The sequence below is a fragment of the Solanum lycopersicum genome, chromosome 12 (assembly GCF_036512215.1).
Source record: "Solanum lycopersicum chromosome 12, SLM_r2.1".
Classification (NCBI taxonomy): domain Eukaryota; kingdom Viridiplantae; phylum Streptophyta; class Magnoliopsida; order Solanales; family Solanaceae; genus Solanum; species Solanum lycopersicum.
This window is the reverse complement of record NC_090811.1, coordinates 57,333,688-57,405,776: the sequence shown is the minus strand read 5'-3', so window position 1 is coordinate 57,405,776 and position 72,089 is coordinate 57,333,688. Positions and strand designations below refer to the sequence as shown.

Genomic DNA, 72,089 nt, shown 5'->3' with positions numbered 1-72,089 from the left:
TGATGATGAAAAATTATGTCTCATTCGAGACAAAGTATTGAGAGGGGAAGCTAAGGAGGCTGTCCTTGATTCTGATGGTGTCTTGAGGATCGGAGGTAGGATTTGTGTGCCCAAGACAGGCGATTTGATTAGATTGATCCTTGAGGAGGCCCATTGTTCTCGATATTCTATCCATCCGGGAGCGGCGAAAATGTATCATGATCTGAGTCAGCATTACTGGTGGTGTGGGATGAAGAGAGATATTACAGACTTTGTTTTGAGGTGTTTGATTTGCCAGCAGGTCAAGTGTGAGCACCAGCGGCCTGGGGGTGTATCTCAAAGGATGCTTATTCCTACTTGGAAGTGGGAGCGAATTACTATGGACTTTGTTGTGGGTTTGCCTACCACATTGGGTGGTTATGACTCTATTTGGGTTGTTGTTGATAGGCTGACCAAGTCTGCCCACTTCATCTCGGTTCGGGTGAAGTATACGGCAGAAAAGTTAGCCGAGCTATATATCAGTCAGATTGTGCGACTACATGGAGTTCCGATTTCTATCATATCAGATCGGGGTTCATTATTTACTTCTCATTTCTGGAAGGCATTACAACATGGTCTGGGTACTCAGTTAGATATGAGTACGGCATTTCACCCTCAAACAGATGGTCAATCTGAGCGGACCATTCAGGTATTGGAAGATATGCTTCGAGCGTGTGTGATCGATTTTGGTGCTAGATGGGATCACCATTTACCATTAGCGGAGTTTGCCTATAATAATAGTTATCACTCTAGTATCCAGATGGCCACATTTGAGGCGTATGTAAGACGGTGTAGGACTCCGATTGGTTGGTTTGATTCGGCAGAGATGGACTCTTTGGATACACACTTGCTTAGAGATGCTATGGAGCAAGTCCGTATGATTCAGTATATATTATTGACAGCTCAGAGTCGACAAAAGAGTTATGCAGACCGGAGAGTTAGAGCCTTGGTGTTTATGGAGGGTGATCATGTTTGGCTCCGAGTATCACCCATGAAGGGTGTGATGAGGTTCGGAAAGAAGGGCAAGCTTAGCCCTAGATTCATTGAACCTTTTGAGATTTTGAGCCGAGTGGGAGAGGTGGCCTATAAGTTGGCCTTGCCACCTAGTTTGTCGGCAGTTCATCCTGTTTTTCATGTCTCTATGCTTCGGAAGTACATTCCGAATGAATCTCATGTGCTTTCACTTGATTCCATGGAGTTGGGTCCAGACTTGACATTTGAGGAGGAGCCTATAACTATTTTGGATAGGCAGGTTCGAAAGATTAGGACCAAAGAAATTGCTTCAGTGAAGGTGCAATGGAAGCACCGATCAGTGGGAGAGGCAACTTGGGAGACAGAGTCTGACATGCGCGCTAGATATCTACAACTTTTTGAAGTTCCAGGTATTTTCTTTCTTCATATGTTCGGGGACGAACATGGTTTTAGTGGTGAATAATGTAATGACCCGAAAAGTCTTTTTTTTGAAATTTTAAATATTAATTTAATTAGAGTGAATCAATTGATAATTAATTATTAAATAACTAATTTTAATTAATGCTGAATGGGTTATGTTTATTATTAGTTTCATACAACTTGACCCATATAGGGAAATAAATTATTAGGGTTTGAAATTCATAATTTTTTTTTTTAAAAAAAAAAGAGAAGGCAAGAAACTCACCTTTGCGGACGAAAGCGAAAGACAAATTGTGGAAAACTTGTGCGGCGGAACCCAGAAACAATTAGGTAAGCAAACAAATATGTATATATAAAGCTAATTTTCCATTCTTGTACAGATCGATGCATATATTTTATACATATATTAATGGACTTGAGTGTATTATTTTAATTAATTTGGTTGGCAGATGAAGTACTACTAGAATATAAATATTTTTGTTATGTTGGAAATATGTTATTCATTATGTACTTTGGGGAAAATTTGAGTGAATCGATAAAGTATTAAATCTTTTTCCTTTCATTGAATTTAAAGTGTATTGTTGGTACATGAAAGAAAAAAAAAGATAAAATAATTGTCATAAATAGGATGAATATCAAGCTAAAGTGAAGTGAATGGAAAATATTAGTAATCAACGTGGGTCCCTGGAAATATTTTTTTAAGAAATATTAAAGTTTCTATGAACATTACCCATATGAAATATTATTATAATAATATAATTGTTGTATTAGATTGGAGTGGAAACGATGAAGTCAATTGGAATACAATGATTTCTTTGGAATAATAATTTAGTAGTTTATAGTGTATGCTCCAGAAGCACTGAAAAGTTATATTTTTTTGGGAGTTAGCATACCACTGGATCATAATTCTGCTATGTAAATATGAATTCTTTCGAGTGTAATTTTTAGATTCTTAGTTATTATATTATGGTTCAAATTTTGATATATTGGTATGTATATTATTTAAATATTGGGTGAATGATATTTTGTGAGTACCATTTAAATTATGATATTGAAAAAGAAAATTGGGATGAAATTCTAGACTTGAAACTTGGAAAATATAATAGTTGAAATGTTACTTGGCATCAAGAATTACGAACTTGATTATAAATTTGGAGTGAATTTTTAGGTTAAGATTAAACACATAAAAGTGTGAGTGTTGTTAGTTCTGAAACCTTATTGTGAATATATACTTGAATAGATTCCATTGGTTCGGAAGCTCAACGGAAAGGGAAGGCTCAAGTCCAAGAGTAATTATTCGATTGACTAAGGCAAGTGGATTTCTAAACTCTTGTTAAGCGTATGAAATTCGTGTAACTTCTTGTGTGATGTTGAGAACTTATTTGTTGGTGTTGTATTCCTTCTTGTAAATTGTGCTTTGGTATCAAAATGGTTATCTCCTCATTTTCATTTGAGCATGTCATTTGCATTGTATCTGAGACATGGTTGTGGTAAGAGGATGTACCATTTCGAGGGTCGTATCGCGCGCCGATGGATATTATATTTCGAGGGACGTATCGCGCGCCGCGATGGTTACTATTATCGAGGGTCGTGTCATGCGCCGCGACAGATGCATGGACAGATATGTCCCCCGTGGGTCCCGGACTGAGAGACAGCGGGTGTGTATCGTTAAGAAAGACATGCATCATTATACTTGACATTGCATCTCATGACATTGCACATTTTATTATTTAGGAACTTGAACACGTGTTTTGCTGATCTTGTGATTGTTTCTCTGTGAAGCTTGTGACTGTTGAATATTGAGTTGTTATTGAGAATGTGTAAACTGATAGAGTGTGGTTATTGAGTTGTGTGTTTGGTAAACTGTAAACTGTTAGGCTGTAGCGTGGAGGTTTAGATAGGGTGTAAGGAGTACCCGTATTTTTTTCACTTAACTTGTGTTTAGAGGTTTGCTTGTTGGGTACCGCGTGGTTTGGTACTCACCCCTTGCTTCTACAAATTTTTGTAGGTTACGAGCCCGGATCTTTGTGATACTTGTCATTCTTTTCGTTTCCGAGGCATCTTGTGGAGGGTTGTGAGGTAGTTGTTTGTCATCTCAGCGAACTTTCCTACTCCAGTTTATGACTTTGTTTTTACTTGAAAGACAACTTCATGTTAGACTTCTATTTTATTTCAATTCTAATATTTACATTAGAGGCTTGTGCACGTGACAACCTGGTTTTGGGAATTGAATTAATACGACTTGGTTTCATAATAGAAATTGTTGTTGGATTGTTATTTACTTCCGCACGTTGTTAGGTATTGGGTTTTAGGCTGACTTGTCTTGGTGGGATAAGACGAGTGCCATCACACTCATTTTTGGATCGTGACACCAAATTCCAACTAAATTTTCTGGCCCATTACCCATTGAAGAAGTGGACAGAGTTTTTTAAAAATCATCCAAATGTTAGGCCTCATTTAATTCTTTTTCAATCTCAAAACAAATTTCAAAATTCAAAATTGTATTTATATGATCTGTATTTTTTAAATTAATCACCCACATATTAATATGGTAATTTTTTTCTTGTTAATTTTTAGATACAGATTTTTAAACATTAATTATATTTTTTTAGGTCATGCATAAAATTAATTATAAAAATTGTTTATTCTGAAAATAGCACTATGTCACTAGTGATTGGTTAATGAGCAGTTTTAATAATGTTTTCTATTTGATGCATTTATTACTTAATTTAAAATCTATGTAGGAAAATCTTTTGAATATTTACTAAGGTTATGAATAAGTGTGGTAAAAAGCCGTTCGTTGTAGATAGTTTGAAATTGAACTTTCTCTTTTTAAAAAATATTGAAATCTAATTTTAAAATTTTTCTCTTTTTTTTAAAAAAATTATGTTTTCTCTTGGTATGATAATGCTTGAGAAAAATGGGGAATGGAGATTTCACGTGAGAAGTTTAAGTTGGTTTTGATTAATGAATTTTTATTTGTTCTTTGAGAAAAGACATACAGACACCATCAAAGTTGTTCCGTATTTGCATAAAGACACCTTAACTTTTAAAGTGTCCTATTACCCCACAGAATTAATTAATTTCTTTGTAAATGGGCCATTTTGACCCATTTTCTCGTCTATGTAGTGGCGCGTGTTGCTCAAATCCCTGTTCAACCTGACCCGACCCGACCCGACCCTATTCTTTAAAGAGAAGTTATCTTCTCCATTTTTTTTCTTCTCTATTTTGCTTGCACCTTCAAGAAATTTTCATTAATTTTTCTTCATTCGGATTTTTTTTTATTCAGCTATGGAGTTAGGTGACAACAAAATTTTGAATGTAGGATTGCTATTAGTTGCAACTCTTTTGGTAGCAAAACTCAGACCTAAATAACTCATATGCTAACTTAGAACAAAATCCATGGATAACACTTTCTTGCACATTGCAAGAAAAGTTAATGCAGATTCAATTGACAACAGTTCCTCCATTAACCATTTTCTTATTCATCATGTTCCATTGACCAACTTGTGGCAGACAAGAGTTTCCATAGCTTGGAAGTGTTTACTTTGAATTTATTGAACAAGAAAATCACATTCTTCATTGATCCAGAAGTTTCTCGCCAATAGTAGTGTCTTATTTTCTTAGAGAAGATGATGAAGTGGTCAAACAAAGAGTATCAACATTGATTTTGCTATGGAAAAAACTATGAAATTGAAAAATTAGGGCTAACAATAATTATTTTGGGTTTAAATTTGGGGAAGATGACAAAAATTGATAAAATAATTAATAATAAAGAATAATAATGACACATGACACCTTTAAACTGGTCCATGACAGTAAAAATAATGGATGACGCGCCTCAAGTGCGTGGTAACAACTCACACTACAATTTACAAAGAAATTAAATAGTTCTGTGGGATAATAGGACACTTTAAAAGTTAAGGTGTCTTTATGCAAATACGGAACAACTTTGATGGTGTCTGTATGTCTTTTCTCTTGTTCTTTTTACCTATTTTTATGCTTTTCTAATGTCATTTTTTTAAAATAAAAAAAATGTGATTTCATATAAATTAAATTTTCACCCGAAATACATGTATATTTTCATATATTATATTGGGCATTTTAAAAACATCCTATTTAAATTTGAATAGTACTGTGTAAAAGAATTTATAAGATAGAAAATAATAATATAAATGGTGGAAGTTTCGAAAATAAATCTTCTGTAAAGTTTTTAAAATATTTATATTATATTTATATTTAATTGATGTTAATTAGGGTAAATTGTTTACAATTTTGCATATCAATTAAATAAAGCTTTAAAATTACATAATGTTTATACTATTATGAAACATATCATGTTAACTATTAATATTGCTTTAAAATTTTAATTTGATTTTCAAATTGTAGTATATAGATAAATAATAATACTTATTATTATTAATATTGTTGTTATTATTATTATTGTTGTTGTTGTTGTTATTATTATTATTGATTATAGGTTTCTTTTAAAAATATTCTTGATCAATAAAAAGGGTATGTACTCAAGAATGTCTTAAGCTACGGTTTGAATGAACAAAAAAATAACGATTTAGAGAATCATGTTGATTAACTCAAAAAGTAAAAATATTACAACACCGCAAAAGATCAACATAGAATCAAGAAAAATATACAATTTAATATTTAGTTTATAGAAAACATACCAACACAAAATTTGTAGGGTTTATAGAGAATTGTGTACCTTATTATTCGTACCGAAAGTCTATTGCTCCAAAGTCCTTCTTCGAAACACTAAGAATCAAAGGTTGATTCACAAACTAAATGTCTATCTTCAGACAGAAAAAGTTCTCCTTTCTCTTTCTTCTGGTTTGTGTTTATAGTTGTTTTTGTGTTTGTTACATTGTTCTTTCTCTTTTCTTCTATAAAAGAATTAATAGGGGTTGGGAAGTTTTCAATTTATTAATTGTTCCCTCCATTCTTTTTCTAATAAGATATAATTCTTATCTCTTATCAGACAATTAATCTCTTGGATCCGGCCGGGTTAGTCCACATGGGCTCCCACTTCGAACATGGTGAACAAGACCCAAGCTAATACAACATGAACTAGACACACAATTCATACAACAAATAGTTCGTGCGACTTGTGAGGATCAAGAGTTAACTTTAAGGTTTATCAAACCACACATAGGAATAGAATCACATTTGGAAGGAACTCACTACTTATATGAGAACACTATTACTCACAATACCCCAAACTTCATTCACTACTTCAATAGTTACTTATCCGATCCTTCATCCTCTCAAGGAAATCAACTCAAGTTCATATTTAACTTTATACACACAATTACACTCAATGCCAATATGGTTAGTGCAATAGTCGGCTTGTGTATATAAGTTTATTATTCATTTATTGTCTTTTATTTCAACTTGAATCTATCTTCTCCTTTTCAACTGCTTTCCTAGACATGTACTGCATTGTCAAATCATTCATGGCTATTAATAACATGCTAAAGTAGCAACATCGATTGAAACTTCAAGAAACAACAAAAGGTCAAAGGGGTATTTCATTGAAAAGTCATTTTAATTTTTTTGTGTCTCACACAATGAAGAAGCAGGGAATATTCTTTCTTTGACTCATTGATCGCCAGACACACGTGGTATGAAAATGTGTTGCGATGATTTCACCTTATACTGATGTATGTGTCTCATCATCCGGATTATCCAACATCGTTCAGATCTGGTCTAAACACCTCAAAGTTTTAACTCTAGTTTCTCTTTTCTAGTAGTCTTTAAACTCATTTTCTTAGAGAAACATTTGTCTGGATCACAAAACAAGTCATAATATGGTGGTGAAACTCATCTATTCACATTCCTCGATGTAAGAGGTGATTGCTCGTGTGAGAGAGTCAATCTTATGACTTGTTCGATACACTTTATTTTTAATAAAATATAACATGCATATTACATTTGAACATAAATTCAATTGTTTTATATATAGAAAAGAATATTATAACAATCAATTCATTTTACAATATTGAATTATCATCATACTTTACGTAAATCTAGAGCCTTCACGTGTTTTTCAAACAATTCTCTAGAAATGGCCTTCGTAAAAGGACCGGCTATCATTTCACATGTAGGAATGTATTGCAAAATTATTTCTCTATTTTTCACTACGTCTCTCACAAAGTTATACTTGATGTCCATGTGTTTTGTCTTGTTGTGATATTTATGATCCTTTGTGTATGCGATAGCCACTTGAATATCACAATTAGAATCATGGGACCCTTGTAATTCTTTACAGTACTCAAATGCTCAAAAAATCTTTTTAACCAAACAACTTCTTGTACTATAGACGCACAAGCCAGAAATTCAAATTTCATGATTGAAAGAGTTGTGCAAGTTTTTTTCTTACTTTTCCATGAAATAATACTACCATATAGTAAGAAAGCATAACCAAATGTTGATTTTCTATTATCCCAGTCACTACCCCAATCAACATCTGTATAACCTCTTGTGAATAAATCAGATCTACTATAACACAGTGTATGATCTGTAGTTCACTCCAGGTATTGAAATATTTTCTTTACTGCTTTTCAATGATCTCTTCCAGGATTGAATTGATACCCCTTATTCTTCAAGAATAAGGAAGATCCTTTTCAAGTTTGAATTTGTTCATTTGAAATCTGGGTTCTTCTACTTCATATTTATTTAATATGAATATTTTCCCTCTCTTTTTTTTTATATCATTCCTTAAGTCCCATAGGTTTGATCCTGTAGAATTTGGCCCATTTTGTCATTGAACGAAAGGTACGAAATAAATCAGATTGATAAAAGTACCGAATACTTATAAAACTAGAAAACTTTTTCTTTTTACTTTAATGTAAGTTTTGCTAACTATACTTACGACATAACAAATGTCTGGACGAGTACACATCATAGCATATATCAAACTTCCGATAACACTAGAATAAGAAACTCGAGACATGTCTTCCTTTTATTTTTTCAGTCTTTGGACACATTTCAAGGTTTAAAGTTTCACCCCTTGCTTCAGGAGTATCCATGGATTTGCAACTATTTATTCGAAAACGTTTCAATATTTTCTTTATATAAGTTTCTTGAAATTAAAAAAAATAATCTTGGAACAATCTCTTTGGATCTTAACACCCAATATATAGTCTGCTTCACCCATGTCTTTCAAATCAAATGATTTTGAAAGTCATGACTTGAAAGTTTTCACATACTCCAAATTATTTCCATAATAAAATATCATCTACGTAAGAGAAATAATTACAAATTTTTCGTTGTACTTTTTCACATAGATGCAATGCTCTTCATCGATCACGGTGAGATCAAATGGCATCACCTCCTTATGAAATCTCAGATACCACTGCCTTGAAGATTGCATTAGGCCATAAATTGATCTTTTCAATTTACAAATTTTCTTTTCTTGACCTTTAACAATGAAACCAATTGGTTGTTCCATGTAGGTTTCTTTCTTTAATTCTCCATTGAGAAAAGCGGTCTTCACATCCGTTTGGTGTAATTCTAGATCTAAACGTGCAACAATATCTAAAAGTATTCATATGGATGTAAACTTCATAACTGGTTAAAAAGTTCTCATAGTCTATTTCAACTTCTTCAGTAAAACTTTTTGCAACTAATCATGCTTTATGTCTTTCTATTAACCATCTGATTTACGTTTAACTTTAAGAATCCATTTATTCCCAATAGCTTTACGTTCCATAGGAAGGTCATCTAGATCCCAAAATTTGTTGATTTTCATGGACTCTAATCATTCTTTCATCGTTTTTAATCATTCTTCTCTTTCAAGTCTCGATAAGGGCTCAGTTACAGAATTAGGTTCATCCAATTCTATGGGAGAATACCAGGAAAACATAATACTCAATCTCATAAGATCATTTAGGTACACCTTTTCTTATACTCTTACGTATTTGAAGTTCAGATTCCTCTATAGAATTTTGAGATTAATAACTCTCCCACTCGGACTAGAAATCATTTTTTATCCATTGAATTATCAAGTATGTTTGACAATATTACCTGATCTTCTGAATTCAACATTTCGTACAAGGCTAAACTTCACCTATTTCACCCTTTTCAAAAAAATTATTTTCCAAAATTTGACATCTCGTGATACGATTTCAGTAATATTTTCATCCTCCGGTTCATCGATGAACACATATCGTTTAGAGCATTAATAGTACCTTACAAAAATACATTTCTTTTCTTTTGGACTTAGTTTACTTAACTCAGTGAAATGATTTTAATATATGTTGCATAATCCCATTGTTATAGATCATTCAAGTTTGTTTTATGACCACTCCAAAGTTGAAAACACCGACTTCGAAGGAACTTTGTTCAATATGTAAGCCACAATCAATAATGCATATCTCCGGAAAGAAATAGACAAATTTGTCTGCGCCATCATTGATCTTGTCATGTTAACTATTTGGTAATACCTTTTTTCAGTACATAATTCTTCAATTTTTTTGACAAATATTCACATCCTCGATCGGTTCTTAAATTTTTTATGCTTTTATCTAATTAATTTTCAACTTCATTCAGATTTCTTTTAAAGCACTCAAGTGCTTCAAATTTATGAGAAATCAAATAGACATGACCAAAACGCTTGAAATCGTCAATAAATGTAATGAAATATGTAGCACCATACGTTAGACTTACATTTATTGGACCACAAATATCAAAATCAATTAATTAAGTGGGAACTCGGCTCTTTAACCTTTTCCAAATGGTTTACATGTAATCTTTTCAGCAAGACAATTTTCAGAAGTTAGCATTTCAATTTTGGTGAAAGAGCCTAAATGTCCTTCTTTTGCCAACCTATTCATTCAATCTTTCCCTATGTGACCTAATCTAGCATGCCATGTAATAATATCGACATCATTGTTACTTAAATAACATGTCATTACAAAACTGTCAACATAATAGTCATAAGTTTAAGGTTTACAATCTAATGCGATAAAAACAGTAATAACGAAGTTCAAAATCATATAAAACATTATCTAGAGTTTCTAACACCATAACGACTAAAAATCAAATTAAAATCAACGTCTAAAAGAACATACACTAAATTTCGTCGAATCTCTGCAGTATATAGGACGTCATGCAACATCAAAGAACAATCACCACACAAGTCCACTTTGCAAGTGTCTATACCTTTGACTTCAAGCCAAACATTATTTTCTACGTATATCCACCTTGATTTCGATGAAACTCCACAAATGCCGCTCGATTTCGACTCACGTAGTCGATGGATCCTGAGTCTACAATCCACATAGGATAAGATTCAGTTAGTAAAGAAGTAATAGAAACAAAAGTAGGACTTAGAGATGCGTCATTTAGAATTGCTACCTTTTTGGCTCAGTGCATTCACGAGCGAAATGCCCCAACATTTGGCAATTGTAGCATTTCATTTTGCTCTAGTCTCTCTTCTTGAAAAATTGTTGTCCTTTTTTGGAATTTGATTTCTTCTTTTTCTTAGAGGGTGCTTCTCGAGTCTCTTTGTCTTTTCCATTTCTTTTTCAGTTTTTCTTGCGCTTGAAATTTGAAGATTTTGTACCACTTGACTCTGCCACAAAGGCATTAGAAGCAGTCTTAGCAGCACCAAGGCACTCATCTTCAAGTTCAACATGACATTCAACATCCGAAAATGTTTTGATACTATAATTATGGGTCAAGTTAACCTTCAAATGTTCCCAATTATTGGGAAGAGACCAAATTACTGCCTGAGCTTGTTGCTCATTTGAAACAACATGGCCAACACTCTTAAATTGAGCTATCATGTTTGGCATCACCATAAGGTGTTGTTTGATATTTTGATCATGACGCTTTTCGTAAGTGTTAAATTTGATAGTTAACTGTCGGAGACGGATAATGGACGTACCCCATACGTTCCTCGTAGATGTGCCTACATAGCATGAGCAGTAGAAAATTCCTCACACTCATCTAAGAGGTTATCAACTACAAAACTAACTATTACTCCCCGTGCAGTGGAATTAACCTTTTTCCAAGCTTTGTAAGCTTCAAAATCCCTTCTGTTTTGTGCAGTATTACCCTTTTCTGGTTGATTCAAAACATAATTTATACCTTTCAAAGCAATTTACTCTTCAGCTTATACCATATTTTACGACTCTATATGTCGTAATTATCACCGTTAACTTTTTCACCTTTGTTTAAGTCAGCAATGATATTTTTTGATGTCATGTCTGTTATTATATAATTCAGAAAGAATTTTAACAATTATGCATGTAACATACACATTCAAGCAAATCAATACTCATGATGAATTCATATTTAAATGTAAAATGGCATGTAAACATTCATTCATCATCTACAAATTAAATATTTAACCAAAATTCAAACTAATTTCTTAAAGTGTATTTTAATACATTGAAGACTTTAATAAAAAAAATCGAAGTCTAATAACATAATTTGAGAAAAACAACAAACTACATAATTTATATCTTGAAATACAAATAAGCAGTGAAATTTACACGTAATTCAAAGACTAAAATTCTCCCACAAGTCTTCAAGACAATGTAAAACCTAAAAGGCTGACTGGGCCAAATTTCATGATAAATGTCACTTAATCTACTACCCCAAGGTTCACTAAGAGCGTCTGTTAAATAAGATAAGGCTCTCCAATATGAAATTTACTTATATTCAATCATTTTAGTCCATTTTATTTCAAAAAAAAATGAATAAAATCACGTGCTGACATATTATGGGACATCTTTAATGGCTCAAACTTTTTAAATTTTCTCTCTTTTTCCCTTTGAATGACCCTAAGGTTCCTTGACATATTTTATGTCGCCCTTGGGACATCAATCTGTATGATTTCACGCCCTTGAAAACATGTTCTATAGCGGATTATTCTTCTACTTGTCCCTTTGCTCAACTTTCAGAACTCCCACTTGGAGTAAGTTGAGCATGTTCCCGCTCAGTCAAATCTGAAACGAGAACAAAATGAAAATATGATTAACACCATTTTAATGCGATAACATATGTCGCAAATTTTCGTAAAAGGTAAGGAACTGATTAAGGAACATAAGGATTTAAACGAATTTATCAAGATCAATTTTAATGCACATATTAAAAAAAATAATTTAGTCAAAATTATTGGTCTACATTCTTTATTAAATAAAGAAGATATCTCATGGCTTTATAATTTAATTATCAAAGTCAAAAAGAAAATCATATATATATATTTTTAACCGCTCAAAATTAAATTATAGAACTGTCATAGTTATTTAAATAATTTTTCTCAAAATATTGGAGTAATAGGTACTATTACTAATCCAAGTGCAAGTAAGTTTTATTTTTTTTCATAAAAAAAACTTGTAAAACTTACTGCAAATTAATTTCAATGGTAAGTAAAATTAATAGTGACTACTCTTTCATATAAAAAATATTTAATTTAAGGTACATGTATTTTCAAAAAATAAAGTATAATTCTACTTGATCTCGTCTTTATTTACTACTAAATAGTACTAACACCTTTTCTAATTTATGTAAGAAATAACTTTTAAGAAAATAAAGGAAAAAAAGCTTTTCAAACTCAATAAAGTTTTTTTAAACAATTTAAAAACTTGACAGCCCACTTTTTCGGCTCTTTTCTATTATAAGTAGGTCATATCTCATATAAATATACAAAAAGAACTTCATAAGGTAATCTTCGCATAATTGTTTTTCTTTTTTCTGAAGAACACCGGACAACATTCGGATATGTTGGAGAGAGAAAAAAATTATCTACTCCTTTATTTTTAATTTTTCAAATCAGATTTTCAACATGAATTGTTTCCACTTTATTTAAAAAATTAATGAAAGAAACAGAGTATACTCCAAATTTTAATCAACATTTGTTTTCCTATGCTTTCTAACAAGTAAGTAACACTTATTTTGTATTACTAACCTTGTTGCACATAATTCAACAGATAATATTAACAACCATCTCATAACAACAAATTACAAACAACAACTTTTAACATAGAGTAAAATAACTTGGCTCTGATACCTCATCTGTAGGATTTATAGAGAATTGTATACCTTATTATTCGTAGCGAAAGTCGATTGCTCCAAAATCCTGCTTTGAATCACTAGGAACCAAATATTGATTTACAAACTAAATATCCATCTTCAGACAGAAAATTCTAGCAAAATCAATAAAAAGATTTCTTGAAAAAAATAACATATTTATAGAATGAAGGAATAAATGGATATAAATAGGTGGGTTTTTTTATATATAGAAATTCAAAAGTAAAAAGTGATTACATATTTAAACAAATCATGTTTTTCACTTACTTTATTTTTTATTTTTCAAGTTTTTTTTTTTGGTAGATTTTACATTTATTATGTTAAAAATTTTAATTTTATTTTATTTTTTTAAAAAATTAACGTGGGCTTAGTATGTTTTGTGTATATATATATATATATATATTAAAAGATCCTTTTTATATGGTTTTTAAAAACATTCACATTAAATAAAAAAATGCTTTAAATTTCTAACTTGTATTTTAAATTTTAATTTAATATTTGATATAATTACATGTAGTTAATTATTAATAATTCATATTTTCTATGAAAAAAATAAAGATTTAATGATTTTTTTATTATTGTTATCGTCGAGTCCGTTTTCAAGCTAACTGAATATCTATTTGTTGCTAATTTTGTTCCAAAGCTAAGTTAATCACTGTTTCATCCAATTAAAGATAACAACTCGCTCAAGGTTTCTCGTTCTCCATCAAATACAATTCGTTATATTATTATTATTATTATTACTATTATTATTATTATTATTATTATTATGATTATTATTATTATTATTATTATTATTATTATTATTATTATTATTATTATTATTATATATACCATATGTTTCTATGCTGATGGTTGATTTATTTTAATAATATAATAAAGAAAATGTATTGAGAAATTCAATTAAATAGATAACTATCTATGATTATAAAATGTCACAATTTTTTTTTAAAAAAAAAAGAAACGGTAAAAGAATCAATTAAAGGCAAACATAAAAAATTCAGAAACTATTTCAAAAATAAAATATCAATTTATTATTTAACCCTATTATATATAGTTATTAATTCTTAATTATTTAAAAAATCAATTTTTTGTGGTAATTATAACAAATTCTAGCTATGATGAGTAATTGAATAGTATAAATTTGCTTAACCGCATAATTTTCCCAACTATAACTACTTATTCATAAACTTTACTTCAAGATTTAATATTAAATGTTAGTTAATATGGAAATGTAATAAATTATCATATCAATTTATTTATTTTAATAGACTAATATGATAAACTCAAAATAAATTATCATATCAATTTATTTATTTTAATAAATAAATATGACAAGTAAAAATAAACCTACGAAAGCAAAATACAGTGTAAAACCACAATTGTCTAAAACTTAAATGAGATGGTCCACATTTAAGACTTAAATCAAATAGCAAATCATGATTATTATTTTTTACAATTTTTAATACAATAATTGAATAAATTATTTCCTCAATTTCAAATTAATTGAATTTTTGAGAAGTTTTTTATTTTTTAAATTAATTTAATTGTTCGACTTTCAATACTACTTTTAATATTTTTTAATTTATATTTCATTAGTTAGTATTGAAATTAGTTATTGTAATTAATAAATAAAGTACCCTGCGTGATCCGCGGACATTATTAAATTAAATTATAATTGTGAGTTTACTTATTTGAATGTGTTTAGATCATATTAAATAAAAAAAATACTAAACTATTATCTTATTTTGCAATACAATATACCTAATAAAAAAATTGAAGAACATAAATTTTATAAATAAAATTATCTAATAGAAGAATGAAAATTGTTCACTTTTGAATACTTGAAGGATGTTTCTACTAAGAATGATATTTTAAGGATGTAGTTTAAGTTTAATTTAATGTGTAGTTTAAGAATGTTTTAGGCCAAAAACTCTACTCTCACCAATAAATTAATATTATTAGTCTTACCGACGTTTAATATTTATATCGAGAAACACATGCTTAATGGTGGTGAGATTGTACGTACTATGTGAGATGATTATATAAAAGAGTAATACACTATAATTCATTGTGGACGTTGAAATTTTGTAGGACTCTATAAGACGAGTCCTATTTCTAATTCATTCTTACATAAAGGGTATTATATCCCCTTGAAAAGACATTTTGAATATTTTGCAAAATTTATGAAATATTCACAAGGAAGTGATCTCGAATATTGTGTAAACTTTTGAGTATTTATAAAAATCAAGATCTCGAATATTTACTTAATTTAAGACATCTCCAGGCACAGGATAAAGGGAAAGAGAGAGGCTAGAGCCGGGAACACAATAAAAAGAATTTCCCTCTCCGTTTAGGTCGAGCTGAATTACATCCACCCTCTCACTTCGTTCAAGCTTCCTTTTCAGCCCTCTCAAGGGAATCATTTAATTTAGAATATGTACGAGACTACCAAAGCAAATGAAACTTCTTTCTCCGGAGCAACAACTGAAAGAGAATATACCGGTTTATTTATTTGCACCGAAAAAGAGCTAAGCCCGAAAGTCACAGAGCTCTCTTCTCTTTCAATGGCAGCAGCTAGTTTAAGTTCAATGTCAGCCGGATTTCTAAGCACTAGTCCATAATTTCATGGAATCCCCACAAATATATCAAGAAGACATCAAATATTATCTTTCTTTAAGAAATTTTTAAATGATATAAATCCTTGACTATTTTTAAAATTCAAGATCTTGAAATTTCATTAGATAATGGAATATTTATAAAGATATCAATATATGAAAAGTCTCTTCTTTACAATCGATTAATACTTCAAGAAGATTCACAAAATCATCCTTACATGGAGATTAAATAAATCGCCAAGAGATTCATATCATTCTAATTTGAGAAATACGTTATTTACGATGCTCGAATCACGAAGAAATCTAATGAGGGATACGAATGAAAGGATCAACAATTTTGTGCTCACAATCTTGATGAATAAAACTATGTTTCTTCAAATTTTATATCCAAAAGAACAAAAAATGACCAAATATACTCTTATACTATTAAAAATAATTTTAATATATCCCTTATTATACAATAAATCTAATTATATATTTTTTTCCATTACACTTTCAATTCAAATATATTTCTTTTAATGTTTCCGTCCAATAATAGTTTTGCATTATACCATTTTAAGATGTCCAATAATGTTTGTCAACTTTATGAAATGAATGAACAATTTTACACTTAGTTTCTAATTTAACATTATCATTAATTATACTCATTTTTCTATTACGTACATTTTTTAAGACATTATGCTTATTATATTCAGAGGGTGATATAGTAAAATTACCTTATACTAATATATTTTTTAAGAAGTGTACAAAATCAATAATTGACAAGTATTTTTGGACAAATGGGGTATTATATTTGATCATTCCTTTGTCCCTAATTACTTGTCTACTTTTGAATTGACACAAAATAATTATTGATATAGAAAATTCATCATCTTATCCATATTAATTATGAAGTAGATGAATTAAAAACTTGAAATTTCAAAAAAGTTTTATTTTTCTCAAAGTAATAAATTGAGAGTATAGTAGATTAAAAAAATGAACTACAATTTGTTAATTTGTCAAAAAGTATATAATCTCTCCCTCCACTATTGTTTGTCCTGATTTTTATTTTTAGAGTCAAACTATAATAACTTTGACTAATATTTTAAAATGTATTTTTTATCATATTGATATACATAAAATTGCAATTTATAATACTTTTCATATAATTTTTGAATATTTAAATCTTTTGTTTAAAATAACGAATTAATGTAATTTAATTAATTTTAAAAATTAATCAAATTAAATTTTAAAAAGCATAACATAACAAATAAAAATAGATAGAGGAAGTATTAACCTTAATTTAACGAATCGAGAAGGTCGATATCAAATGAGTCATCTCCAATTATTGAGCCACGCATAACGTGTCCACTATCCTAGGCATATTAATTCTCATATCTATTTGTTTTTCTCATCTGCTACTAAACGAACGGACAAACATACATTAAAATTTACATATTATCCGCACAATTAATTATATTATGAGAAAAAAGAAAATTAATTCTATCTCTCACATATATATATATAAGTTTTTATCTTTGAAATTTATGATGTAACCCAATAAAATAGCTAAACATAGATTGTACCCGCAAAATTTTGTGTTTCACGTAACGGCCTGATTCCAATCCTCTATATATATATTTGTGTCTTTTCTTGCATACCCTTTTTGTTTCAGAAAAAAATATGCAAATCAAGAAATCTTTCTCTATGAATTCACGCACAGGAAGAGATTTACAAAGATACAATCGTGGTTGTCGTCAAGTTGTTGGGTCTCTCTCTTCTTTAACTTTAATCTTTCATTTTAAATAAATTGTATTTGAAAATAATGGAGATTTAAAAAAAGTTATGATAATTGTTGTTTGGCAGATGTATTCCATATAGAAGCATAAAAAGGGACCCATCATCATGTGTTCAACAGGGTAGTAGTACCCCTATTGATGATTTGGAATTTTTATTGATTAGCTCACAGAAAAATCCAAGAATGATGTTCCCTAAGGTATATCGAATTTTTACGATTTGATTTGATTGAATATGTATGATTGAGCAATTGATAATGCAGGGTGGTTGGGAAATTGATGAATCATTGGAAGAAGCAGCTTCAAGAGAGACTTTTGAAGAAGCTGGTGTTGTTGGTGAAGTTCAAGTTCAGGTTTGTATCTAAATACTTCCTTTTTTTGTTACAAATATATGAGAGATAAATTCAGAATTTGAAAAATTTTGGCTACATCAAATATGAATGAGATTTGAACCCTAGTTTTGTGATAGATCCTCTGCCTTGCTCCTGTACTTAAGAGTGCACGGTTAATTATATATATACATTTTTATTTAAGTAATGGGTGCACGTCTGCCCCCACTTATCAAGGTTGGTCTGCCTCTGAGCATAATAAAGGATTATTTCGTTTTATCAAGTTGAAGACACATGCAAAAGATAAAAAGTACTACTTCGTCAAATTTTATATATCACATTTTAAATTTTAAGAATCAAACAAGTTTATTTTTTAATAGTGGATTTTTCATAGATCTTATTGAACTATCAATTATTGTGACTCACAGTATGTTTTACGTAGTTTACAACTATATAAATTTTAATTTTCAAAAAATTGAAGATTCCATGCGTAAATCTTCGGTCAGACTTTACTATTTGACTCTCAAAACATAAAAATTATCACATAAATTGAAACTAAGCTAGGAAATACTCATTTCTGACCATTTTTAATTAGTGTTCATTACTGAGTGATCGCTGGTAAAAAAATCCTCATTTGTTACTTAGGGATTGATGCATAATTATTATTAGAATTGTTTTCTTAAACATGCATTTTTGCTCATTGTTTTCAGGAATATTTAGGTACATGGAGTTTCAAAAGCAAAAGCCAAGGCACATTTCACGAGGGGCACATGTTTCCTCTGCGTGTAACTGAGGAACTAGACGATTGGCCTGAGAAAAGTGTTCGTCGACGTTTATGGGTACGTGTATACACTATATCAAAAATGATTTTGTAATGCTTAATAAAAGTAATTTAATTATCGTTAAATATATGTTTTTTTAGATACAATAACTAGTGACAATTACACTTCAGTACTATTTGTAAAGTCTATAACGATGCTAATAAATGTTCATATTTATTGCTGCTAAAAATTGTTTTTGTTATTGAGTCCTCAAATTTGAAATGAAAATGTATTTGATTTTTTCGATATTATAGGTGAAGTTTAGTGAAGCAAGAGAAGTATGTTGGCATCCATGGATGAAAGAAGCATTGGATGTGTTTGCTTCAAAGATGTCAAAGAGAAAAGAAGGAACACAAATGTATCATTTCAAGGAAAACACTGTAGTCTGCTGTAGTTAACCCAATAGTACTACTAGCAAGCATTATTCAATCATCAAGATATGCCACATTCTCTTTCCCAAATGTCAAAAATTTCACAAACTTCTTCTTGCATTGCAAACATTGAGTTCAATGACGAAGTTTAGAATGATCACAACTCCAAAAGTCAAGCCAATTAGTACTACTCTATGTTCAACGAAGAGTCGAGAATGAACACCAAATCAAAGACAAGAACAAACATTGTATGATTAGAAATGAAAGGAAGGAAAAGAACATGTTCCATATTACGAACCAAGAATGAGTCCTTGGAATTACCATTATTGTGCAATCAAGTGTTTGGTTGCAAGTATTTAGCAGCAGAGAGAGGTGAAGAGAAGTCTAAGAAGTTTGTTTGATAGAGGTGAAAAGTTGAGAGAACTAGAGGACATATGGGAATTAAGAGTTGTAGAATATATGTACAAAAAATTTTCCAACTTTCTATGTAATTATAATCCAAATTTATTCATTCATTTTTTTCACAACTTTTCTTCCTATTTAAATTTGATTAAATGTTATTGAACGAATTGTTTGAAATACCTTTATAGAGATAAGAATCACAAGTTGTTAGCACAAATTAATTTGTTGAATGTGCAACAATATATGGGAGTATTCTTTGTAAAAGACATGAATCCCATCACTCACACTAAAGCCACTATTCTTGGTATAAGTTGTTATCATTATATCAGCAACTCTTTTTCGTTCTAATAAAAGCAATCAATTACTTAACTTATGGATTTTAATGTTATTTTGGTTTGTTTTAGAATTGAAACGAGATATCAATAACAATTTATTTCAAAAATATATCAAAAACAAAATTTACTATAAAATATAAGCTCAGAATATAATAAAATAATAAGAAGAAGAAGACAAGAAATATAAAGATGGAAGAGATATTTTTTCTTATTTAAGTGTATCTAAGTCTCACTCCAAAAGTCACCATATTAAGTATCATAATAAATAGATACATTCTTATCCAAAAAGGTTCATGAAACCTAGTGAATATGGATAGTTTTTCATGTACTAATTTTATGGACTATCCACTCATTCAATGGATTTATAACACTCCCCCTTAGATGTCCATAGATATTGTGCCTCGTTAAAACCTTACTAGAAAAAATCATTTGGAAAAAAATTATAGTGAAGAAAAAAGAGTACACATATATTTTGATCCGCATTATTTGTTGCCTCATTAAAAATATTGCCAGAAAAACTCAGCGGAACAAAACCTCGGTCAAAGGAAAAAGAGTGAAACGCGTATTATACTCCCCCTGATTAAAACATCACTTAATTTCTTGTAATGATGTCTCCAATCTTATACACCAACTTCTCAAATAATGATATTGACAGTGTCTTTGTGATCAAATCACATTCACGAAGATGTTGCAACATTGAACTCATCCTGATATATCATTTTCTGACTTTAATAATATGACAAGGCTTTGACCTTAGCCGAATTTAAATATCATTCTATTCGTCATAACCTCACTGTTGCAAGAAAATTGATCATTCAACTTGTTCACATCAATAATCATCTCGTGGACACTTTCATTTGCAGTTGATTATCTCCATACTTTGTGATTGGTATATTCATTTTCAAAAAAAAAAACACATTTTCTGAATATGGTGTGTCATTTATCTCAACTAGACATACTCTCAACTTGTTTCATGGGAGACTTTTATTTCTACGTGGTTTGAGAAAGTCATCACCAACATTTGCTTCATTAATTGACAAGATAACATTGTGCCTCCACATGAAGGCAACTAACGTGTTTGAGACTGAGCTTTATGTGGATCAGATAAATATTTCGCATTTGCGTAACCAATCAACTTTGACTTGAATTCGTTGGACTAGAATAAACCTATGTCTATAGTCCTTCAAAGATATTCAAGTATGTGTTTAGCACCATTTCAATGTTAAGGACTGAATCTTGCCAGTGAATTTTGAAAAAAAATATCTGGTCGAGTATTGTAGCAAAATGCATTAGTGCCCTGATTGCACGAACATATGAAGTTTCATCTCCAAGAAACTCTTCATCGTTCTTTTTGAGATCAAAATGAATCTTTATTTATATCAATTGATCTCATAATCATTGGGTACTCAATGAATGTGAATAATCCATTTAAAATCGCATCAACATTTTTTTGTGTATGTGCGCTGATAGACAAATATTTCATTTGTCAAATCATCATTCTGTAGGTCAAGACAAAATTCTGTCTTACCAAGACCTTTTCATAAAAATACAAGGACAATTAGGGTCATTCTTTTATACCATTTTCTTCCTTGACTATTTCAGTCCATATAAGAATTTTTGAAACTTTATTGAAAAAGTTTCCTTCAAACTTTTATATACTTCAGGCACCTCGATTGCTTCAAGAATTTTCACATAACCTTCATTGTCTAGCAAGACATGAAAATTATTCATTATATGCATTCAAGTTTTTCATATGTTGTCAGATCAAAAAAAACCTTATTGCATTCACCATAGGAAAACAAAAACATCTCCAATAATGTCAGTATTTTTGTGATAAACCTTTATGCCCCAAGGCACAAGCCATAGTTGATATCTTACGGTTATACTATCGCATAATAATTTATTTGCCCCACTGACATTATACCTTGATTTATGGACTACCAGTCTAAAAAGTCACTTATTTAAGTGAAACAAAGTATACTTGAATTATTCATTTTACTTGGTCAGCCATTTAATAGTCCACGCTGTATGACAGATTTGAATTCAAGATCCTCGTCACAATTTATATCATTAAGCGCTACCTCATATCAAAGATACTGTCGACGATTATTAGATTCAATTTCAATATGACATAACTGAGATTTTATGAGTGTTATGTCAATGTGCTCTTTTATAGCACTTGACTCATTATTATGACCATATTGATCATTCACTCTTCCTTCTTCAAGAAATTCTATATTTGGAATTGATTGGTCTATTACGCTTCCGGTGTATCATAGACTCTGTCTTTCAAGGACTTCACATTGGACCATTTGCAGCTGAATTATATCATAGGGTCAGTACATTCATCTGGCAATTGATTTGCAACATTATGTAAATGAATTATTCCTTGAACTTTTAGTTCACATATTTATTTAACGAGGATCTAGATAATTCATAATTAACCTCACACATAATTTTCAGTTGTCAATCATCTCTCCCCAAATGTTAGAAAATCTAACATTCATTCCAACCTTATTCGAGAATTCATCTTTGTACGTGGTGGAGTAATTAAAATCATAATCGCACATTCAACATTTTAGATAAAAAATTATTTGGTTCCTGACCCTGAACCAATTTTAATGTGAAAACCTTGTTGGCTTGATGCATACATGTGTTGCTACATGTTAAATAAAATTATCTCATACCAAATTTTATTTGAGAATTTTGTTCTGATAACCATGATTTAGCTATAATTGGAGGCATATAGTTTCTGCTAAATCAACCAGCGTTATCAATATAATTTCATAATTTGAAACTGTGTTCTTAATTCAACAATTCGAGCAAACAACCTTACAAACCCCAATTTTTAAGTTGACACCAAAGCACATGTGATCATCGCATAGATGCATCTATCGTATAGTTACAAATGATCCACATGGCAGGTGAATAGGCCTATATTCACCTTTTTATATGTTCCATAAACTTTAGGGGATTACAATCCCAACCATAATTGGTACAATTAAAACAAACAACACAAGAGAATTCTTGAATAATCTTTTATTTCTTCATCATATAAGCCACATAAATTCTCAATTATATTTGCATCACATTCAAACCCTGATGGTCAACTGGTCATGCCAACTGATATTTATTTCATTACACGTATAATTTTCTTTTACATGTGATTTCATCAGCATGTTTATGTTTGTCTGCAACAAACAAGAGGAAACAATGGGTAACCTTTTACATATATATATATATATATATATATATATATATATATATAACCCATTTCGATTGTAGTGATTTACAATATCAATATTTTCTTTTCAATTCATCCAAAATCTAAAATTTTCTTTTGAGACTTACTACAACCCCATTATTATTCCTCTGATAACAACACAATTCATTAGAGCTTGCTATTAATTTTGTGTACTATCACATATTGCATGACACCATCCCTATGGTGAGCATCTCTTTCAAGGAGGAAACTATATTATTATTGTCATGGTCAAAATCATTATGAGCAAGACATGTTTCTGCTTTACTTTTGTTGTACCATAGGTACAAAGCCATTTACAAATTTGTATTGCCACACAATAATGACCACAACCTTTATAGGCAAGAACTATTTCTTTCTTTTGCCCTTTCGATAGTTCACAATAAACATATCATAGTGGCGTTTAAACGTACAATACCATTAACCATTTCTACCAAATAAAATTTATTTTTTCTCAAACCTTCCGTAGTTGTGAGTTTTGACATATATCATTTTTCTTTAACCTCTCATAGAGGTGAATTATGATGTATATCCAGTTCATAATGATTTTATCACATCTTGACTCATTCTCTTATATAATAATCAAGTATTCACGATACTCATCACAAGTCACATTCTCTTTAAGAAATGGACTAGTCATTTATATATGTATTAGAAGTTTGCATTATAGGCACATTGTCATGCTTTTGAAAATTTATCATTTTTGCATGACACGCCTTACTATTATTTTTGAAAAGTCAAGTGTACCACCACTTTATATTTCTTTCTTTTGATGGTAGTTTTATTAACTTATCAAATTATTAGTCGACAACAACCATAGGTTCAATAACCTCTCATACCATGCGTTTTGATGATATAACTATTTTTCTTAGTTTGAAGGACTATTTGAAGAACTCATATTATTCTTCCCTCTATAATTACCACAATGATGACTAATATAATTCCGTCCCTTCACGCCCTTATTCATATCGTTAATCATTTGTCATCTTTCAGACTAATTCTTTACTGCTACCACATTCATACGATAGAATGGAGCAAATCAACATGCGGATATCAAAGTTATCATATGTTGCTACCACATTCTTTTCAAGGAATGGAGCAAATTCAATATGATGTATTTCAAGAATTTTCATCAAAATATATTATTTTTCCCTTGATCATCATTGTCATCATTATGGTGCATTAGAATTAAAATCATCCATATAAAGTCATCTTAGGTCATAAATTTATGAGATAGGATCCAATACCTTATCATCTTGGTGCATCAAAATTCAAATTGATGTCTTACCTCTTTGGTGCGTATAACTTGAATTTATCGTCTTATCCTCAAAAAAATTTCATTATATGCATCCGGACTTTCACCAGATATCTTACCCTTTTGGGAGATGGGACTTGAATTCATCGTTTTACCCTTCCATCAATGTCATCTAAGTCAATACCAATAGAACTCAGCCATGAGCCTTTAAAATGAAATCAAGAATTATAGAAGCAAATTCAGTCAAAAGAACATTGAGAGTTTTCTCACTTATAGTAATTATAAAAACTAATAGTTCCTCATAATTAATTATAAAATCAACATGAAAATTACTTCTCTATCCTTCAATTCTTTTCTGAAACGAAGAACTGTTAGTATAATCATAAACCAATATATAAAATTGTTAAAGTAAAACAAACCAACATGTTCTACTTTTTCATATACCACATATATACTAAAATAAATTATTAGTATAAGAGGAGCTTTTAAAAATACAAATGTGTAACAAGAAAAAATAAATAAAACATGGTTCTGCTCACCAGTGTTTCAACTATAATACTTTGAAAGTGCTACAACTTTTAGAGCATATTATTGTTGATAACGTGTTATAAAATATAAGCTTAAAATATAATATAATAAGAAGAAGAAGGCAAGAAATATAAGATCTAAGAGAGAATTTTTATTATTCAAGTGTATCTAAGTCTCATGTGTATATCATACAATAGTGAATGAACAACCCTACTTATAGGTTGAGAAATCACTCCAAACGTCACCATATTAAGTATCATAATAAACAGATACATTTTTATCCAAAAAGATTCATGAAACCTAGTGAATATGGATAGTTGTTCATGTACTAACTTTATAGATTATCCACTCATTCAATGGATTTATAACAAATTTGATGAATTTTATATATTCCATTGGCTTTATTTTCATTTTGTTTATTGGGAATTGTATTGAAGTATCAAAGTTAGTTTATTATTGTGGTGAATCAATTATGTCAACCGTTCAAGTTCTAGTATGACATTCCATTGATGATATCATGATACCTTTTCGATATATGATGTATCATGAATACATTTTCGATAAATAATATCATGATATATACCTTTCTTATAGATGATGTATTATAATATATTTTTAATACACTACTGATACGCTCAAACTTACTTCTCAAATAAGAAGTAAAGCGGTCGTGTCAAGTAAATAACCCAACTAGTGAGGTTGGATCGTTCCCACGAGGAAAATAGTCTAGACTTAACTTCAATCTATTATTACTATTGTTCAGTCAATGACTTCCTTGGAAAGTAAAAACAATAAAAGGGGGGTTTCTATTTTTAAAATGAATGAAAATAACTAACGCAATTGAAAGAGACACTTAACAGCTTTGAATGTTGGATTTTAATCAATTAATCAAAGTAACTAGGGTTTACGTGTTTCCCACAGGTTCATAACTTGATAATTCTAACTATAACAATTCTTTCCTAGTATCTTGCATGTAAAGTGATAAGTTATGTATTTCTAAATCCTTGGTCTGACATCTAGAAAATCTCACTCCGCACCTTGGTCCGGCTACGTGTGTTACTATCCTAACCCTTATCTTTACCTCATATTAAGCATCGTATTCGATATTTGACTAAGTTATTACCTCGTACCAATCAATACTAGCCTATTAGATATTATACACTAAATCTATGTTGATAATTCTTTTCCTATTATCTACCTCCTTGGTCCGGCAATTAGCATTAAGGCGAGTTTTAACGTTGGCCATCCATTAAAAAGACTTCTAAGCATAAGAATTATTAATACATGCAAGACAATATTCTAGAATCGTTATTCTAGTTAGGTTTTATCTCATTATTTGTCTATGGTTCCCACAACCCTAGTTATGGAGTTCAGTTACTCATAGTCATAATCACAATATTCAAATATATTAAATAAGAATTCATGTACTTACTTCAATGAGAAAGAGTAAAATCTGAAAGTTTGCTTGATTAATCACCAATAATCACTTGCAAGAATATCAAAGTAATCAACAATCTCACAAAAAGTCTAATGATTCTCAAAAGTCTAACAATATAGTGTCTACTAATATGATGTCTAACAATACGGAGTCTAACCTCAAAAACGAGGTCTTTCAAACTATTTAAAAAAAATAAAAACCTAATTAAACAAGGACTCTATTTGCTGGAAATCTGCCAAAACGCGGTTGGATCGACGGACCTCGCGACGGATCGTCGTGGTCACGACGGACCGTCATGGACTCCGTCGTCCCATACTTATGCAATTTCTTCTGCTGCTCTCTTCATTACCCTCGACGGCAAGTATGACGGACCGTCATAGGCGCAACGGTCCGTCGAGGGTCTACGTTCCAAAACACTTCCACTCTTGGAATATAGGTACTGGGTTTACTTCTCTGAACTTCATAACGAACCTGCAGGACGGACCGTCACAAGCTTCGTAACCCCACACTTGGTCAGACTTCCCCATCTTCCTTCAGCAGCTTCACTACGCTGCCACCTACGGACCGTCACAAGCACGACGGACCGTCACAAGCTCCGTAGGTAGTCTCTTCTGCATTTCTTCGCTCAAAATCTCTGCATTCATCTTTGGACAGATTTCCTGCAAAATAAAGAGAAACTTATATAAACATTAGCACAAAAAGGCTTTTGGACACACTAAACTTAAGGAAAAAATATTAATAATACCGTGAAACCACGGTATATCAACTACATAATGATGCATTTTTTATAGATGATGTATAATGATACCTAGAGCTGTCAATATAGGCTAACCCCCCCCCCCATCCGGCTAACACATACAAGATTTGATATTTTACGGGTCACGCCAGGCTAGCTCATTTATGGAGTGGTCCATAAAACGATCGGCCCAAACCACAAGTATGTGGGTCACAGGCTTGCCGAGCCAGTCCACTTTTTTAATAATTATATTATTTATAATTATTAAATTAAATTACTCCCTCCGTCCCATTTTATGTGACAATATTTGACCGGGCACAGAGTTTAAGAAATAATGAAGACTTTGAAATGTTTACCAAATTACCTTAAAAAAGTAAACTTGCTTTTCTCTGTCCTCATAAATGTACTAGAGTACTATCTTTAAAATTAAGTGGGACAAAAAAGGGTAAAAGAGGAATTGTACCTTTAAATACTTACCATATAAGAAAATGTGTCATTTTTTTCGAACTGACCAAAAAGGAAATGGTGTCATATAAAGTGGGAGGGATGGAGTATAAATTATAATTTAAAAATATTATCATAAATGTTGACCAAACAATATTACATGATGATACTGTTACTACGCGTTAATGAAATCTACAAAGAAAATTATCTTTATAATATTAATTAACTTTTTTTTTCAAGTAAAAGTATAAATATCTAAATAAAAAATTAATCTGATTGTTTTTAATATTATATTATGTTTTTTAATTAATTTTTATTGACCCACGGGATAGCCCTACCGATATTTCTCAAGCCCCACAAATCAGTAGGCGTATTCAGGTCGAGCTGAAAAACCCTTTTCTTAAATGGGTTTCAAAAATCTTAGCCCAACCCTATTAAATCTCGGGTTAGGACAAGTTGGTCTAACGGGCCTAGTCCATATTGACGGCTTTATTGATACCTTTATGACAGATATTGTATCATGATATTTTTTTGATATACAATGTATCATTAATGTTTCTTGTACACACCATACTCATTATCATGATATTTTGGGAATATAAAGTTATGTATTCGGAGGTTGGGTTTTGGGAGAACAAAAGTAATTCTAGTAATATTTTGAAATGACGGGGAATAATAGAAAATATGGTAAATAAAAGTGCGTATATAGATGATTTTTCCTTTAAAATAGTGAGATTTGTGTAAGTTATCCGTTTTTCATAATAAATAAAAATAGTAATACAAGATTATAAAAGTCAAGACCAACAGACAGAGGCGTATCAAAGATTTCGAGATGATGAGTGTATTATTACAAAAAGGTTGATCTATGATATAAATTTGATCGATTCAATATTTAGGTTCTTATAACTGAAAACCATTAAAATTATAATATTATAGGTCCAAAATTAATTAGAATGTCTGTAACGACCTGTTTAGTCGTTTTGAGCAGCAGATTTTAATTCTGGAAAAGCTGTTTTGGTCGACGGACCCCACGACGGACCGTCGTAGGCACGACGGACCGTCGAGGGTGTCTCATTCCAAAATACTTAGAATTCTGAAAATTGGGTACTGAAATCGACTCTCTAAACTTGGTGACGAAGTGACAGGACGGACCGTCACAGGCATGACGTAACACACTTTTCAGTAAATTTCAGTCTCTGAACTCTGTGACGGAAGCAGCAGGATGGACCGTCGCAGGCACGACGGCCCATCACAGGTTGCGTAATCCCAGGTTGAGTCAGATTTCTTTAAATATTTTAAGGGACGTTTTGGACTATTCCTGCTATAATTATAAATTTAGTGGGTTAATGTTAATAATTTAACTACTTGAGGTTGAAAGAGATAACCTCGAATTAATTAATGGGTTAAATTCATCATCTTTCATACTTAATTATATGTTAATTAGGATAAAAGAAAGAGGGTTTGAATAAGAAAAATAGAAAGAACAAGGAGAGGGAAGGAGAATCGATCGAGAGAGATGAATGAAGGGGAAAACGAAAAGGCTTGGGAAATTGCTTGCTTGATCACGAATCTTCGGTAGAGGTAGGTTATGATTTTTATACTATTCGTAGTTAACTCTTAATGGCGAATGATATGTGTTGGGTTGTATTGTAAAGTCTTCTATATGCTTAATTGTACGCTTGCATGAATATGATTATATAATTGTGATGAAATAAGCATGATGAAGCTATTGAATTCCAAATCTTGAAAACTCCAATCTTGAAAACCCCTTGTTAATGATGATGCCTTGGTATAAAAGAAGGCTTAATGAACTAAAGTAATGAGATTGAGGATGCCTTGATATAAAAGAAGGCTTGAGGAACTAAAGTAATGAGATTGATGATGCCTTGGTATAAAAGAAGGCTTGATAAATTAATAGAATGAGATTAGTGGAGCGGGTGTCACGAACCGACACGTAGAATTAGGGGATCGGGTGTCACGAACTGACATGTAGAACTAGGGGATCGGGTGTCACGAACCGACACGTAGAATTAGGGGATCGGGTGTCACGAATCGACACGTAGAATTAGGGGATCGGATGTCACGAATCGACACGTAGAATTAGGGGATCGGAGTGTCTCGTTCCAACACATAGTAGTAGGGGAGCGGAGTGTCACGTGCCGACACAAGAGGAATAAATATAATGAATCTTGGAATTATGTTAATAAATTCTAATGAAAAGAACCTAATTCCCAAATGAGCATGATATGGAGGCTTGAGTCCTCATGAGTATACTTGACGTTATTTATCAAAGATTCTTGTACATGTTTTTGCTACAGGTTGAGTATCGTAGTTGATTTATGATATGATCTGATATATATTGTTTTCTATTTTGAGTTGGCCGATGATATCTACTCAGTACCCGTGTTTTGTACTGTCCCCTACTTGTATGTTTCTTTCCTTGTTATTTGTGGAGTGCAGCAAACGTGCCGTCGTCTTCAACTCAACCGCAACTCTAGCCAGTTTTCATTACACCGGATTTCAGGGTGAGCTAATGCTTCTAGCTTGGACTGGATCTTCTTCTTCATGTCTCGATGCCTTGAAGTTCCGGCATGGACTAGCTTTTTATTTATTCTAGCTTTCTAGATACTCTTAGCTTTAGTAATTTGAGGATAGATATTCTTGCGATGATGACTTTCAGATTTTGGGGATAATAATAGTTGTCGAGTTTTTAGAAGTTATTTAATTGATTTTCATTAATGAGTTTAAGTCTTCCGCATTATATTGTGTTATTATATTCGAAATGTTGGGTTTTTTATTGATTGGTTTGCTCACATAGGAGGGTAAGTGTGGGTGCCAGCCGCGACTCGATTTGGGTCGTGACAAACTTGGTATCAGAGCATTAGGTTCGTTGGTCTCATCACACAAGAACGAGTCTAGTAGAGTCTTAAGGAACGGTAGGGGGACGCCTTTACTTTTCTTTGAGAGGCTAGGAAAAATTCCATTCTTTCTTTCTTTCTTTCGTGCTATTACTTGGGTCTAATTGGTATCTAGGTGATACAAATTGATATCTGACCATCTTCACTCTATTTCGCAGATGGTTCGAACTAGAGCAACAACTACGCCAACACCAACACCGGCAAGACATGAAGAGTCTGAGTCAGCCACTAGGGTTGTAGCTCGAAGAGGAATAGTGGCAAGAGGCCGTGGAAGAGGTCGTGGGAGGATGTCCTCTAGAGGAAGAGGACGAGCACCTAGCCCATCTGATACTAGGGCGGTGACTCCTCCACCGACTGAGGAAGTAGTAAGAGAAGGGGAGGATGGGGAAAATGAACAAGAACAGAATGAGGAATTACCACCCCAACCTACCCCAGAGATGATCAATCAGGTTCTTGGTTATCTTAGCGGGTTATCTGATCAAGGTCAAGCGCCTCCAGTGTTTTCTATACCAGCACCTCAGGCTCCGGAGGTACAACATGCGGCTACTGTGGCTCCCCACTTGGATGCCTCATTGGAAATAGGCACGTTTCCTCGTCTGACTACAGGGCCTATAATGACAAATGATCAGTATGAACTTTTCAGTAAGTTCTTGAAATTGAAACCTCCAGTCTTCAAGGGTGCTGAATCTGAGGATGCCTACGATTTTCTGGTTGACTGTCATGAGCTACTACACAAGATGGGTATAGTAGAACGGTTTGGTGTTGAGTTTGTGACTTATCAGTTCCAAGGGAACGCCAAAATGTGGTGGCGGTCACATGTTGAGTGTCAACCAACAGAGGCACCACCTATGACTTGGGCATCATTCTCTAGCTTGTTTATGGAGAAGTATATCCCCCGTACTTTGAGGGATAGGAAAAGAGATGAGTTCTTGAGCCTAGAGCAAGGTAGGATGTCGGTTACCGCATATGAGGCTAATTTTCGTGCATTATCCAGGTATGCCACCCAACTTTGTTTCAGTCCACAAGAGCGGATTCGCCGTTTTGTGAAGGGGTTAAGGTCAGAATTGCGGATTCCAGCCTTACAGGTAGCGGCTACGGCAAAATCTTTTCAAGAAGTGGTAGACTTCGTGATAGAGGTAAAGGGAGTGAAGCCAGATGACTTCACCATTGCAATGACATCAAAAAGGATTCGAAAGGGAGGTGAGTTTAATGGTTCTTACTCTAGAGGACAGGGTTCAGGAGGTTACTCAATCCGACCAATCCAGTCTTCACTACAGAATGTAGTTGGGGGTCCACCTCAGACCGGTCAACACTTCTCTGAGAGACCTATGCTTGACTCCATGAAGTGTTATGGATGTGGGGAGACTGGACATATTAGGAGGAATTGTCCAAAACAGAGTTATAGACCCCCAATAGCTAGAGGTAGAGGTGGTCATGGTAGAGGCCGCTATTCTGGAGGACGTGGTGGCCGAGGTAATGGTGGTCACCAAAACGGCCGGGGTGACGGACAAATGGGAACTACTGCAGCGCAACATGGTAGGGGCAACGGGCAGACAGGTGATAGGGCCCATTGTTATGCTTTCCCTAGGAGATCTGAAGCGGAGACATTTGATGATGTCATCACAGGTAATCTTTTGGTTTGTGATTGCATGGCTTCTGTATTGTTTGATCCTGGATCCACATTTTCTTATGTATTTTCCTCATTTTCTAATGGCCTTAATTTACATTGTGAATTGCTTGACATGCCTTTTCGTGTTTCTACCCCGGTGGGTGAGTCTGTGATAGTTGAAAAAGTATATAGGTCTGGTCTGGTGACTTTTGTGGGAGCAATACTTATGTAGACTTGGTTATCTTAGAAATGGTTGATTTTGATGTAATTCTGGGTATGACTTGGCTTTCTCCGAATTTTGCGATCTTGGATTGTAATGCTAAAACTGTGACGTTAGCCAAGCCGGGGACAGATCCGTTAGTGTGGGAGGGTGACTACACTTCCAATCCGGTTCGTATCATCTCCTTTCTTCGTGCTAAGAAAATGGTTAGTAAGGGTTGTTTAGCGTTCTTGACACATCTCAGGGATGATACTACCCAAGTACCTCCAATTGAGTCAGTTTTGGTAGTTCGTGAGTTTTTAGATGTGTTTCCCGCAGACCTTCCGGGTATGCCACCGGATAGGGATATTGACTTCTGCATTGATCTTGAACCGGGTACTCGCCCCATTTCTATACCCCCTTATAGAATAGCTCCCGCGGAGTTGAGAGAGCTAAAGTCCCAACTTCAAGAGTTGTTGAGCAAAGGCTTCATTAGACCAAGTGCATCTTCTTGGGGTGCTCCGGTGTTATTTGTGAAGAAGAAGGATGGGAGTTTTCGGATGCGCATAGACTACCGGCAGTTGAACAAGGTAACTATTAAGAACAAGTATCCCATTCCTCGCATTGATGACTTGTTCGATCAGTTACAAGGTGCTTGTGTCTTCTCTAAGATTGACTTGAGGTCCGGTTATCATCAATTGAAAATACGGGCAACGAATGTGCCAAAGACTGCTTTTCGGACAAGGTATGGGAATTACGAATTTGTAGTGATGTCTTTTGGTCTTACGAATGCCCATGCTACTTTCATAAGCTTGATGAACGGGATTTTTAAGCCATATCTGGATCTCTTTGTGATCGTATTTATTGATGATATATTGGTATACTCAAAGAGCAAGAAGGAACATGAGGAGCACTTGAGAATTGTATTGGAAATGTTGAGGGAAAAAAAGCTTTATGCCAAATTCTCCAAGTGTGAGTTTTGGCTAGATGCAGTGTCCTTCTTGGGGCATGTGGTTTCTAAGGATGGGGTGATGGTGGATCCTTCTAAGATTTAGACTGTGAAGAATTGGGTAAGACCTACTAATGAGTCAGAAATAAGGAGTTTGGTTGGTTTAGCTAGCTATTACCGCCGATTTGTCAAGGGATTCTCTTCCATTGCTTCCCAATTGACGAACTTGACTAAACAGAATGTTCCATTTGTATGGTCGAACGAGTGTGAAGAAAGCTTTCAGAAGCTCAAGACTTTGTTGACTACCGCACCAATTCTTACCTTGCCAGTGGAAGGTAATAATTTCATTGTCTATTGTGATGCATCCTATTCGGGTTTGGGTGCAGTGCTAATGCCAGAGAAGAACGTAATTGCTTATGCTTCAAGGCAATTAAAGGTGCACGAACGTAATTATCCGACCCATGATTTGGAATTGGCTGCGGTAGTGTTTGCCTTAAAGCAATGGAGACACTATCTATATGGGGTTAAGTGTGAAGTATACACGGATCATAGTAGCCTACAATATGTCTTTACTCAAAAAGATTTGAATTTGAGATAGAGGAGATGGATGGAACTACTGAAGGACTACGATATCACTATCTTGTATCATCCGGGAAAGGCTAATGTTGTGGCAGACGCCTTAAGTAGAAAGGCAGGGAGCATGAGAAGTCTAGCTCACTTGCAAGTATCTAGACGTCCATTGGCTAGAGAGGTTCAGACTCTGGCTAACGACTTGATGAGGTTAGAAGTAAATGAGAAGGGAGGATTGTTGGCTTGTGTGGAGGCAAGATCTTCTTTTCTTGACAAGATTAAGGGAAAATAGTTTGATGATGAGAAACTAAGCAGAATCCAAGATAAAGTATTGCGAGGAGAGGCTAAGGAAGCGCAAATCGATGAGGAAGGTGTTTTGAGAATCAAGGGAAGGGTATGTGTACCCCGCGTTGATGATTTGATCAACACTATTCTGACAGAGGCTCACAGTTCAAGGTACTCTATACATCCTGGTGAAAACAAGATGTACCGTGACCTAAAGCAACACTTTTGGTGGAGTAGAATGAAGCGCGACATTGTTGATTTTGTTGCCAAATGTCCAAATTGTGAGCAAGTAAAGTATGAACACCAGAGGCCCGGAGGAACACTTTAGAGAATACCCATTCCTGAATGGAAGTGGGAAAGGATTGCAATGGACTTCGTGGTTGGTCTTCCCAAGACAATGGGTAAGTATGACTCCATTTGGGTAATTGTTGATAGGTTAACTAAGTCTGCTCACTTCATTCCAGTCAAGGTGACTTACAATGCAGAGAAGTTAGCCAAACTTTACATCTCGGAAGTGGTGCGATTGCATGGGGTTCCACTTTCCATTATATCAGATAAAGGTACACAGTTTACTTCTGAGTTTTGGAAAACATTGCATGCGGAATTGGGTACTAGGTTTGACCTTAGTACTGCGTTCCATCCTCAGACCGATGGTCAGTCTGAGAGAACGATTCAAGTGTTGGAGGATATGCTTCGCACATGTGTGATAAAATTTGGTGGTCATTGGGATAGCTTCTTATCCTTAGCAGAGTTCTCCTACAACAATAGTTATCACTGAAGTATTGATATCGCCCCATTTGAAGCATTGTATGGGAGGAGATGTAGGTCTCCCATTGGTTGGTTTGATGCATTTGAGGTTAGACCTTAGGGTACTGAACTTTTGAGGGATTCGTTAGAGAAAGTGAAATCTATTCAGGAAAAGCTTTTAGCGGCGCAAAGTAGGCAAAAGGAATATGCAGATCGAAAGGTTAGAGACTTGGAGTTTATGGAGGGTGAACAAGTTTTACTGAAGGTTTCGCCCATGAAAGGGGTGATGCGGTTTGGTAAAAGAGGTAAACTAAGCCCAAGGTATATTGGTCCCTTTGAAGTACTTAAGCGAGTAGGGGAGGTGGCTTATGAGTTAGCCTTACCTCCAGGGATGTCCGGAGTGCATCCGGTATTTCATGTGTCTATGTTAAAAAGATACCATGGGGATGAAAACTACATCATTCGTTGGGATTCAGTGCTGCTTGATGAAAATTTGTCTTATGAGGAGGAGCCTGTTACTATTTTAGATAGAGAAGTTCGCAAGTTGAGGTCAAGGGAGATTGCATCCATCAAAGTTCAATGGAAGAATCGATCCGTTGAAGAAGCCACTTGGGAGAAAGAGGCTGACATGCAAGAAAGATACCCATACCTGTTTACAGATTCAGGTACTCCTTTTCGCCCTTGTTTTTCTTCTTACGATCATTCGAGGGCGAAAGATGGGTAAATTGGTATCTATTGTAACGACCTGTTTAGTCGTTTTGAGCAACAGATTTTAATTCTGGAAAAGCTGTCTTGGTCGATGGATCCCACGACGGACCTTCGAGGGTGTCTCGTTCCAAAATACTTAGAATTCTAAAAATTGGGTACTGAAATCGACTCTCTAAACTTCGTGACGAAGTGATAGGACGGACCGTCACGGGCATGACGGGCCGTCACAGACTCTTCAGTAAATTTCAGTCTCTGAACTCTGTGACGGAAGCAGCAGGACAGACCGTCGCAGGCGCGACGGCCCGTCACAGGTTGCGTAATCCCAAGCTGAGTCGGATTTCTTTAAATATTTTAAGGGACACTTTGGACTATTCCTGCTATAATTATAAATTTAGTGGGTTAATGTTAATAATTTAACTACTTAAGGGTTAAAAGAGATAACCTCGAATTAATTAATGGGTTAAATTCATCATCTTTCATACTTAATTATATGTTAATTAGGGTAAAAGAAAGAGGGTTTGAATAAGAAAAATAGAAAGAACAAGGAGAAGGAAGGAGAATTGATCGAGAGAGAGGAACGAAGGGGAAAACGAAAAGGCTTGGGAAATTGCTTGCTTGATCACGAATCTTCGGTAGAGGTAGGTTATGGTTTTTATACTATTCGTAGTTAACTCTTAATGGCGAATGATATGTGTTGGGTTGTATTGTAAAGTCTTCTATATGCTTAATTGTATGCTTGCATGAATATGATTATATAATTGTGATGAAATAAGCATGTTGAAGCTATTGAATTTCAAATCTTGAAAACCCCTTGTTAATGATGATGCCTTGGTATAAAAGAAGGCTTGATGAACTAAAGTAATGAGATTGATGATGCCTTGGTATAAAAGAAGACTTGAGGAACTAAAGTAATGAGATTGATGAGGCCTTGGTATAAAAGAAGGCTTGATGAATTAATAGAATGAGATTAGTGGAGCGGGTGTCACGAACCGACACGTAGAATTAGGGGATCGGGTGTCACGAACCGACACGTAGAATTAGGGGATCGGGTGTCACGAACCGACACGTAGAATTAGGGGATTGGAGTGTCACATTTCGACACATAGTAGTAGGGGAGCGGAGTGTCACGTGCCGACACAAGAGGAATAAAGATAATGAATCTTGGAATTATGTTAATAAATTCGAATGAAAAGAACCTAATTCCCAAATGAGCATGATATGGAGGCTTGAGTCCTCATGAGTATACTTGACGTTATTTATCAAAGATTCTTGTACATGTTGTTGCTACAGGTTGAGTATTGTAGTTGATTTATGATATGATCTGATATATATTATTTTCTATTTTGAGTTTGCCGATGATATCTACTCAGTACCCGTGTTTTGTACTAACCCCTACTTGTATGTTTCTTTCCTTATTATTTGTGGAGTGCAGCAAACATGCCGTTGCTTCAACTCAACCGCAACTCTAGCCAGTCTTCATTACACCGGATTTCAGGGTGAGCTAACGCTTCTAGCTTGGACTGGATCTTCTTCTTCATGTTTCGATGCCTTGAAGTTCCGGCATGGACTAGCTTTTAATTTATTCTAGCTTTCTAGATACTCTTAGCTTTAGTAATTCGAGGATAGATGTTCTTGTGATGTTGACTTCCAGATTTTGGGGATAATAATAGTTTTCGAGTTGTTAGAAGTTATTTAATTGATTTTCATTAATGAGTTTAAGTCTTCCGCATTATATTGTGTTATTATATTCGAAATGTTGGGTTTTGTATTGATTGGTTCGTTCACATAGGAGGGTAAGTGTGGGTGCCAGTCGCAGCTCGATTTGGGTCGTGACAATGTCAAAAGGGTTACCAATAACCATTTAGGAGGATGTTATCTAAAATTTAGAAAGAAAAGTAAAATAATATAAATATAAATATAAAACTCAAATTTCTAACTCACGACTCATGTAGAGAGATGCAACCAGTCATCATTGCATTATATGATACTCCAACTGTTTGTTCACATATTTCAAATTTTTGTAAAAATATAGCAGTACTATGTATGATCTCGGGAGGGGAGTATGGCTTCACGTAACCCCTCCCTGGATACACCTCTGCCAACCGACTATGACCCAAAAATAAAATAAACGACGATCAAAAACATATCCATCGTCGGTATCATTTGCAATGTTTATCATATTCACGATAAATTATCGCTTATTAATGTTTCTGCATTTGTTATCTTACCTAAAACTAATTTTGTCTAAAAATTGTCATAATCAACTATGTCAGGGCGTATCCACCCTACGTTGTGGGTAGGGATGTATATGGCCGGGTTGGTTTGAGTTTTTTAAATATCAAACCAAATCATTTGTGTTAGATTTTTAAATCTACAAATCAAACCAAACCAATAAATTCGAGTTTTTCAACCTTGGGTTTTTTCATGTTTCTCCGCTAAAGTATTCATACAAACATATAATTTACTTGTAATTCAAATATATCATCAGACCTATCAAAATACAATTATTCAAGGTATTTCTTAAGAATATAACACAAACAATGATATGATTAATGACACTAAAATATTTAATATATAATAATAATAATAATAATAATAATAATAATAATAATAATAATATTGAGTAAAGAAAATATTGCAAATTAACAAGTCATAATCAAAATGATCATAATTTAAAGGGAAAATGCACAAGTACCCCCTCAACCTATGCCCGAAATCCCAGAGACACACTTATACTATACTAAGGTCCAATTACCCTCCTGAACTTATTTTATAAGTAATTTTCTACCCCTTTTTAGCTACGTGACACTAGTTTAAAAAAAAAAGTCAACCATCGTTGGGCCCACAAGATAGTGACACGTAGTCTAAAAAGGGGTAAAAAATTATTTTTAAAATAAGTTCAGTGGTGTAATAGGACCTTAGTATAGTATAAGTGTGTCTCTGAGATTTCGGGCATAGGTTGAGGGGGTACTTGGGCATTATCCCTAATTTAAAAGTACTAAGTCATGCTAAAATATGTTTAATAAGTATTAGTTACATGACTAAATACTAAAGGAAATTAAAATTAGATTATGTATTTCAATTCTCTAAACCAATGTAAAACCAAAGAACAAATATTCAATATTTATTACCGAAAATATTGTTCAAATACTTTTACGAGAGGGTTTTATCGAAAACGTGAGAAAACATTCTGTCATTCTTACTGTTAAATTGATTTTCTCTTTTGTATCAGTATTAATTTGATTTTGATTTAAGTTTTATTATAATTATCAACACCTTGGACTATAATCTCTATTGAACCATCCAAAATTCAAAGTTTCAAACTTACAAATATATTAAAAGATAAAAACTATGAAAAATATAAGAAATATTTAAAAATTATATCAAAGTAAATATTTTTATGTGTAAAATAAAATTTTAAAATTATATATATAATGTCGGGTTTGGCTTGGTTGATTATTTTTAGTTAATACCAAATCAATCCAAATATAGTCGAATTTTTTCAACACCAAACCAACCATTAGTCGGGTTATTTTTTTGGGTTGACTCAATTTGCGGTTTGATTCGATTTTGCACACCCCTATTTATGGAGTATCGACTGACACTATTTCGTTGAAAATTTTTAGTATTATATATATCAAAAAATCTGAAAAAACGAAATAATCCTACAAATAATGTTAATGACACTGCTTTAACAAATGAGCTTCTTGGCTTGTTGGTTTGCATTGCGAATGTGATGGTCATTCGTCCAGGTGTGGCCCCATTTTGAGCCCTAATAGTTTCTTGAATTATGTTTTAAATAGTTTTATTAATATAATGTGATTATATTAATTACTTATTATTTTTTAAAATATTGACACCGCTTATTAAAAGTTTTTGAGTCGACAGAATTTTGTCTGACTTTTTTATTATATGTGAATTGTACTTTTTTTTTCTTAAACAAATCAAGGTATTATCATAATTACTTTCATTTTTCTAAGAGAAAAATATAATATGTTTCATATTTGGTTATTTTTTAAAAAGGGAAAATTTGGAAAACTATAAATCCTTATTCTGATAGTATTATAATATAATAGAATGTACAGTGTAATAATTTAAAGAAATTTAATTTGTTTATGAGAATTTTTCTCTATAGTTTTTATGATTTAATTAGTTTTTCTTTAAAAAATATATATATAGGTTTATTGGTCATATCATATATATAATAATAATAGACGTTATGAATAATTTACTTTATAGTCATATGATTTGTAATTATAAATTTATGCGTGACACCATTTTTACTTTCGAACTCAATAAAATTTACTTCACACTTTTTATAATTTAAACGGAAAGGGTCAAAAATACTCTTAAGCTATTCAAAATCATTTATATATATCGTTAAACTATATGTCGGCTCAAAACTATCCTTTCCGTCAAACTATTGATTCAAAATACATTTCTTATCAAAGAAAGTTATTAAATATCACGTAAATGCCACAATACATGCCAATACTAATTACTTTCTTTTCCACTTACACATAAACTAAAAATCCTTAAATACGAATTACTCTTTTTTTCCCTCATTTCATTATTTTCCATAAATAATTTCACCTCTTTTGCCTCGTTGAAGTATGGTATGGTATTGAACAAGTAAAATTTATCACCGCTAACCAAAAGGCATTCAGCAGTGGAACACCAACAATAGTAACTTGATAAACCAATTTGCAAAATGAGGATCATTAACAATGGAAGCAAATATTTGAACTTCATACAAAACATGTTGAGCACAAAACACACCACTCCTAATACAAAACCCCCCACTAGCTTCTTGTTTGTTAAAAATCAGCAGAGTTGGTCAATAGCCCCATATAAACTAAGTAAAGAACTAATCAAGAAATAGAGAAACTGAAAATAAACTTCACAAAAGCTGGACATAAACTAAGGAAAGAACTAATGAAGAAATGCATTACCAAACATTAAGTAAAAATTGGTAATAAACATCACAAAATCTGGACAAAAACAAAACTTCAATGAGGGAAAAGGAGTGAAATTATTTCTGGAAAATAATGAAATGATGGAAAAAAAGAGTAATTGAGAGTTAGTCTATCTGGCTGTGAAAAAAAATAAATGTAATGTGACATCTTCATTATATTTAACAACTTTTGTTAATAAAAAGATATTTTTGATACAATAATTTAACGGAAAAGATAATATTGAGCCAAAATATAGTTTAATGGTAAATATAAGATATTTTAAATATCTTAAAATATTTTTAACGATTTTCCGTAATTTAAATAGTTCTTAACAAACACTAATATTTGAACATCTCATTCTGTTTATTAACGGAACGGTACTACGGTACATCCTGGCTATCCTGGCGCGGAGAGGCTCGATACCAGCTAATTTGAGGTGACGCCTCGCCAATCCCAGAGCCGAGGAGCTTGGCCGGGAAATGCCTCGTAAATAATGTAAGAATTACTCCTTTCGTTTAAAAAAGAACGTCTCTATTACATGGGATGGCAAACATTCATAGCTAATTATATTATAGGGGTATAGTTTAATTTATTTACCTTATATAATTATAGTTTATTTTTGTTTGCTATATTTAATGGGGTCCACAACCTATTATATAACCAATGGTATAAAAACATTATTTTTTAATTTTGTATATAATTATACACAAAACAATTTTCTCTCTCCTTTTCACATTCCAAATTTTTCTCCTACATTTAATACTCCAGCTATCCAGTTTGAAATTCAAATTGTTGTCCAAAATTAGATTATTCTCTCCTGAAATTGAAGTTCCCTCCCGAAGTTGAAGTCAATTTCGTAAGTACTCCTTAATTTTAGTTGTTTACCTCTTCTTCTTTTTTTTTACTTATTCAAAATTTGTATATGTATTCTGTTTATTTTTTTCCCATATATTTTGATGAAATAATCGATTTTTTGTTCCTGATAGATCTAAAATTGGTCACACAATGAATGAATCATCTTCATTTTTGAGGATTACCAGAGGTATTCCTTTGCATGTCAATGTTGTTGACATTTTACCATCGTTTTCAATGGGTTAACTCAAGATTTTGGGTTTGATGTAGGGTCATTGGGAAAATCAAATCAAGTTATACAAAAACAAACAATGGAAGAGCTTAGATCAAAGGAAAAAAAGACCCTACGGCAGTTCAACAAGCTATTAACAATGTCAAAGCTGGAGGCATTAAAATAGTACAAGGAAGAAAAAAGAGGAAAGTTGTAAACATTGAATCAGAGGAAAATGTTTCTAAAGTTGTCGGATTTGAAGAACATAATATTCATGAGGTACTGTATTAAAACACAAAGTTAGATACAATTTTTTGGTTAATTAGATGTCAATATACAAAAAATATTACTTAAGTATTGTATATAGTATAATTGCATGTTTAGTAATTGTATATAGTATATTGCATATTTATGTTATTTTTGTTTTTGTATATATATACAAAAAAGTAATTGGACTTAGTTATACAGATGATTTTTTTTATACATAATTAGAGTTTGTATATTCTATTAGTTATATACAAATTATTGAAGTTAGTATATATTAAGTTTATATACATATACAAAAATTGATATATACATGTCTGTTTTAATAGCTAGTAGTAGGTAATTGTATATGAAAGGCTCATTATTTTTTTTTATATACATATGTACACAAAGTAATTGGATTTAGTTATATAGATGGGAAAATATCATATGCGATTATAATTTGTATATTGTAGTAGTTATATGTAACGACCTGTTTAGTCGTTTTGAGCAGCAGATTTTATTCTGGAAAAACAGGCTGAGGCGACGGACCCAACGACGGACCGTCAGGGGCACGACGGACCGTCGCTGGGTCTCGTTTCAAAACACTTAGAAAATCTGAAATTGGGTACTGAAAATCGACTCTCTGAACTTCGTAACGGAGGGGCAGGACGGACCGTCACAGGTGTGACGGACCGTCACAGGCCCTTCACCCAAAATCAAGTTTCTGAACTATGCGACGGACAGCAGGACGGACCGTCGCAGGCGCGACGGCCCGTCACAGCTTGCGTAATCCCAGTTGGAGTCGAATTTCTGGTTAAGTTTTAAAGGGGCGTTTTGGACTATTCCTGCTATAATTATATATTTCGTGGGTTTATATTAATAACTCAAATTCTTGGGGGTTAAAAGAGGTAACCTTAAGTTAATTAGTGGGGTATTATTGCCATCTTTTATTCTTAATTATATACTAATTTGGGTAAAAGAAAGAGGGTTTGAATAAGAAAACAGAAAGAACAAGAAGGGAGAGAGAAACGATCGAGAGAAGAGGAAAGCACCAAGCTTTGAGGATTAACTTGCTTGATTTCAATTCTTCGGTGGAGGTAGGTTATGGTTTTCATGCTATTCGTAGTAAACTCTTAATAGCGAATGATATGTGTTAGTAGTATTGTAAACCTTCTATATGCTTAATTGTATGCTTGCATGAATGATGTGATTATGTAATTGTGAATAAATAAGCATGATGAAGCTATTGAATCCCACATCTTGAAAAGAAACCCTAATCTACTTTGTTAATGATGATGCCTTGGTATAAAAGAAGGCTTGATGAACGAAAGTGGTGAGATTAGGGGATCAGGTGCCACGTTTCGGTACCAGGATAGAATATGGATCGGGTGTCACGTTCCGACACCAGGATAAAATATGGATCGGGTGCCACGTTCCGGTATCAGGATAGAATATGGATCGGGTGTCACGTTCCGACACCAGGATAGAATATGGATCGGGTGCCACGTTCCGGTACCAGGATAGTATATGAGGATCGGAGTGTCACGTTCCGACACCAGGATAGAATATGGATCGGGTGCCACGTTCCGGTACCAGGATAGAATGAGGATCGGAGTGTCACGTTCCGACACCAGGATAGTATATTGAGGAGCGGAGTGTCACGTACCGACACGAGGGGAATAAAGATAATGAATCTTGAAATATGTTAATATATCCAATCTAATGAACTAAATTCCCAAATGAGTATGATGATGAGGTGTGAGTCCTCATTGATGTGCTTGGTGTTGTAACCAAGGGTTATGGTAACTGTAAATGCTGCATGCTAAGGATATAAGTTGATTTTATGATATTGCTTAATACATACTGTTTTCTATTTTGAGTTGGCCGATGATATCTACTCAGTACCCGTGTTTTGTACTGACCCATACTTTTATTGTTTTTTTCTTATTTATTTGTGGAGTGCAGCAAACGTGCCGTCATCTTCGACTCAACAGTAACTCAAGCCAGTCTTACTACATCGGAAATTCAGGGTGAGCTAATGCTTCTTGCTTGGACTGGATCTTCTTCTTCAAGTCTTGATGCCTTGAACTTCCGGCATGGACTAGCTTCTTATGTATTTTTAGCTTCTTAGAATACTCTTAGTTTAGTAATTTGATTATAGATGTTCTTGTGATGATGACTTCCAGATTTTGGGAATAATAATAGTTATTGATTTTATTAATGAGTTTAAGTCTTCCGCATTACTTTATGTTGATATTACCTTGAAATGTTAAGGTTTAGATTGGTTGGTTCGCTCACATAGGAGGGTAAGTGTGGGTGCCAGTCGCGGCCCGGGTTTGGGTCGTGACAAACTTGGTATCAGAGCATTAGGTTCGTTGGTCTCATCACACAAGAACAGGTCTAGTAGAGTCTTAAGGAACGGTAGGGGGATGCCTTTTACTTTTCCTTGAGAGACTATAAGACTTTAGGAAAATTTCACTCTTTCATTCTTTCTTTCGTGCTACTAAGTGAGTCCAATTGGTATCTAGGCGATACGAATTGGTATCTGACCATCTTCACTCTCTTTCGCAGATGGTTAGAACTAGAGCAACGACTATGCCAACACCAACACCGGCCAGACAAGAAACAACTGAGCCAGCCACTGGGGCTGTGGCTCGAGGAAGAACAGCGGCAAGGGGCCGTGGTAGAGGTCGTGGGAGGACGTCCTCTAGGGGAAGAGGACGAGCGCCTAGCCCATCTGATACTAGGGCAGTGACTCCTCCACCGACTGAGGAAGTAACAAGAGAAGGGGAGGATGGGGAAGCTGAACAAGTGCAGAATGAGGGATTGCCACCCCAACCTACCCCAGAGATGATCAATCAGGTTCTGGCTTATCTTAGCGGGTTATCTGATCAGGGCCAGACACCCCTAGTGTTTTCTGCACCAGCACCTCAGGCTCCAGAGGTACAACATGCGGCTACTATGGCTCCCCGCATGGATGTTCCATTGGAAATAGGCACGTTTCCACGTCTGACTACTGGGCCTATAATGACAAATGATCAGCATGAACTTTTCAGTAAGTTCTTGAAATTGAAACCTCCAGTCTTTAAGGGTGCGGAATCTGAGGATGCTTACGATTTTCTGGTTGACTGTCATGAGCTACTACACAAGATGGGTATAGTAGAACGATTTGGTGTTGAGTTCGTGAGTTATCAGTTTCAAGGGAACGCCAAAATGTGGTGGCGGTCACATATTGAGTGTCAACCAACAGAGGCACCACCTATGACTTGGGCCTCATTCTCTAGCTTGTTTATGGAGAAGTATATCCCCCGAACTTTGAGGGATAGGAAAAGGGATGAGTTCTTGAGCCTAGAGCAAGGTAGGATGTCGGTCAATGCATATGAGGCTAAGTTTCGTGCATTATCCCGGTATGCCACCCAACTGTGTTTCAGTCCACAAGAGCGAATTCGCCGGTTTGTGAAGGGGTTGAGGTCAGAATTGCAGATTTCGGCCTTACAAATAGCGGCAACGACAAAATCCTTCCAAGAGGTGGTAGACTTTGTGATAGAAGTGGAAGGAGTGAAGCCAGACGACTTCATCCCGACATCGACATCAAAAAGGTTTCGAAAGGGAGGTGAGTTTAATGGTGCTTACACTAGAGGATAGGGTTAGGGAAGTTACTCAGTCCGACCAATTCAGTCTTCACTACAGACTGTAGTTGGGGGTCCACCTCCGACCGGTCAACACTTCTCTGAGAGACCTATGCATGAACCCAGAGAGTGCTATGGATGTGGGGAGATTGGACATATTAAGAGATATTGTCCAAAACAGAGTTACAGACCTCCAAATGTTAGAGGTAGAGGTGGTCATGGCAGAGGCCGTTATTCTGGGGGACGTGGTGGTCGAGGAAATGGTGGTCAAAACGGCCGAGGTGATGGGAAAACTGGAGCCACTACATCACAACAAGGTAGGGGCAACAGACAGACTAACGATAGGGCCATTGTTACGCTTTCCCTGGGCGGTCTGAAGCGGAGGCATCTGATGCTGTCATCACAGGTAATCTTTTTGTTTGTGATTGCATGGCTTCTGTATTGTTTGATCCTGGATCCACATTTTCTTATGTATCTTCCTCATTTGCTAATGGTCTAACTTTACATTGTGAATTACTTGATATGCCTATTCGTGTTTCTACTCCGGTGGGTGAGTCTGTGGTAGTTGAAAAGGTGTATAGGTCTTGTTTGGTGAACTTTGTGGGGAGCAACACTTATGTAGATTTGTTTATCTTAGAAATGGATGATTTTGATGTAATTCTGGGTATGACTTGGCTTTCTCCGCAATTTGCGATCTTGGATTGTAATGCTAAAACGGTGACGTTAGCCAAGCCTGGGACAGATCCGTTAGTGTGGGAGGGTGACTACACTTCCAATCCGGTGCGTATCATCTCCTTTCTTCGTGCTAAGAAAATGGTTAGTAAAGGGTGTTTAGCTTTCTTGGCACATCTCAAGGATGACACTACCCAAGTGCCTTCGATTGAGTCGGTTTCAGTAGTCCGTGAGTTTCTGGATGTGTTCCCTGCAGATCTTCCTGGTATGCCACCAGATAGGGATATTGACTTCTGTATCGATCTCGAACCGGGCACACGCCCCATTTCTATACCCCCTTATAGAATGGCTCCCGCAAAGTTAAGAGAGTTAAAGGCACAACTTCAAGAGTTATTGAACAAAGGCTTTATTAGACCAAGTGCATCTCCTTGGGGTGCTCCGGTTTTGTTTGTAAAGAAGAAGGATGGGAGTTTTCGAATGTGTATAGACTACAGACAACTAAATAGGGTAACCATAAGAACAAGTATCCTCTTCCCCGCATTGATGATTTGTTCGATCAGTTACAAGGTGCTTGTGTCTTCTCTGAGATTGACTTGAGATCCGGTTATCATCAATTGAAAATACGGGCAACGGATGTGCCAAAGACTGCTTTTCGAACGAGGTATGGGCATTACGAATTTGTAGTGATGTCTTTTGGTCTTACGAATGCCCCTGCTGCGTTCATGAGCTTGATAAATAGGATTTTTAAGCCATATTTGGACCTCTTCGTGATCGTATTTATTGATGATATATTGGTATACTCAAAGAGCAAGAAGGAACATGAAGAGCATTTGAGAATGATATTGGAAATGTTGAGGGAGAAAAAGCTTTATGCCAAGTTCTCTAAGTGTGAGTTTTGGCTAGATGCAGTGTCCTTCTTGGGGCACGTGGTTTCTAAAGAAGGAGTGATGGTGGATCCTTCTAAGATTGAGACAGTAAAGAATTGGGTAAGACCTACTAATGTGTCAGAAATAAGGAGCTTTGTTGGGTTAGCTAGCTACTACCGCCGATTTGTCAAGGGATTCTCTTCTATTGCTTCCCAATTGACGAACTTGACTAAGCAGAATGTTCCATTTGTATGGTCGGACGAATGTGAGGAAAGCTTTCAGAAGCTCAAGACTTTGTTGACTACCGCACCTATCCTTACCTTGCCAGTAGAGGGTAAGAACTTCATTGTTTATTGTGATGCATCCTATTCTGGTTTGGGTGCAGTACTAATGCAAGAGAAGAGTGTGATTGCTTATGCTTCAAGGCAATTAAAGGTGCATGAACGTAACTATCCGACCCACGATTTGGAATTGGCTGCGGTAGTGTTTGCATTAAAGCAATGGAGACACTATTTATATGGGGTTAAGTGTGAGGTCTACACGGATCATCGTAGCCTTCAGTATGTCTTTACTCAGAAAGATTTAAACTTGAGGCAAAGGAGATGGATGGAACTACTGAATGACTACGACATCACTATTTTGTATCATTCGGGGAAGGCGAATGTTGTAGCGGATGCTCTAAGTAGAAAGGCGGGAAGCATGGGAAGTCTAGCTCACTTGCAAGCTTCTAGACGCCCATTGGCTAGAGAGGTTCAGACTCTAGGTAATGACTTGATGAGATTAGAAGTAAATGAGAAGGGAAGATTGTTGGCTAGTGTGGAGTCAAGATCTTCTTATCTTGACAAAATTAAGGGAAAACAGTTTGATGATGAGAAACTAAGGCGAATCCAAGATAAAGTATTGTGAGGGGAGGCTAAGGAAGCACAAATCGATGAGGAAGGTGTTTTGATAATCAAGGGAAGGGTATGTGTACCCCGCGTCGATGATTTAATCAACACTATTCTGACAGAGGCTCATAGTTCAAGGTATTCTATACATCCGGGTGCAACCAAGATGTATCGTGACCTAAAATAACACTTTTGGTGGAGTAGAATGAAGCGTGATATTGTTGACTTTATTGCCAAGTGTCCAAATTGTCAACAAGTAAAGTATGAACACCAAAGGCCCGGAGGAACACTTCAGAGAATGCCCATTCCGGAATGGAAGTGGGAAAGAATTGCAATGGACTTTGTGGTTGGTCTTCCAAGGACAATGGGTAAGTATGACTCCATTTGGGTGATTGTTGATAGGTTAACTAAATCTGCTCATTTCATTCCGGTAAAGGTGACTTACAATGCAGAGAAGTTAGTCAAGATCTATATCTCAGAAATCGTTCGATTGCATGGGATTCCACTATCCATCATATCAGATAGAGGTACGCAGTTTACTTCTAAGTTTTGGAAAACATTGCAGGCGGAATTGGGTACTAGGTTGGACCTTAGTACTGCGTTCCATCCTCAGACCGATGGTCAGTCTGAAAGGACGATTCAAGTGTTGGAGGATATGCTTCGTGCATGTGTGATAGAGTTTGGTGGCCATTGGGATAGCTTCCTACCCTTAGCGAAGTTTTCATACAATAATATCTATCACTCAAGTATTGATATGGCCCCATTTGAAGCATTGTATGGGAGGAGATGTAGGTCTCCCATTGGTTGGTTTGATGCATTCGAGGTTAGACCTTGGGGTACTGACCTTTTGAGGGATTCGATAGAGAAAGTGAAGTCTATTCAAGAAAAGCTTCTAGCGGCGCAAAGTAGACAAAAAGAATATGCAGATCGAAAGGTTAGAGACTTAGAGTTCATGTAAGGTGAACAAGTCTTGTTGAAGGTTTCGCCCATGAAAGGGGTGATGCGGTTTGGAAAAAGGGGTAAGCTAAGTCCAAGGTACATTGGTCCCTTTGAAGTACTTAAGCGAGTACGAGAGGTGGCTTATGAGTTAGCCTTGCCTCCAGGGCTGTCCGGAGTACATCCGGTATTCCATGTGTCGATGTTGAAAAGATACCATGGGGATGGAAACTACATTATCCGTTGGGATTCAGTTTTGCTTGATGAGAACTTGTCTTATGAGGAGGAGCCTGTTGCTATTTTAGATAGAGAAGTTCGCAAGTTGAGGTCAAGAGAGATTGCATCCATCAAGGTGCAATGGAAGAATCGACCCGTTGAAGAAGCCACTTGGGAGAAGGAGGCGGATATGCGAGAAAAATACCCACATCTGTTTACAGATTCAGGTACTCCTTTTCGCCCTTGTTTTCCTTCTTTTGATCGTTCGGGGACGAACGATGGGTAAATTGGTATCTATTGTAACGACCTGTTTAGTCGTTTTGAGCAGCAGATTTTATTCTGGAAAAATAGGCTGAGGCGACGGACCCAACGACGGACCGTCAGGGGCACGACGGACCGTCGCTGGGTCTCGTTTCAAAACACTTAGAAAATCTGAAAATTGGGTACTGAAAATCGACTCTCTGAACTTCGTAACGGAGGGGCAGGACGGACCGTCACAGGTGTGACGGACTGTCACAGGCCCTTCACCCAAAATCAAGTTTCTGAACTATGCGACGGACAGCAGGACGGACCGTCGCAGGCGCGACGGCCCGTCACAGCTTGCGTAATCCCAGTTGGAGTCGAATTTCTGGTTAAGTTTTAAAGGGGCGTTTTGGACTATTCCTGCTATAATTATATATTTCGTGGGTTTATATTAATAACTCAAATTCTTGGGGGTTAAAAGAGGTAACCTTAAGTTAATTAGTGGGGTATTATTGCCATCTTTTATTCTTAATTATATACTAATTTGGGTAAAAGAAAGAGGGTTTGAATAAGAAAACAGAAAGAACAAGAAGGGAGAGAGAGAAACGATCGAGAGAAGAGGAAAGCACCAAGCTTTGAGGATTAACTTGCTTAATTTCAATTCTTCGGTGGAGGTAGGTTATGGTTTTCATGCTATTCGTAGTAAACTCTTAATAGCGAATGATATGTGTTAGTAGTATTGTAAACCTTCTATATTCTTAATTGTATGCTTGCATGAATGATGTGATTATATAATTGTGAATAAATAAGCATGATGAAGCTATTGAATCCCACATCTTGAAAAGAAACCCTAATCTACTTTGTTAATGATGATGCCTTGGTATAAAAGAAGGCTTGATGAACGAAAGTGGTGAGATTAGGGGATCGGGTGCCACGTTTCGGTACCAGGATAGAATATGGATCGGGTGTCACGTTCCGACACCAGGATAAAATATGGATCGGGTGCCACGTTCCGGTACCAGGATAGAATATGGATCGGGTGTCACGTTCCGACACCAGGATAGAATATGGATCGGGTGCCACGTTCCGGTACCAGGATAGTATATGAGGATTGGAGTGTCACGTTCCGACACCAGGATAGAATATGGATCGGGTGCCACGTTCCGGTACCAGGATAGAATGAGGATCGGAGTGTCACGTTCCGACACCAGGATAGTATATTGAGGAGCGGAGTGTCACGTACCGACACGAGGGGAATAAAGATAATGAATCTTGAAATATGTTAATATATCCAATCTAATGAACTAAATTCCCAAATGAGTATGATGAGGAGGTGTGAGTCCTCATTGATGTGCTTGGTGTTGTAACCAAGGGTTATTGTAACTGTAAATGCTGCATGCTAAGGATATTAGTTGATTTTATGATATTGTTTAATACATACTGTTTTCTATTTTGAGTTGGCCGATGATATCTACTCAGTACCCGTGTTTTGTACTTACCCCTACTTTTATTGTTTTTTTCTTGTTTATTTGTGGAGTGCAGCAAACGTGCCGTCATCTTCGACTCAACAGTAACTCAAGCCAGTCTTACTATATCGGAAATTCAGGGTGAGCTAATGCTTCTAGCTTGGACTGGATCTTCTTTTTCAAGTCTTGATGTCTTGAACTTCCGGCATGGACTAGCTTCTTATGTATTTTTAGCTTCTTAGAATACTCTTAGTTTAGTAATTTGATTATAGATGTTCTTGTGATGATGACTTCCAGATTTTGGGAATAATAATAGTTATTGATTTTATTAATGAGTTTAAGTCTTCCGCATTACTTTATGTTGATATTACCTTGAAATGTTAAGGTTTAGATTGGTTGGTTCGCTCACATAGGAGGGTAAGTGTGGGTGCCAGTCGCGGCCCGGGTTTGGGTCGTAACATTATATACAAATTATTGAAGTTAGTATATATTAACTTTATATATTATTGGAGTATATAAAAAGTTATTTAGAAACTTGTATATAATGTCACGTTTAACTAATATATTCATGTACATATATAAATATACAAAAAAGGTAAGTTCATATATATATACAAATTTTTTTTGAATTTGAACGTTTAGCTTAAAAAAAGGGACGTTTCCCTAAAATTGTGGCATTATCTAAATTTATTGTTAGCATATTTAACGCTTCAGTTAAAAACCATTTTTTAAAATATAATTGTATAAATAAAAAAAACATTATATACAAAATTAAAGATACCTAAAATAACTAAACTATACTCATATAAAGTAATTAGGTAAACTATACCTATATAATGTTATTTAATCTAATAAGTTTGCCATATATGAAATTTTCCCTTTATTTTTTAGTTTGTTTAAAAAAGAATGATCTCTTTTCTTTTTTGGCAATATTTTAACTTTAATTTTTTACGTGATATGTTTAAGACCATAAGATTAGAGGACATTTTGGTACATTTGGCCTAATTTTAATTTAGAAGCACAAGATTAAAAAATTTTCTTTCTTTTGTTAAACTCCGTTCCAAATCAAACTAGGTCATTCTTTTTTAAACGGAGCAAATAATATTTAATTATTATCAATTATTTTTTACTCATAGGCAAGTTTACTTGTAATTCAAATTATACTATAAATAATATTTAATAAAGAATAGATCTCATCGGTACATAAATTACTTGATGGACGTAATAGATCAAATTATAACCTCTATAAATTGGTTCTCCCTCCATCCACTAAAATTATCATATATTCTCTACAATGATTTCTTTGCTGACGATTATAATATCGTAAAATTAGGACAAAAAGATAGATTATCGATTATCATATTTAAAATCCTAATATTACGTATATAGGAGTATTTAATCTTACAAATAATAGATTCCGTCGTCACTTCAACTAGCTAGCTGGATGCAGAATGGGGCACGGGTTTCGATGTAATCAGATCGCCTCGACTTTGCGAAGCACCTTTTTTTTGACATTTTTGTCTTTGCAGCTACACCATTTCAAATTGAGCCGGATTTACCTCCTGCGAGAATCATAATTGTGTGTCACTACTTTTGACAAATTACACATTTTTTTAAATAAAAGATGACCCACTACTTTGACTTAATTTCACTACACCACATCACACGTACAGTAGACATTAAATTATGTAATAGTTTTTTAAAAAATATATATATTATAGGTTTTAGTTCGGTGTTTGATATATATATTGAAGTGCTTTCCTTTAGAATGAGTTGATTTTGAATGAAAACAACTTTCATCGGGGATGGATATCGAGTCTGAATTGACTATACTTGAGTTCGCACGTTATAGGATTTCATCTTGAGAAAAAATATTTTTTATCAATATTTTTTTCTTACTCGAGGCTCGAATTCAGTACATCTAGTTAAGGGAAGAACCACCAACAATCATGTAATTTTATTACTTTCTACATTTCAATTTATTTGTTTTTTTAAATAAAATATTTTTTAAAAAAATAATTTAAGATATTAGTTATTATAATTTTTAAATCATTATGTTTGAATTTATGTTACATAGTAGAATATTTCCTCATACTTAATTAAAACTACATTCCACTCCCCATTAGGGCAACCTCTACCATGTCTCTCTTTTGTACTCTTGTCTTATCCCTCTTCATTCTCCTCTCTCTTATTAACTACGATGTTCATGGTGTCGGAATAAACTATGGGACTATCGGAAACAACCTCCCTTCACCAAAAAAAGTAGCTCAACTACTTCAATCCACAATCTTCGATAAAGTTAAGATCTACGATACCAATCCTGAAATCCTTGAAGCTTTCTCCAACACGGGCATTGATCTCATTGTTGCGGTTGAAAATTCCCAAATAAAAAACTTAAGCGAAAATCAATCCAATGCAGATAAGTGGTTCGTTACGCGTATATTACCTTTTATTCCTTCCACTTCCATCGTCACCATTGCCGTTGGAAATGAATATTTAACCGATGATCAATTATTAGATCATAACGCTTTGTTCCAAGCAATGCAAAATCTGCATTCAGTTTTACTATCACGCGGATTAAACCGCAAAATTAAAGTGTCTACGCCACATAGCATGGCTGTTCTTGCTTCTTCATTTCCACCATCGTCGTCTACATTTGCTACCACTCTCCTTCCTGTTATGACTTCTATTGTCGCGCTTTTATCTGATACAAATTCACCTTTCATGATTAATGCTTATCCATATTTTGCATACCGGGACAATCCCAGTATGGTTAATTTGGAGTACGCGTTACTAGGTAACACGTCTGGGGTACGTGACCCTAAAGGTTACGTCTACACTAACATGCTAGATGCACAAATTGATGCGATTAGGTCAGCAATCAATGCATTGGGATTTGGGAATCAGACTATTCAAATATTGGTATCAGAGTCAGGATGGCCATCGAGAGGAGATACATCTGCAACTAATGAAAATGCTAGAACTTATAATACGCGATTAATTCAACGTGCTCAGTTGAATAAAGGTACTCCGATGAGCCCTAAAGATCGGATCGATGTGTTTGTGTTTGCGTTATTCAACGAAAACAAGAAACAAGGAGGAGTTAGTGAGAGGAATTTTGGGATTTTCAACGGTGATGGAACGAAGGTTTATGATGTGGATTTGAGTTGTGAATTTTGTAGTAATGAAAAATTTGGAGGGAAAATAGAGTCGTCTTTGTTAAGTAGTCGTGGACCTTCAGTTTGGTGTGTGGCTAAGCCACATGCGGATGAGAAGGTAATACAGGCTGTGCTCGATTTCTGTTGTGGGCCCGGGGGCGTAGACTGTAGAGAAATACATGAAAATGGGGACTGTTTTCAACCTGATAAAGTTTACGCCCATACATCCTACGCGATGAACGCGTATTATCAGATGCATGGGCGGAATTATTGGAACTGTGATTTCAAAGGAACTGGTCTTGTTACATTCAGTGATCCAAGTAAGTATATATATATATACACATTTGGCATTGTGTTTCTTAGTATACATATATGCACATTTAGTTGGAATAGTAAACTCACAATTGGTAGAGTCTAATATTTGTGCTGAGATCAGATAAGGGTGTAAACAAGTAATCGTTTAAAACTTGTTTATAAAAACTGAACTAGTAGACACATACGTACTATATGACATATTACACATAAGATATCATGTATGTTTTCGTATTTGTTCAACTTTATACAAGTTTAAGTATATATTTCTGCACAATAAAAATATAAATATCAAATAAAGTCAACTTAAATGATATGTTTATGTATCATGCCTAAATAAAAGTATTGCTAGCTATTTTTATAGTGTGAAGAATTATAGAGAGCATTCGAAATTTATTAGTTTGTAAATAAAATATTTTTCTAAACATTTTATTCTAATATATAAATAAAATGTTTTGCTTTTGTCTTTAATCAGGTTATGGAAAATGCTTCTATTCTCATCAGTGACATGGAATCAAAAAAAGGAAGGGGTGTGTGATGAAAGCCTTTAATTTGTTACTCTTGAACTATAGTATGACAATTTTATGTAATTCCCCGACCATCATGAATTAAAGTTTCTCTTTTTTGACTAGAATTTTAACCCCACCATAATATAATTTATAATTTCACTGCAGTAGTGGGGATATTTTTTCCCACCAACAAACTACTGAAGTCATTTAATTTACTTACACACCAACTCAAAAAGTTGGGGTCCTTTAAAATGATTTAAATTTGATTATAATGTGCAATGCGCAATAAATATGAGAAAATCTACTTTGACAACAAAAGTTAGAATAAGCTCTCCCTAAAATTAGCATAAATTTGTATTATCAAATATTCTCCGTTAAAAAAATAATGTTATAACATAACTGATAACAATTAATAATAATAAATAATAATATATATAAGAGAAATGCATTAGCCAGGCATTCTTTCACTTTAATTTAATTTAATTTTGATTTTTTTTTCTTCTTCTTTTGGACGTTATTTTTGATTTTTTTTAAACATTTTTTTTGTTAATTTTCTATTATTATTATTTATTTATTTTAAATCCTTATCTCAACCACAATTCCCTCAACAATATTTCAAACTAAAACCTAATCCAACTCTATTACTATCCTTTTAATTAGCACCAAACTCTCAGCCAAAAATATTATAAGAACACGTTCAGTTGAGAAGAAAAGAAAATATATAGAAAAAGACACAGATACACATACACAGATACAGAGAAGAAAAAAAAGATATAGAAAAAGACACAGATACAAAGAAATACAGAGAAGAAGAAAAAGATATAGAAAAAGACACAGATACACAGATATAAAGAAATACAGAGAAGAAAAGAAAAGATATAGAAAAAGACACAGATAAAGAGAGGAAAAGAGAGATATAGAGAAAAAAATACAGAGAGAAATATAGAAAAAGAACGAGTAATTTCTTTTGAGAATTAGGTTAGAGTTAGAGAATTGATCGTGATTCTGAATTCGTGGATAACAGCTCGCTTTTTTCGTATCAATTTTTGCAGCGAGGTAACTATAATTTCTCGCATGATCTAAATAATATTATTTCTATGAAAAGTTGATTTCAATAGCATGAAATACTTCAAATCACATGTATTATATTGATTATTGCTACGTTGTTATTATTATTATGTTTTTTTTAGATCGATTTTGCAATATTATGTCGCATATTGAATTATTGAATTTAACCATATTAATAGTCTTTCCGTCCATTTTCACTTTAGAAGATTTTGTTGAATTTATTGTAGACTTGTTAGATTAGGATATATAAATAATCAGTAATTTTTTTTTATCTAAGTAGAATTGAAAATTTCATCTAGAGATTCATGATAAAATAGTAATAATTACTATTAATAATTAAAAAAAGAAAAAAATTAAGAAATTGTATAAAGAGAACATAAGAATAAAAAATAAAAAATAAAAAATAAAAAAAACAACAAGAAAGCATAAAACAAAAAAAAACAAAAAAAAAGACAACGAAAAAAAAAGAATGAAAAAATAACAGATTTTTTTTTAAAAAAAAAGAAACAGAAAAAAAACGTGGAAAAAATGAAAAAAAAATAAAAGAGGAAAAGAGAGAGAAACAGACTTATAAAAAACAAAAAAAATATATATATAAAACACAAAAAAAAGAAGAAGAAAGAGAAGCAGAATAAAAAATAAAATAAAACAAGAAATAAAAAATAATGAATGAAAAAAGAACATAACAAAAAAGGGTAACAAAAATTATTTAAAATAATAAAAAAAAGGGAGAAAAAGTTAAATTTTATAAAATAATAATAAAATAAAAAAATTTAATAAAACATAAAGTTAAAAAAAATAAAAGAAAAAAGAAAGGAAAATAGAAATAAAATAATAAAAAAAAATTAACAAAAACGTAAGTTTTTTAAAAAAATAAAGTAAAAAAAAAAACAGAAACAGAAAATTAAAAAAAAAGTGAAAAAAGAAAAACGTGGAAAAATGAAGAATCGAAAAAAATGAGAAGAGAAAAGTGGAATAAAAAAAAATATAAAAAAAAATATAATTATTAAAGAAAAGGGTAAAAATAAATTTAAAAAAAAAAGAACGTAAAAAAGAAGATTTAAAATAAACTTTCACAAAGTAAAACAAATATTAAAAAAAAAAACAAACAAAAAAAACTCTAATAAACACAAACAGATTGTTGTTTAAAAAAATACAAAAATAAAAAAATAAAAAAGGTAACTAAAAACGTGCAAAAGGAAAAAATAAAAATAAAAAATTAAAATAAAAGAAAAACTTTTTTTAAAAAAAAGAAATCGTTTAAATCTCGTTAGATTTTTTTTTTACTAGAATTAACTATAAATTTCATAAAATTTATCTCTTATTTTAAATCTATTTTTTTTTAAAAAAATACAATTCTAAATTAACTTGAACTCTAAAAATCTTTTCCGTACACAAATTCTAATTCCTAACTATTAAACACCTATATAAATTCTACACATAATAACATTAAATATATATATATATATATACATACAAAAAAATGTAATAAATAAATAATAATAATAATATAATAAATAAATAAATATGAGTGTTTCAAATTTTGAATAATATATATACATACATACAAAAAAATGTAATAAATAAATAATAATAATAATAAAATAAATACTAAATAATAAATAAATAAATATGAGTGTTTCAAATTTTGAATGGACACAAATCGAAAATAATAAAATAGTTTTAATTAGATTTAAAATAAATAAGACGATTTTTAAAAGGTTTAAAATAAATGAGAGAATAAAGTAAAATAACAATTTTATTATTAAGTTTAAATAATACAATGTCCAAAAATTAAGTTAAGTCATACTAAAGTTAATAAAGCGACCGTGCCAGAACCACGGGACTCGAGGGGTGCCTAACACCTTCCCCTCGGTCAACAGTATTTCTTACCCGAATTTCTAGTTCGCAGACCAATAAAAAATAGAGTAAAATTTTCTTTTGATTAGGGATTTAAAAAAGGTGACTTGGAACACCAAAACTCAATTTCAAGTGGCGACTCTAAATAATAATTATCCCTTTTCAAAATGTCACTTTAATTGAAAAAAACTCTTTTTCTTTCAAAAAATAAAATAAAAAAATTTGAGAGAAAAAAAAGGGGCGTTACAGATGGCGACTCCGCTGGGGATTAACTAGAATTCGAGCTTTAAATATTAATTTATATAGGACTATGACTTATATATTTACACTTTTTGGATATTGTATTTATTTTAACTTAATATGCTAATTGTTTATTTATTTAATGTTTTAATAGTATTTGAATTGCTTCTTTCCCGAACCATTCTGAGTCTTCAATAAAATATGATGACAATTGCAACTATGCACCCCACGAAGTCAAGATAGCCAGTGGATCTTCGGTCCATGGTGAAGGATAAGTAGTCACACCATTTTAGGATAGGGAGCACCCATGCACAAAGCCGGAAAGCGCTGCTACCGGTACGTTGCTACTCCCTCACTCGAGTTGTCCGCTCGTTTTACAACCAGTCTAGATATCTTACCTTAGTAGAATTGAAACATACATACATGAAATCCTTACTAAGTTCCGATTTATTTGCATTGTGTGGATGTAACTTAGCGGAATTTAGCATAGGGGCCCAATTTGACTAAGACAGATATCTATCCGTGAGACCATCATGTGCATTTTTTGTGCTACTTGTTGCATCATGTGAAGACTGTAACAAAATGTTGACCGGCTTTAGGATAATCGACTAAAGAAATAAATATCTATTTTCTACCCATTTTCAACCAATGATGCAAAATAAACAAATTAAACACATATATATACATACACACCTAATCCTCAATTTTATTTTTCACTTTTATTAAAATAATAAATATAATAATATTAATAATATATATATATATATATATATATATATATATATATATATGTCTTTTAAATTGTACATATAAGAAATTTTAAAAGTTTTCTTATATCACTTTAAACGAAGAAAAGAGTTGCATTTGTCAACAAATTTCAATTTGAACGAACTACGCACACTTGATTCTCACCTTGATGAGATACGTAGGCAACCTTCCTTGGTTCGGTGATCCTTATTTAAAAAAATTAAAAAATTTTAAAAAATATCTTAATTATTATTTAAAAATAAAAAAAATGAATCAATATGTGTATATATTAAAAAGGGAATTTGTCCTTAAGAAAAAAAAACATATTTTTACTTATATTTTGGAACTACGTTAGACCTGATTCTTGTTTTAACAAGACACGTAGGCAACCTTATTGTGAGGTTCGGTCCAACCGAGAAAAAAAAATCCTAAAAATTCTAGTCACATAAACTGGGGCAAAAAAAAAGATTTTTTTCTTTGACTTAGTTGGTAACAACATGCTTAGGATTATGCATAAGAAAAAAAAAGTGTTAAACTATTTGATAAGACAGATCAACTTTGTTGTGACCTATAGACTTCTATTGGCATTTCTCAATACATTTATGTCATACTTGAAAAATTATCTTGATTAAAGTTTATGGATAAAATAAATTTGACCTCATTGTTTCAAATGCATTGTGTGGTGAGCTTTAGACGTAAAATTCAAAGTCATGATTTTGCTGATCTAGAACTTGGCCCAAATGTTGGTTGAGACGAATTTTTGAGCAACATTTAACTTGAGAAAGGATTATAGGCTTTCTTTGAATCGATTGTGCCTTTCAAGCCTACCAAATGATATGTTATCCATAGAATTTCCATTTTGAGCCTTGATGTTTTTATTTGAATAGCCACATCTTAGCATATACATTTTGAGTGTACAAATGCACTGATTTCTTTGTCTTACCTCCTTGAGCGCACTATGAAATATCTACATAACATCAAAGACCTAAGTTGGGTAACAATGTGAAAAAGACCAAATATGTCAAAAAAAAAAGATAGAATGAAAAATGAAAAAAAAATGTCCAACAAAAAGGAGATGAAATAAAAAAAATGAAGAGAAAAAAATGAAAAAGACCTTAAAGAAAACAAAGGTCAAATGCAAGAATAAAAAAAAAATATTGAAAGCATTGTGCAAATTCTAAGGAGGAAATAGTCACTATATCCCAAATGAATATCCTACCTTTCCCTAATACTACATTACAAGCCAATGACAAGTCCTATTTGATCTCATTTTTTATGTTCTCATATTAATGGATGCTTACATGAGGGCCAAGCATATGGTATCTTAATCTCATGCATTGAATATCTTTTTGAGTGTGAGTGACTTTCAAAAATGTCCTACGATCTAAATCATTATATAGTGTGAAGTAGGACTTTCATATATTGAGAGTGCATTTGAAATATGAGGATACGAATAATTTTATCCCTTAATTTTGGCAAGATAAATTGATCTTGTAATTACTTAAATATATTTGAGATACAATTTGAAACTATATGAATTACTCAAAGTTGACCTCAAATTTATTTAAAAGTCGTTGAATGTAGTTCATATGCATAATACTAATTGTTGGTACCAACTAAAGTCAAAGCATTATCAAACATGAACTAATTCTTTTTCCAATTTTTTCATTATATTTCTAAACATAAATAAAAAAAAGAAAAATATTTTTTATACGTTCGACCTGATTCCTGAGAGGATACGTAGGCAACCCTTCATTGAGGTTCGGTCTAATCACTCAATAAAATAATGATCATGATATTTTAAATCTCCAAGGGTTGAAACATGACACTGTAGCATATGATATGTTATAAAAAAAAATAAGAGGATCTTATGAGTGAAAACTTTCACGAGAACAATAAGACGACAATGAAAAGATAAGAATGTCAACTTGGTAAAAAATCACGAATGACACCATTTATCAAATAAAGACATTTCGTCTTGGCATGAGCACAATCAAGATAAAGTTATAGACTTAAAGAGCTATAAAGACAAATCGTGCAAAGTAATTTGCTAAGAGACAAACGTCGCGATGGTAAGTTTTTGAATCCTTATCTCTCATATAATATGCAAAAAAAAAAGAATTATTTTTGTTCTTAATAAAATCGGGGGCATTTTATTTTATTTTTAAATTGGTCAATGTACTAATAAAAATAAAATAAAATAATATTAAAAAATAATAATATAAGTAAAATAACCCCTATCCTATTTTTCATTTTTTCACAAGCCACAATAACCCTTGGTTTCATATAGGGCACAATAACCCCTATCCTATATTTTCATGTCTTCAAAGGGCACAATAACCCCTCGTTGCATATAGGGAACAATAACCCCTATCCTATTTTTCATCTCTTCACAGGACACAATAACCCCTAGATTGCATATAGGGCACAATAACCCCTATCATTTTCTTTCTTCACAGAGCACAATAATCCCTGTATTGCATATAGGGCACAATAACCCCTATCATTTTTTTCTTCACAGGGCACAATAACCACTGGATTGCATATAGGGCACAATAACCCTATCATTTTTTTCTTCACAGGGCACAATAACCCTTGGATTGCATATAGGGCACAATAACCCCTATCATTTTTTCTTCACAGGACACAATAACCCCTGGATTGCATATAGGGCACAATAACCCCTAGCATTTTTTTTCTTCACAGGGCACAATAACCCCTGGATTGCATATAGGACACAATAACCCCTATCATTTTTTTTCTTCACAGGGCACAATAACCCCTGGATTGTGTATAGGGCACAATAACCCCTATCTTTTTTTTTCTTCACAGGGCACAATAACCCCTGGATTGCATATAGGGCACAATAACCCCTATCATTTTTTTCTTCACAGGGCACAATAACCCCTGGATTGCATATAGGGCACAATAACCCCTATCATTTTTTTTCACAGGGCACAATAACCCCTGGATTGCATATAGGCACAATAACCCATATCATTTTTTTTCTTCACAGGGCACAATAACCCCTGGATTGCATATAGGGCACAATAACTCCTATCATTTTTTTTCTTCACAGGGCACAATAACCCCTGGATTGCATATAGGGCACAATAACCCCTATCATTTTTTTCTTCACAGGGCACAATAACCCCTGGATTGCACATAGGGCACAATAACCCCTGTCATTTTTTTTCTTTCTTCACAGGGCACAATAACCCCTGGATTGCTATAATATAGGGCACAATAACCCCTATCATTTTTTTTATGTCTTCACATGACACAATAACCCATGGTTGCATATATGACACAATAACCCCTATCATCATTTTTATGTCTTCACAGGGCACAATAACCCCTGGATTGCATATAGGGCACAATAACCCCTATCATTTTTCTTCACAGGGCACAATAACCCCTGGTTGCATATAGGGCACAATAACCCTTATCATTTTTTTCTTCACAGGGCACAATAACCCCTGTATTGCATATAGGGCACAATAACCCCTATTTTATTTTTCATGTCTTCATAGGGCACAATAACCCCTGGATTGGATATAGGGCACAATAACCCCTATCATTTTTTTCCTTCACAGGGCACAATAACCCCTGGATTGCATATAGGGCACAATAACCCCTATCATTTTTTTTCTTCTTCACAGGGCACAATAACCCCTGGATTGCATATAGGGCACAATAACCCCTATCATTTTTTCTTCACAGGGCACAATAACCCCTGTCATTTTTTTTCTTCACAGGGCACAATAACCCCTGAGTTGCATATAGGGCACAATAACCCCTATCATTTTTTATGTCTTTACATGGCACAATAACCCATGGTTGCATATAGGGCACAATAACCCCTATCATCATTTTTATGTCTTCACAGGGCACAATAACCCCTGGATTGCATATAGGGCACAATAACCCCTATCATTTTTCTTCACAGGGCACAATAACCCCTGATTGCAATTTGGGTACAAAACTCCCGTTGTCTTATTTTTTATTTTTTTTACATTTTGTAATAAGTTGTAAAAACATTATTTTTTTATTATTAGTATAGACTTTCATAGCTTTCATCAATAACTCACAAAATTTTCTAGTGCAAACTAGGTAGAAAATTTTGTTTTGTGTGCAGATTTCTACATAGTACACAAATTTGCAGTTCAAAAATAATAGAATTCATCTTTTCAAGAAAATAAGTTTTCAAGAATATCATGCGGAAGAACGTCAGTAGCTGAAGTCAAGTCATGAAGTTTCAAGTCTTAAACTCAGAAGTCCAGAGCAAAGTTCGGAATAGATGAACCTACCCAAAGAGGGTGAAGCGATATCTGAGAATCCAAAATGAAGACTTAGCACTATCGAAATAGATAGGATTTCATATCTTTCCTTCTGCATCTTATTTTTTTTATGTAATAGCTGGAGCTACGAACCGGAATCTCGACAAAACCTCACTCGACTACCTAACTCATTGGAACTACGCCTGACTCCTTATCATCTCAACATAGGATAGGTAGTTTTTAAAAGTTAGGACACAGTCAAACCTCTTCTCTACTATAAATTTTTCGCATAAATATTTCAGTAAAAAATTAGTCACATTGTTCACGTCTTTGCATGAAAACTCTTCATGTTTTCAAGCAAAGAGGGGCATACTGTGAACACCTAATTTTTTACCAAAATATAAAGAGTCAAACATCAATTTTAAAAAAAAGGGTTATATTTAAAATAAATAAAAAATAAATAAATTGTGTAAATTACTTTAATGATAAAAATTATGAATTTATGGTATTTGTTTTAAATCTTAAACTTTTAATTAGTTTAAAAATAATGGTAGAAGAAGAAAAAAAAGGAGAGTCCTAAATATTCAAATTACCTTCCCCTTATCCTAATTATTCCCAACTTTCTAACTTATTTTACTCTCATCCCATTAATTTTGATTTTTTCTTCTTCTTTTTTTGGACGTTACTTTTGATTTTCTTTTAAACATTTTTTTTGGTTAATTTTCTATTATTATTATTTATTTATTTTAAATCCTTATCTCAACCACAATTCCCTCAACAATATTTCAAACTAAATCCTAATCCAACTCTATTACTATCCTCTTAATTAGCACCAAACTCTCAGCCAAAAATATTATAAAAACACGTTCAGTTGAGAAGAAAAGAAAATATATAGAAAAAGACACAGATACACAGATATAAAGAAATACAGAGAAGAAAAAAAAGATATAGAAAAAGACACAGATACACAGATATAAAGAAATACAGAGAAGAAAAGAAAAGATATAGAAAAAGACACAGATACAGAGAGGAAAAGAGAGATATAGAGAAAAAAATACAGAGAGAAATATAGAAAAAAAACGAGTAATTTCTTTTGAGAATTAGGTTAGAGTTAGAGATTTGATCGTGATTCTGAATTCGTGGATAACAGCTCACTTTTTTCGTATCAATTTTTGCAGCGAGGTAACTATAATTTCTCGCATGATCTAAATAATATTATTACTATGAAAAGTTGATTTCAATAGCATGAAATACTTCAAATCACATGTATTATATTGATTATTGCTACGTTGTTATTATTATTATGTTTTTTTTAGAACGATTTTGCAATATTATGTCGCATATTGAATTGTTAAATTTAACCATATTAATATATTTTTCCATCCATTTTCACTTTAGAAGATTTTGTTGAATTTATTGTAAACTTGTTAGATTAGGATATATAAATAATAAGTAATTTTTTTTTTATCTAAGTAGAATTGAAAATTTCATCTAGAGATTCATGATAAAATAGTAATAATTACTATTAATAATTAAAAAAAAAGAATTTTTTTTTGAAAAATTGTATAAAGAGAACAAAAGAATAAAAAATAAAAAATAAAAAAAACAACAAGAAAGCATAAAACAAAAAAAAACAAAAAAAAAACAACGAAAAAAAAAGAATGAAAAAATAACAGATTTTTTTTTCAAAAAAGAAACATAAAAAAAACGTGGAAAAAATGAAAAAAAAAAAAGAGGAAAAGAGAGAGAAACAGACTTATAGAAAACAAAAAAAAATATATATATAAAATTAAAATAAAATAAAAACACAAAAAAAAAGAAGAAAGAGAAGCAGAATAAAAATAAAAATAAAACAATGAAAAAAGAACGTAACAAAAAAAGGTAACAAAAATTATTTAAAATAATAAAAAAAGGGAGAAAAAGTTAAATTTTATAAAATAATGATAAAATAAAAAAATTTAATAAAACATAAAGTTAAAAAAAAAATAAAAGAAAAAAGAAATAAAATAATAATTAAAAAATTAACAAAAACGTAAGTTTTTTTAAAAAATAAAGTAAAAAAAAAAAAAAACAGAAACAGAAAATAAAAAAAAAGGGAAAAAAGAAAAACGTGGAAAAATGAAGAATCGAAAAAAATGAGAAGAGAAAAGTGGAATAAAAAAAAATAAAAAAAATATAATTATTAAAGAAAAGGGTAAAAATAAATTAAAAAAAAAGAACGTAAAAAAGAAGATTTAAAATAAACTTTCACGAAGTAAAACAAATATTAAAAAAAAAACCAAAAAAAAAACTCTAATAAACACAAACAGATTGTTGTTTAAAAAAATACAAAAATAAAAAAGGTAACTAAAAACGAGCAAAAGGAAAAAATAAAAATAAAAAATTAAAATAAAAGAAAAACTTTTTTTTAAAAAAAGAAATTGTTTAAATCTCGTTAGATTTTTTTTTTACTAGAATTAACTATAAATTTCATAAAATTTATCTCTTATTAAATCTATTTTTTTTAAAAAAAAATACAATTCTAAATTAACTTGAAATCTAAAAATTTTTTCCCTACACAAATTCTAATCCCTAACTATTAAACACCTATATAAATTCTACACATAATAACATTATATATATATATATATATATATATATATATATATATATATATATATATATATACAAAAAAATGTAATAAATAATAATAATAATAATAAAATAAATACTAAATAATAAATAAATAAATATGAGTGTTTCAAATTTTGAATGGACACAAATCGAAAATAATAAAATAGTTTTAATTAGATTTAAAATAAATAAGACGATTTTTAAAAGGTTTAAAATAAATGAGAGAATAAAATAAAATAACAATTTTATTATTAAGTTTAAATAATCAATGTCCAAAAATTAAGTTAAGTCATACTAAAGTTAATAAAGCGACCGTGCCAGAACCACGGGACTCGAGGGGTGCCTAACACCTTCCCCTCGGTCAACAGTATTTCTTACCCGAATTTCTAGTTCGCAGACCAATAAAAAATAGAGTCAAATTTCCTTTTGATTAGGGATTTAAAAAAGGTGACTTGGAACACCAAAAACTCAATTTCAAGTGGTGACTCTAAATAATAATTATCCCTTTTCAAAACGTCACTTTAATTGGAAAAACTTTTTTTCTTTCAAAAAATAAAATAAAAAAATTTGAGAGGAAAAAAAGGGGCGTGACAGTATGGTTGGTGAACATGTTGTTTAATAGATAGCTAGAGGAGTTATCTAGTTATTTATTAGTAGTAATAAATAGATAGATATGATAAACAAATGTTATGTGTATTTTTATAAAATATAAAAGTTTAGATAATTTTTAAATTTCTTAAAACTCCCAAAAACTTATTTTCTTTTTTTTAGTATTTGAGAACTTGGAATTTTTGGCAAATACTTTTGCCAATCTATGTTAGCAAACGTCATTTTACTAGTTTTCCGAAATATTCTCGAGGTCAAACAGATCAAAATGATTTAAATTTAATTATAATGTGTAACAGCAATAAATATGAGAAAATCTCTGTTGACGACAAAAGTAGAATAAGCTCTCCCAAAAATTAACATTTTCTAAAATTTGTGAAAAAATATGATCCATATATGAGTAGAGCAAAAAATAAAAATTGCAAAAATTATCGTGATAAACATGATGATCGTGCGATATCATATCACGATATAGAATCATGAGATGAAATCAATGTTTGAGCATGCGATTTGGTGCAGATTTCATATTCTCCAAAAATCATGATATGTGAATTGCATATCATGATTTGAGATTTTTCAAATACAAAAGATTATCCACAAATTTATATTTTGTTAACACAATCCCACATTATATTAAATATTATTATACTACAATTTATATTCAATTTTTTCTTTATTGAATTAAAGTTTGATCAATTAAAGTTAGATAAAATAATTAATTAAGTGGAGAACAAACAACTTTGTAATAATTTATTATATGATTTTATAATTATTTTTTGTTTATTTGATTAAGACTGAATAAACAATTGGAACTATTTTAATAGTTTTTTCAATTTATGAGATTCTTATATTTATGAGAAAATAGACAACACAAAAATTCCATGTCACATGTTCAAATAAAACTTTAACTTCGTCTCATAATTTCATATTATAATACCATATATATCATAATTTTATATCACATGACCAAACACCCTTAATTCATGCTAGTAATTAATTACTAAAGTTGAAAAATTTGTTCTGATTCAAAACTATAACTCCATTCATTCATGAATTTGACAAAAAAAGTTAATTGAAATATATTTAATATAACGGAATATAGTTGGGAGTAATAAAAAAATAAAGAAAAGGATAGAAAATCCAAAAACATTTTTATAACTCGCAAGTTGTAAGTACAGATATATGTACTTAACCCGCTGAGTTATATTTAAATACCATCAATGGAATTTTAAGAGAATTCATATTGTTGGGCTATAATAATAATATGTTTGGTAGTCATATTTTTTGATTCAATTGTGTAATAATCTTTAATGAAATTAATGAAAGAAACTTTTTTATAGAGTTTTAATTCAAATACAAGATGAGGCGAGAAACAATAAAGAAACTACTTAATAAAGTTCAGGTGCAGATTCATGTATAGACAAGAAAATATTAGTTGATTCCTCCTTGTTTGTTTTTAATAGGATTAACTATAATTAATAATAATAATTATGTGACTCATGTGTAATTACTTATTCATGTTTTCTCTATATATACAGGATGTACACCTCTTTATTAATAAGACTCATTATTCTATCATGGTATCAGAGAAAGGGTTAAACTCTTCCGAAACCTAAAACTCTTCTTCTTCTTCTTGTCGATCAAATAAAAAAAATTCTTCGACACATTCTGCTTCTTCTCATAAAACATAGCAGCCGATCCCCTTGCAACTCTTCCCTTCGGCGTGAAATTGCTTCTTCGCAATCTTCACAATCTCATCCCAGAAAAATTAACTGATCATAATTATCCGGCTTGGTCGAATAGCGTCAAGACGGCGCTTTCCGCCAATCTTCTTCTTAGTTGGGTCTACGGTATCGGAACAGTGCCGCCCATCAATGTTACCGTCACGGACAGATGGTACGACCTCGACGGAACCAAATCCCGCTCATATGTCGTGGGCTCTTGTTGATGCTTAAGTTCATGCCTGCCTTCTCGTCGTGATTAGCCCGCAAATTCAGAAGTATGCTCGTGGTTTTACTACCTCTGGGGATCTTCAGAATGCTCTTGCTACCCGCTTCAACTCCTTATCAACAACCCATGTTTTCTAGTTGCGAGACCATCTACACACCCTCCGCAAGGGCACTCGCACCATGGTCCAATATCTGGATGAAGCAGCCTCGATTATTTTTTATCTTGATGCCCTCAATGAACTTGTTCCCGAACGAGATGTCATCAATGCTGTTGTTCGGGGCTTGCCTACCGAATTTTCCTCTCTAAAACAGCACATCCGCTATCACGACGGCCCACTCACATCAATCAAATATCGGGCTGGTTGAATGCAGAAGAACTAAATCTTTCCATGGAATCCAAATTGGCCCTCGCTGACTCGACAGCTCAGGCAACCCACACTGCACTTTACATGGCTGGGCAGCGTGGTGGCGGACGTCAAGGCAGACGCAGTGCACACCGTGGCAGAGGCAGAGGACGACATCAATCACTCGGCCAAGGTAGCACTTCTGGCCACACCAGACCTGACCAAGACAGCAGACGCTGAGGCAACAGTTTTTCGTCAAGTCGTGACAAGCCTCTGAGTCAAATATGTGACAAGCGCGGACACGCAGCTCGTGTGCGTTGGTATCGCTACGATGAGCAGTCCGTTTCTGCACCATCCGGCGGAACTCGTGCGATGCATGCATCCACAAGAAACTCTTCCAGTTATTGGTATCTGGATGCTGGTGCAAATTATCACGTGACGCCTGATTACTCTCAACTCCATAACCCGACTTCCTATTCTGGCGCCGACATAATCACTGTAGGTAACGGTCAATCTTTACCCATCTCCAATACAGGTTACGGCTACGTTTACACCCCCACATGTACTTTCTCATTGTCCACGTTACATCACGTCCCATCCCTAACATCCAACTTTCTGTTTGTCTATCTATTTACCAAAGAAAATAACTGCACTCTTCTTTTTAATGCCCATAATTTTCACATAGTGGACAATTTAACCAAAAAGATCCGGTACAAGGGCCGCTGTGAGCAAGGTCTATACACTCTTCCTTCCAAGCTATCTGCGTCAATATCACCTTCTTCGGTTGCTCATCAAGCCATTCGTTCCTCTACCTGGCACTGCAGACTTGGTCATCCATGTGCCGAAGTTACTAAGTCCATTATGTGTGTCTTAGGTTTTTCGTTTTCCACTAAGGATCATTGTGAGTCGTGCTATGTAGCCAAATCGAGTTGTTTACCGTTTATCTTATCTGATACTAAGGCCACAGTGCCATTTGAATTAATGCATTCTGATGTTTGGGGTCCAACCTCCATCTCTTCCTTTAATGGTTTTCGTTACTATATCTGTTTTGTTGATGATTATAGTAAATTTACATGGCTTTATCCCTTAAAACGCAAATCTGAAGCATATTTGGTTTTTATAAATTTTGAATGCATGGTCAAAACCCAATTCAATTCCAACATCAAAATCTTTCGTAGTGACAATGGCAAAGAATTTTTAAACAATGCCTTTGGTTTTTTTCTACAATCTCTTGGTATTATTCATCACACATCTTGCCCCTATACTCTTGAAAAAAATGGTGTTGCCGAACGCAAACACCCATCACCTCATTGAGATTGTCGTCACCTTGCTTCATGAGTCTCATCTCCCTACATCCTTCTTGGTCGAGGCGTTGGCCATTGCTAACTATTTCATCAACCGCATGCCCACACCCTCCCTCTCTAACACATCTCCTTATAAATGTCTCTACAAACACCGTCCGGATTACACTCACCTTCGACCTTTTGGTTGTCTTGAGTACCCTTGGTTACGACCTCACACTCAACACAAACTTTAACCCCGGTCTACACCGTGCGTCTTTCTAGGCTACCACCCAACCATAAAAGGATACAAATGTTTTGATCCCATCTCTCAAAAAACATATGTTTATCTTCATGTTTGTTTTATCGATGATGAATTTCCCTATCCTCGGTTGAGTTCCGTCACTGCCACGTCCAACCCACTTGGTATTATTCCAATCTTTCCACCGAGCTCACATGGCCTTGTACCGGCACCCATCAACCCATCCATTTTGCAACCAACAAATAACCCTGAATCTACTGTCCAAAATGGACCAACCATCCCCCACAATATACCTATCCCACCAAGCTTCAACCCACCTCACCAACACCTTCCAACAGCCGAACGAGCACCCCCTCCATCCCCACCCCCACCACCATTACATCCCATGCAAACTCGTTCTAAATCCGGCACTTTCAAACCCAAAGCCTACACCATTACTTCACCTGCTATCTCTCCCTCTGAACCTATTACCTACAAACAAGCCTCTAGCAATCCCCTTTGGTGTCAGGCTATGGATGATGAATACAGGTCTCTTATTAATCAGTGTACTTGGGAATTGGTGCCAGCACCCCGACATCAAAAACCAATTGGTTGCAAGTGGGTGTACCGCATCAAACGTAATGCAGATGGATCCATATCTCATTATAAGGCTCGCCTAGTTGCGAAGGGTTATCATCAAGAGTATGGCATTGACTATAAGGAGACTTTCATCCCAGTCGTCAAGCAGCAGACTATCCGTCTAGTATTGTCTCTAGCCCTTCGTAATGACTGGCCCCTACACCAACTAGATGTTAGGAATGCCTTTCTGCATGACACTCTGGGGGAGGACATTTCTATGGATCAACCAATCGGCTACGTTGATTCCCGCCATCCACACCTTGTCTGCAAGCTCAAAATGTCCCCTATGGTCTTAAACAGCCCCCCCTCGTGCTTGGTATAATTTTTTCTCCTCTTTTTTGCAGGATATGGGCTTTCGCACGTGCACTCATGACACGAGTCTATTCACTCTACGGCATCCTCGTGGCCTGGTTATAATCCTTCTCTATGTTGATGACATTGTGATTATCGGTAGTTCATCTGATCTTATCTCCATTATGACGAAGGCCATGCATTAAAATTTTCAGCTGAAAGATCTTGGCCCTCTCCATTACTTCCTTGGCATTGAAGTACTTCGTACCTCTTCTAGTCTCGTACTTCATCAGTAAAAATACACCGAGGAGCTTCTCACTTGGGCAGATATGGCTGAATCCAAAACTGCACCTACTCCCATGGCTATCCGTCCGCCGTCAACAGTCTATTTAACAATCCGACCCTCTATCGAAGCATCGTGGGCGGACTTCATTATTTGGTTGTTACTCGTCCAGAAATTCAATATGATGTTAATCGTGTCTCTCAATCCATGCATGCTCCAACTGAACAAAACTTCCAGGCATTAAAACGGATTCTCCGTTATCTAAAGGGTAGCTCACGTCGTGGGCTTCTTTTCCAAAAAGGAAATCTGGAGCTCTCCATCTACTCCGACTCATACTGGGCTAACGACAAGGATGATCGTTGCTCCACTACCGGGTATCTACTGTTTCTTGGACAAAATTTAATCTCTTGGTGCACCAAAAAGCAGACGCGGGTGTCTCGTTCTTCCACCGAAGCTGAATACAGAGCTATGGCAGCTGGAGTTGCCGAAGCTATGTGGCTTCATCATATTACGGATGCTCTTGGTCTTCCTCCTTTTCAGCCAAAGATTTACTGTGACAATGAGTCTACCATTTGCCTTACAAAAAATCTAGTCCTTCACGATCGTATGAAGCATGTTGGTTCTTATTGCCACTTTATTCGTGAACAGGTCATGGCTGGTACTATGAGCACACATCATGTTCTGTCTTCCGAACAACTTGCAGAAATCCTTACCAAACCTCTTCCAC

At 33.4% G+C, this 72,089-nt stretch overlaps 2 protein-coding genes across 2 annotated transcripts; both read left to right on the top strand.

The window, feature by feature from the left end:
- Positions 1-17,512: 17,512 nt before the first annotated feature.
- LOC101262901 (nudix hydrolase 18, mitochondrial-like) lies at positions 17,513-19,905 on the top strand. The gene is made up of 5 exons (XM_010315927.4): positions 17,513-17,830; positions 17,928-18,057; positions 18,121-18,210; positions 18,897-19,025; positions 19,262-19,905. The coding sequence occupies exons 1-5, from the start codon at positions 17,745-17,747 to the stop codon at positions 19,403-19,405; spliced, it is 579 nt and encodes a 192-aa protein (XP_010314229.1). The 5' UTR covers positions 17,513-17,744; the 3' UTR covers positions 19,406-19,905.
- A 33,102-nt stretch (positions 19,906-53,007) lies between these two features.
- On the top strand, positions 53,008-55,046 carry LOC101247990 (glucan endo-1,3-beta-glucosidase 12). The gene is made up of 2 exons (XM_004252228.5): positions 53,008-54,420; positions 54,888-55,046. The coding sequence occupies exons 1-2, from the start codon at positions 53,082-53,084 to the stop codon at positions 54,917-54,919; spliced, it is 1,371 nt and encodes a 456-aa protein (XP_004252276.2). The 5' UTR covers positions 53,008-53,081; the 3' UTR covers positions 54,920-55,046.
- Positions 55,047-72,089: the final 17,043 nt, after the last annotated feature.

Bases quoted from the DNA above. Each gene is read 5' to 3' on its own strand.
- LOC101262901 (XM_010315927.4), top strand. From the start codon at position 17,745: ATGCAAATCAAGAAATCTTTCTCTATGAATTCACGCACAGGAAGAGAT. The intron at 17,831-17,927 runs GTCTCTCTCTTC...GTTGTTTGGCAG, and splicing joins GGTTGTCGTCAAGTTGTTGG to ATGTATTCCATATAGAAGCA. The intron at 18,058-18,120 runs GTATATCGAATT...TTGATAATGCAG, and splicing joins CAAGAATGATGTTCCCTAAG to GGTGGTTGGGAAATTGATGA.
- LOC101247990 (XM_004252228.5), top strand. From the start codon at position 53,082: ATGTCTCTCTTTTGTACTCTTGTCTTATCCCTCTTCATTCTCCTCTCT. The intron at 54,421-54,887 runs GTAAGTATATAT...GTCTTTAATCAG, and splicing joins TGTTACATTCAGTGATCCAA to GTTATGGAAAATGCTTCTAT.